This window comes from Cupressus sempervirens, chromosome 7 (genome assembly GCF_028749045.1).
Source record: "Cupressus sempervirens isolate cs-2001-9-10 chromosome 7, ASM2874904v1, whole genome shotgun sequence".
In the NCBI taxonomy this organism is placed as follows: Eukaryota; Viridiplantae; Streptophyta; class Pinopsida; order Cupressales; family Cupressaceae; genus Cupressus; species Cupressus sempervirens.
The window spans coordinates 610,364,224-610,436,312 of NC_143124.1; the positions used below are offsets into that span (position 1 = coordinate 610,364,224).

The following is a 72,089-nucleotide window of genomic DNA, read 5'->3' on the forward strand; positions in this document are numbered from 1 at the left end:
CATGAAATGCCTTCAGTATCGCCTCTCTCAAATGTGATGACGGAATCAAATAAACCTTGTCTTGAACTCTGATCAATCCATCTATCACCTCATAGCGATCATCCTGTATGGTACCTGAAATCAATCCAGAAGCCCAAGCATCTCCGACATACTCTGCTATAATCCGATCTCTCCAATCTCCTGAAATCTCTGCCAGAGCACATAAGTGAGGTCTCCGAGATAAGGCATTAGCCACCACATTTTTCTTACCTTTGACAAACTCTATGTCAAAGTCATAAGCCTGCAATTTAGTCACCCATTTTTGTTGCCGGTCATTAAGATCACGCTGGCTCATGAAGTATTTAATACTGTTGTGATCAGTCTTGATCACAAAACGTCCACCTACCAAATATGATCGAAATTTGGCCAATGCATGCATTATGGCCAACATCTCCCAGTCATAGACAGAATAACTTTTCTCAACTCCTTGGAGCTTCCTACTCTCGAATGCAATGGGATGCTTCTCCTGCATCAATACTGCTCCAATCCCATCACCAGATGCATCACAATGAAGCTAAAAAGGCTTCGTGAAATCTGGTAGAGCTAGAACTAGACATGAAGACATTACCTGCTTGAAATGCTCAAAACACCTTTGTGCTGCCCCTGTCCACACGAAGGCTCCTTTCCTGGTAAGATCTGTCAAGGGTGTAGCAATCTGTGAGAATCCCTTAACAAACCTCCTATAAAAACCACATAAACCAAAGAATCCCTTAAGCTGTGTAAGGTTTGTGGGAGTAGGCCATTCTACAATAGCTCTAATCTTTTTGGGATCAACCCGAACGCCATCTGCACTAATGATATGCCCTAGGTAAAGGAGCTCAGTCATGCCAAACTCACATTTAGATTCCTTGGCATACAATGACTCTCTCTCTAGAATAGATAACACCTCCTCTAGATGATGTAAGTGCTCCTCCCAGGTCTTACTGAAGACCAAGATGTCATCAAAGAAGATCAAGACAAATCTCCTCAGCTGCTTCCTGAATACCTGGTTCATACAACTTTGAAATGTAGCAGGTGCATTGGTTAGACCAAATGGCATAACCATGAACTCAAAGTGGCCATAGTGACATCGGAAGGCTGTTTTCTCAATGTCCTTTGCTCTCATCCTGATCTGATGGTATCCGGATCGCAAATCAATTTTGGTGAAGAAGCATGCCCCATGCAACTCATCAATCAGCTCATCAATCCTAGGAATGGGATACCTGTTTTTAATTGTTTTCTTATTCAGTGCCCTGTAATCGATGCACATGCGCATCGTCCCATCCTTCTTCTTTACCAATACTACTACTGAAGCAAAAGGGCTCTTACTGGGCCTGATATGCCCCATCTCCAACAAATCCTTAATCGCCTTCTCTATCTCATCCTTGTGTTTCTTAGGATGACGATAGGGAGTAATCATAACTGGTTTGGCTCCCTCCTCGAGCTCAATAACATGTTCCATCCCTCTGTCAGGAGGAACCCCATGAGGAATATCGCTAAATACTTTAGCGTGTCTATCGAGTATCTTCTGGACATCTAGTGGATGACTCTTTTCTTGTGGCTCTGGTGAAGTTGGAATAATGTGGCACTCTGCCGCCCACTCTATGTCATCATGACGAAAAAGTCTCTGCATTCTCCTCAAGGACACTATTCTGCAACCTCCATCTGAAAGCCCTCTAAGTACCACAGTTCTCCCCTCATGCTGGAATCTCATCTCCAATTTTGCTAGATTGAGTGTGAACTCAACTAGTGAAGCCATCCATGTCATGCCGAGGATGACATCATAATCTCCCATGTCCACAACATAGAACTCATCCTCCAACTCGTAGCCATCTCCAAACTTGATGCGAAGATTAGATATCTTCTGAGTGCATAATAACTTATCACCGTTAGCCACCATGACTCTAAACCCATCATGCTCCTCTGTCTATAACCCTCTCCTGGCTACCAACTGTGCATCTATGAAGTTATGTGTAGCCCCAGTGTCAATAAGAGATATCACTTTCTGCCCCTGGATAGTACCCCTGACCTTAAATTTGATTGCCTTTTGGGCCCCTGTCAAGCGTGCCAACGATCTATCATCCTTAGGAATGTTGCTCTCCTCTATAGTGTTACCCTCATCTTAATCGGAGTGCTGATCCTCCCCTTCTGACTCTAACTCTTCTGCTGAAAAATACTCCATTTGATTTGCCTTAGCCTTGAGAGAACATTTATGAGATAAGTCCCAAGGCTCTCTACAATGGAAGCATAGCTTCTTCTTTCGAAGTTCATTCAAGGTTTCATTGTCTAGTCCTTTTGATCCTTCTTTGGGTTTGCTATACTCTTTCTGAAATGATTTTTTGTCTTTGTCCTTGCGGTAGGAAGAATCTGTTGAATGGTTTTTTCCTTTGTATACCGAAGGGGCTAAATCTCGTGCCTTTTTAGTTGCTTCAGCTAACGTGAGTGGATCATGTCCCTTCACCCAACCTCGTAATGGATCAGCAAGACCATCACAAAATAACACCACCAATCTCCTAGGAGAGATATCAGTAACAAGTACAGACAAGCGCTGAAACTCGGCAATGTAAGCATCCACAGAACCTGACTGTTTTAACTGCGCTAGCTCCTTGAAATGTAACTCAGGATCCTTAGTGTCAAATCTCCCAATCAATGTTTCAGTGAATTCTTCATAGGATGTAATCTGATTATGCCCCAAAGTCACCATGCCATGATGCCACCATTCATGTGCAATGCCATCCAAGTGCATAGCCGCATACTTGATAGCCTCCTCCTCAAGCATAGGATTTAGCTGCAAGTATGTATCTACCTTCTGCACCCAAGCTCGTGCAGTCATCTTCCCTGAAGCATCATAATAAGGTAAAGAAAGTTTTCCAACTTTCTTCCTCAACTCAAAGTTTTGATTCCTCCCTCCTGCTTTAGGCATGTGTATCATCCTCAAGTCCATATAATCTCTAAGAGAAATATCCGCCTGAAACTCTGGTCCACTAGCCTCCCAGTCCCTCCTGAACTGATCCTGTAACTCGGTAATCTGCGGTTCGTTTACTGGATGAACCAGATCTCTGGGTGGAAAAGTGGGTAGAAGAGGTCTCGAGCTCGCAGTCCGTGCTGGGCGTGCAACGTGTCTAAAGTTATCAGCCTCATTCCCATTGTTTCCGTGTCCATTATTACCATTAATGTTATTCTCAGGACCATTGTTGTTGCCTTGGCCTTCATGGTTATTGTTTCCCCCGTTGTTATTGTTTCCCTTGTTGTTATTGTTTCTGTTGTTGGCATCACCTGGATTAATATTGACACCCATCTGTGTAGCCATGAGCTGCAACATCATGTCCATTCGCCTATTCTGCTCCTACTGCATACGATGCCCCTGCTCTAATGTATCCAGTAACTATCAGAACAGTACCTCCTCCTGATCTGGACCAGCATTTATGCCTCCGCCTAATCCTGTATTCCTGTCATCTCGATCACCCATATTATTGTCCTGATCACAGAATATCTCCTCTGTGTCTGTATGGTTGAATTCAATGTCCCCCTGCACGGATGTACTAGACTGTTTGCTTTGCAAGTCTGAAATCCTATTTTGTCTTGCTCTGGTATCGCGGAAATTATAAGACCCCTGTCGCATGCTCAAACATAAATGCTTAGCCTATGTTTTTTACTTACTTTTTCCCTCTATCCGGCTGTTCCAAATTCCCTATAAGACCTCCACAGGATGGCAGGACTTATAGCTCTGATACCACTGTAATGGGCACCCCTGGATGTCCCAAAAACTAAACCAAATTGCTGAAAGGAATTATGTCAAACAGTTTGCATTCAACTTCTTAAAACCCCTTATAACTCCGAAAATCAAACGTTTATTTGTTTGTTGTGTTTTGTGCATGGAATTGGTATCATACAACATAAACAAGAAAGAAACTACAATAATATGCAAAGTGGAAATGAACGGCTGCTAATAAAATGTTATTTTCAGAATTCATAAAACCAAATACATGGCAGATTTATCAACTCACTAATTACTTCAGCAATATTGTCATAATACTCCAACCCATGCTTACGAACTTGCTGCTACAATACTTTGTCCTCCAATCAGTCTGCTACCTTCATAATACCATTCCCTCCAAGCGGCATAAGCATCGGACAAGTAGTGAAGAAGATATGGGCAAAATATCAAATCTGCCTGTAGCCGGAAATGCAACTAACTGCCTGATAATGAAACCAATAAGAAAGAATTTCAAAGGCCAAACCCCAAGGGAATGACGTCTAGAATGTTACAAGAGAGGATAGACGTCCTCAAATGCCAAGAACAAAGCTGCAACTCACACACCAATTTTTTCTCATATTCAACCTGCCTAATGAAGCCACAGATGCTTCCTTTTATTCTATTCCCACGGGTCCGCTCAACTCATATGGGCAATGTGGGATAAAAGATGTGTAATATAAAACATATATTAAAATACCCCTTATGTCTCCCTTGGGTACACATCACCATAAAATAAATATTAAAGTAACACTTTAATATTTTACAATTAAATTAGACGTTACTTTAATAAAACTTCAGGCATTAAAATGTATTAGCAATCGAACTCCGAATAATGCGAGTGATAGCTCATCGGAAAGCTCTCACCGAGGAGTATCGAATCCAATCACCAAAATTGATCTGCACTGTGTCCTGCCGACTTACTAAAAATAGTAAGTATGCCTGAAACTGAGTAAATCAACTTCGTTTTGGCCCAAACTGGAAATGACTAGGCCAAAACACTCCAAGATCCCATTAAACCCTTCGTTAGCCCTCGGGACCATGTAGAACAAGGCTAACGCACACACACTTGGTCAACTGCTAAAATGGGGACATTACAGATTAGGGCCTCATGTAGATGAATGTCGATAGGATCGTAATAAAAAAGAGGGATCCCATCATGGAGATTCCCATAGGTTTGAAAATAGAGAAGAAGAATGTGATTGTGAGTGTGAATGTTCTCATACAACACCTATTGGTAGAGGGCACCAATGGAGGGGTCGTGGTTGGAATATAATCACGATTTCACCTAAGTTGAGATGATGTGGGAACTTTAAAGGTCTAAACCACCACTATTTGATGGCCAAGGGACAAGACTTAGGGTTGAGACCTAGTTATTAGATATGGGGCGTTGCTTCTGCTTAGTACCTTATGGGAGCAATGTGAAGGCCCGTTGTGCTATCATACAATTGAGAGAACATGGTTCTATTTGGTGGGATATGGAGAGTGAGAAGCTCCATATAGATGTGGCAAATCTCACTAGGGAGATCTTCGAGGAGAGGTTTAAGGAGAAATTCCTTTCTCTATTGTATCGTGAGGCCCGTACTGATGAATTTCATGAGCTCAAGTAGGGTAATATGATGGTGGATCAGTATGAGAAATGTTTTCTTGGGTTGAGGCAATATTTGCAGTATCGACATGATGAAGCACTCCTCACTCAACATTTTGTTAGGGGCCTTAGGGACTCTATCATTGGAGATGTTCGTGTTTACCAAGGATGCTTTTACTTGTCATAGAGAAGGCAATAATTCTTGAGAGCAATGTGGCTAGGGGATTCTATGGTAAATCAGGTTCTTAGAACTAGAGTGCATGGAATTTAGGGTAGGATGCTCAGTTTTCTCAGTCCTTGGAAAAGAGCCAGACCCAGTCAGTACCCTTTCAAGGTGGATACCATCATAAGAACCAAAAAGTATTTTGGCCCAAGGGTGGAAAGAATTTAGATACCTTAGGTAAGAAAGGGAATGACCAAAACCATGGACAAAAATCTTAGCAAGATTGGCCTCCTAAAAGTAGTTAGCAGAACTCTAGCAAGGGTAGTGCACCATATTCTAGTACCTACTTAGGATGGTCATGGAAATGGAGCTAATTTTGTGGGAAATTTTTATTCTTATGGCCAACCTAGCCATAAAGAATTGGAATTTCCTATTAAACCATCTACAAGATCTAGTAGAGGTGTAGCTAGATCGAAACCTACTATGGGAGATGCAGGAAGGAGTCATCGAGTCTTTGTGGTGGTTAATAACTATCAAGTCAAGCATCAAGGTACCATATTCAAGGCTACATGTATGTTGCATGGTATTTCATCTTCAATATTATTTGACTATGCTTCATATTCTTTTTTCACCATCTCTTGTTCAACGATGTGGGCTAGTGGTAGCATGTCAGGTCAATAGGTGGCAGGTTGAGTTAGCCATAGGATCCAAAGTGGTTGTAGACTCCTTAGTTAGAGGTTGTAGTTTGAATTTGGGTACATTCAACACCACAATGGATCTTTATATCCTACCTCTAGGATCATATGACATTATGTTGGGCATGGATAGGTTAGCCACCCATTAGGCGAATATAGATTGTCATTGTAAGTCAGTACAGTGTGTTGATGACACAGGTGGGTAGGTAGAACTATTAGGACTCCAAAGACCAATCTCACTTTGGATGACCTCAACTAATTAGATGAAATAGAGTGTGCAGAAGGGATGCCAGATGTTTGTAGTTTTTGTAAGTGATCTTGAGGAAGCTGAGAGTTGTACGGTGACACTTGATGATCACCTACTCCTTTGTGAGTATGTAGATGTGTTTCTTGATGAGATACTAGGTGTGCAACCCTAATGTGACATTAATTTTTGGATGGATCTCATACTAAGAGTAGAGTTGATCTCACAAGCTCCTTACCACATGACTACTTAGGAGTTGAGTGAGCTCAGATTATAGTTGGAGGAATCATCGTCTAAGGGCCATATTCATCCTAGTGTATCCTCTTAGGGTGCACCAATCATATTTATGAGAAAGGAATATGGATCATTGCATTTGTGCATTGACTACCGACAATTGAATAAGGTGATGGTGAAGAATTGATACCCTTTGCCAAAGATAGATGGCTTTTTTGATCAAATGAAGGGGGTACAAGTTTTCTCCAAGATTGATTTTAAGTCAAGATACTATTAGCTTTGTATTCAAGAGGCTGACATTCATCAGACAAATTTTCATACATGATATAGGCATTATGAGTTCACAATTGTACCTTTTGGGTTAACCAATGCATCGTCAATGATTATGAGTTTGATGAATGGGATATTTTGCACGTACCTTGATTGGTGTGTCATTTTATTTTTGGATGATATATTGATCTATTTGAAGAATGTTGAGGAACATTAGGTCCATTTATGCTAGGTATTGTAGTGCATGAGAGACCATCAGTTGTATGGAAACTTGGGTAAATGTGGATTCTTCAAGTTAGAGGTAAAGTATTTGGGACATATCATCACTGGTGATGGTATTGCAGTGGATCTAGAGAAAATTTGGGCTATCATGGATTGGTCGATACCCACTAATGTCTTGGAGGTTTGTAGTTTCATGGCATTGGTAGGTTATTACCATCATTTCATGAAGGACGTCTCACATGTAGCTCATCCCATCACTTCTCTTTACTGGAAAGGGAAGAAGTATGTTTGGTCAGATCAATGTGAGGCAACATTTAATGCTCTTAAAGAGCATGTGACCAATCCACTAGTCCTTATAGTGCCTAATCCTATAGGTGATTTCATGGTTTGCACAAATGCTTCTTTGGAAGGTGTGGGTGTAGTGTTGATGCAAGATCATTGGGTGATTGCATACGAGTCTAGAAAACTCAATGACCATGAGCTTAACTACCCCACTCAAGATTTGGAACTTGCGGTCATGGTGGATGCACTTGTTCGTTGGAGGCAATTCTTTTTGTGACACAGGTTTGAGTTGCATAGCAATCATAGAAGCTTGTAGTATATCTTTACTCAGCCAAACTGGAATGCACAACAACATCACTAGATGGAATTCCTGTGTGAATATGATTTTGATGTTCACTAAATTAAAGGGAAAGAAAATATTGTCACAGATGCCTTGAGTAGGAGGTGACATGAGATATCAATGTTGTCATTGGGATTAGATTTATGAAGCCATATCCTAGAGGCTTTGCCTAATGACACTTGGTATTAGGAGGTCAAGATGAAGATCAAGTTTGGACGTACCCTTGAGGGGAGGTTTTCAGGTTATTTTCTTGAGTTTAATGGACTATTGTGACACTTAGGGCATATCTATGTACTAGTGTCTAGTGATCTTTATACCCTTACTTTTTCATAAGCATATCATGCATAATGTTCTACACATCCCAATGTCAAGAAGATGCATGCTAACCTTAAATATTTGTACTTTTAGGTAGGGATGAGGCACGATGTTGCTGATTTTCTTGCTTGATGTCTTGAGTGCTAGAGAGTGAAGGCAAAGCATCAACATCTACTGGGTCTTTTGCAACTACATGCCATTCTATAGTGGAAATGGGATACAATATCTATTAATTTCATTACAGGGTTGTCTACGTCATCATGACAACATGATTGTATTATGGTGACAATGGACAAGTTGTCCAAGGTAGCACATTTTTCACCCATGAGAGCATCCTACACAACTTCTTCTGTGGCGCATGTTTTCTTGGAGGATATTGTTCATTTGCATGGGATCCCTTGTCAAATTATTTCAAATAGAGATCCAGTGTTTACTTCAACATTGTCGACATCTCTCCAACATTCTTTGGGTGCACAGTTCAATTTTAGTTTGACTTTTCATCCAGAGACCAATGGTCAGACAAAGAGGGTGAACTAGGTTTTGGAAGATATGCTATGCATGTATGTGATGGATGGGTAGGTGAAGTGGGAGGATTATTTATACCTTGTTGAGTTTGCATATAAAAATGGGTATCATATTTCTCTTTGCATGCCACCTTTTTAGGCCTTGTACAGTAGACCATGTTGTACTCCTTGAGTTGGGATCATTTGGAGAACCAAGTATTTCTAGGTCCAGAGATGCTATAGGATATGGAGTAGCAGGTTGTTCATATTAAAGAGCATTTGGTTACTGCTCAGAATAGGAAGAAGAAGTATGCAGATGCCCATAGGTTGGATCACCACTTTTTTGTTGGTGACAGGGATTTTTGAGAGTGCATTCAAGGAAGAACCCCATCCATTATGGGAAAGGCTTTAAGTTGGGGCCATGTTTTTCCAAATCATTGGAGATCCTTAAGAGGATCGATCCTGTTGCTTATTGACTAGCGTAGCCACCTAGCATATTATGCATCCATGATGTTTTCCATATTTATTTTTTTGAGGTAGTATATTACTGATGTGGCCCATGTTCTTGATTGGGATGCTTTGCAAGTGGAGGACAAGCAACTTTCTTTGGAGCCCATTTGTATCCTTCAACATCAAAGACTGACTTTAAGAGGTTGGGACATAGAGCAGGTAAGGATCCAGTGGGACCCAAGCAATGAGACCTCTGCTACTTGGGAGGATGCTACACAGTTGAGAGATTTGTACCCCTATCTTTTTGCAGGTTTCCAAGAGTAAGCCTATGCTAGTGGTGGAGGATGTAGTGCCTCTCATGTTTATAGTCTTTACTTTGTTTATTTTGGATCTGAGAGATATTTGTACTCATGTTATTATTTCTTCATTTGAGATGACCTAAGGGTTAGATGTTATAATTTGATTTCAGTATCATAGATGTTAGACTACTATGTTGTTCAGTTGATCATATTTGCATGACGATGCCATTTTGAGATGATAGCATGTTTTATGATGATATCTGGTTATCCAGTATTTGGATATATCTCTAATTATGTTAGATGTTGGATTTAATACTATGGTGATTTATGTCATTCTTGTTTTGATTATGTTTTATCCGAACTTGAGTCAAGTAAATGGATTATTTAAATATAATTGAATAGATGGTTAAACTAGGCATTTAATGCATTTATTGCTTTGGCTATGTTATTATATGCAATTGCACTTGATCACATGTTTTAGTGTGCAGGATATATATCCCTGGTAGTCGCACATGGAGTTAATGATTCAGCTATTCATATTTGCCAATGTCATCCATGTATGGTTGACGTATCTTATTTAAATGTTTAAATTAAACCTTCTGGTGATTTAATAAATTCGGGCTCATTTGCATTATGTAACTAGACCTATGAATGTTTCTGTGCATTTAGAGTTTCACATGGTCATGAAGTTGTTGAGGCCTTTTGTGATTTTGGTTTTAAGGTTTTTGGGCTTTATTTTAATTATTTTTAATTTTTGGCAGATTTTCCATAGATGAATTCTAGTTACTTGGAATAGCTTGTTTTCATTTGGGTCGATTTGGGGTTTAACTAGGTTGGCTGGTTATTTACCCTAATCAACTATTCACTTGAAAAGTGAATAAGTATCAAAAGAGGAAATTAATTCCTCACTTCTCACTTTTGGAAATTATGAATTTGAGAGCTTTTTCCAAAATCCTCTTCTAGAGGAGCATCTTTATTTGTTGTGAGAGGTACATGAGTGGGATCTTCACGAGATCGATCTCATTGGATCCAGCTCAGGGAGACCTTTTTTTGTTGTGAATTTTGGCAGCCTTGGCTGGTTATTTATTTTATTGTGTTCTTTTTTGTTTCTGCCCCTTTTGCTATTAGGTAGGGCTCTTCCATTTTTGTGTTTCAACTCCATTTCTAGTTATGTTTCTAGTAGTTATTTGTTAGGAGGCTAAGAACTAGTGTTCCCCTCCATTTCTGATTTTTGGTTCTACCTGGTTGGTCAAGTATGAACATTTTTCCTATTTTTAGGATGAGGGTTTGGGGTTTCACACTATTATGCTGGTTGTTTTTGTATACGATGTTCGAACCCAAATTTAATTGGATTTTCATGGCTTTTGTGCCCAAAGATCAAATAAGTTGTAATTTCAAAGTATTCCAGTTTTGGGGGTTTTTACCTCGATTTTTGTGTCACCTAGTTTTCTCAGGTTTTATTGGCACGAGGTTGATCATGGACATGGATCATCCATTGGGATGCTAGTTAGATCATTGTTGCACTTTTATGTTGCATTGAGATGCATGTCACATTCATCCTCCTGAGTCTATGTTCGATTGAGTTTTATTTTTGCTTTATATTCTCATCTAGTCCTTGTGTTTGTTAGTTTCAAAATGGTTTTTGACACTTGAGTGCCAACACACTTAATCACTTTCTACATTGGAAGCCGAGTACACCATGTATGCCAAGCCACAACATGAGCCAAGTCAGGGAAGCCTTCAGATGCTGAGTGATCTTCAGGTGTCGAGAAGCCTTCAGGTGCCGAGTGAAGATCAGGTGCCGAGCATGATACAAGTGCCGAGTGACATTTGAGTGTCGAGTCATAGACGATGCTGAGCAATATAGAAATACAACAAGTGCCGAGCAAGCCAGTTTAATATAAGTGTCGAGCATCAGAGATCAGTAAGTGTCGAGCAACACAGAATGCACATATGAGTTTGTAACATTACAAACTTACATGTAAATCATTTTTATGGCCAACATATGATGAATCTAGAAGGATTAAAAGATAAGATCGAATCTTTTGTATTTTCCATGCAATCAACATGCAACCAATAAGAAAAATGGAGAAGGCATGCAGCCAATTGTAAATGTGCAAGGAATAAGCAAGAAATAGAGATTCAATATGGATCGTAGATCCATACCTAACCCTAAGTCTTTGAATGTCTTTATAAGGAAGATGAAATCACATTAAACCCTATGGTGGATGGATGAGGGTATTCTTAGAGTGAAGAGTATCAGATCATAGAGGATCAAGATCAGAAAAAGTAGATCAAGTGCCTGTATTTAGCAATCGAAGGATTGTAAGCTATCAGGTTTATTATAACTAATACTCTCCAGCAATTATATTAGAAAGAAAAACCTATGGTAATAGGTTAGCTTAGCAGCTATTTTGTAAATCCTATAAATAGGTGACAAAATCCTTTAGCAAGGTAACACTTCTTGTAAAGTGTTTGAAATCCTTTAATTAGGTCACTATTGATATAGTGTAAAGCTTTTAACAGGGTAGGCCTTTAACAAGGCAAACCATCAGAAGTGGTTAAAACTTATTGCTGCAGTAATTTTTGTGGGTATCATCCCCACCCCAGTTTTACCTTCTTATTCCTGGAGGGTTTCTAGGTTACCAAAATCTCAAGTGTTATGCGGTGATGCTTATGTGTTTTTCATAACTGTTTGATATGTTTATATGCATGCAATTTACTTTCAGTTAAGAAAAAGTTTTAATGGTCAAAGCATAGTACTTCTGATTCAACCCCCCCTCTTAGAAGTATTATTCCTATTTGAATATTCCAACAATTGGTATCAAAGCTAATAGGTTTTCACAAGAGGAAGTTTAACAACTTGGAGAAAAAGATCTAAAGATGGAAGTCTTCAAACTTGGGAAGATTATTGACAATCAAGTGATTGATGTGTAATTGGCTCTACACAAAGTAGAGGAAGTAAGGGAGGAATTAAAAAAATCCTTGAAGAAAAGGAAGGATATAGCCATAGCTGAAAATGATATAAACTATAAGGAGATTGATACCACAAAACTGTGTACCAATGGAGACACTAAAGAGTTTGATGCAGCAATAGTAGAACTAAAGGAGAAAAAAAAAGTTCAAACATATGAGATAAGATCTCTCAAGATGGAACATGAATCTCAGGCCATAATGTTATGTGAAATCACTGAAAAAAAGAAAAGAGCAGTTGAGGATAAAGTCATGATGGAAGATGACAAAAGAAATCTTGCAAACAGACTTGAAGAAAAATGTATTGAATTGACAAGGATCTCAAACATACAGATGGATACACTTGCCCAAATGATGAATCTTCATCATGAAATCAATATGAAAGATATTGAGATCTCTACTTTGAAGATGCAGAATGAACAACTGCAGAATGAATTGAACAGAGAAAAAGAGACAGTAGAGAATCTCAACAAATCAAGTGAAGCCATCAAGTACTTTGAACAATTGATGAAATTTCCAAGATTAGACCATGATACATCAGGACTTGGATACAACATCATCAAAATTAGAGAATCATCAAAGAGCGGTGAACAAAGAAGTGACAAAGGTAAGAATTCTAAACCTACTTGTCATTACTGTAATAAGACGGGGCATACTGCTAATGTTTACAGGAGTAGAAGAATCAATCAGAAAAACACACCCAAAAACAAAAGTTACTGTCACAAGTGCAACATGCAAGGACATATGACACAAGATTACAAATCCAAAGTTACAAGGACACAAAGATTTGATGGACATTGTCATAATTGTAAGAAGTTTGGACACAAAGCATTTGAATGCAGATCAAAGCCTTTGTGGACATCAAATCAACAAACAAAAACAAAAGGAAATGAAAGTTAGTACCATTGGGATTACAACACAAGGTATATCTGTCATTATTGTCAGGAATATGGACATATACCCCAGAATTGCATAAAAACACATTTCAAAGGGAATTATAGTAAGTGGCTAAGCCAAACCACATGTTTCAGTTGCTTGAAAATTGGTCACATCAGCAGAAACTGTCCTACAAGGTCAAAAGCACCAAAAATTAAATCAAACAAGGGCAAAGAAAAGATTGATGAGGAATACATCAGAAAAAACATGAAGAAGACATGGCAGAAAAAGAATGAATCAAGTATATCGAATGAAAGGGTCACTTCACCCACAAGGTCAAGTGATCATTTATCATCCAATTAATCTCAAGATGAGTCTATGGGGTTGATACATACAAGGAAGTATCATAGGTCAGCCCTAAATCATGAAGAAGTAATGCAAAGTACAAATCTGCATGAAACAAGATGCCAAGACAAAATTTTAAATGATGATGCCGAGCTGTCTTTGGATGCCAAGTAAAATCTTAGTGGAAGCCAAGTTCCTAACAATGATCGAGTTGATGATTGATGCCGAGTTAAGAAACTCCTATGGAATCCGAGTAAAATAGAAATGTAGTGCAAGCTGAGTAATGTTTAAAATTCTTCATAAGCCGAGTTTGTAGTTGAGCATTTAATGCTATGGAAATCGGGTATATTATCGTGATTTCAATCATTTTTCTTCATCGCAATCAAGAAGCAAAGGAGATAGGGAGCATAGAACGACTTCACAACAGAGAATCCAGTATTCCAAGTAGATTGCAACCTCCTACAACGCATTTTCATCAATCTTGAGGTATTTTCATTTGTGTCGAGCTACGCAATTTCATATTTCTGTGTAAAAGAAACCCTAGTTTACATAAATGGCTTCGAGTTCCAAGAAAACCCTAGAAAAAGAATCGTTTGAAGTCCAGCTAGTGTTTAATGAAGTCAGGCAGCCCGATTTTCACCCTATTCATAAAGTGGCATACAAAAATGACCCAACCGGAGCCCTTTCTTGCATACCCCCAAACATTGTCATGGTTCAGGATGTAAGAAGATGTTATAATTGCAAGATAGGAGCCCTAGGAGACATGGAAATTAGAGAAGCCTTTGCAAAGCTATGTGTTGATGGAGTATTGAAAGAAGAATACAAAATTGTTGAAAGGAAGGGTTTGACAGAAGTTTTGAGTTTTCCCACCATGTTCAAGACGGAGTGGATCAGACTTGTATTGAGCAAAATTCATGATGGTAGTCTGTGGTTAAAAGATGTCCCTGTCAAATTAACAAAAAGAATAATTCATAGGGTAACTGGATATCCTACCCTAGATCAGCATAAGACCTTGAGAAGTGAATCCAAGGAGGTCATTGAAAAGAATACAGGTGCTTAGTGGAGCAAGAGAGGAATGACTATTCATACCATTCAGGATCCTCTAGTTGAGTTTTCTGTTAGAGTTATTGCCCACAAATTTTACCAATCCAGTAGACTCAATAGTGTGCCATGTATAGCAGTAGATGTAGGTTACAAACTGGTGAAAAAGGATCATACTTATGATCTTATTGAACTGCAACTATAGTAGATAAATGAAAACCTAACAGCCATAAGAAGGACAAAGGGTGCTCAATGTAAATTTGGAGTAATTTTGGTTTGTATATTCTTTTATGTTTAGAATGAATTTCCTTCTTTTGGCAAAGTTACATGGAGGAGTGATAGGACTATCATATCCCAAATAAATGAGTATATAGAACAAATGGGAGAAAATTTTGATACTCTAATGACAAGCTATTTTGAGGATTTCAAGAAATCCATGAAGCAAAGGGTGAGAATACAAGTTTCCTTAGTAGAAAAACATATTAATGATATATGTTTCTTAGTTGATATTGACTTCACCTACATTCAAGCTGCAATTCCAAGGGTAAGATGGCTAAGGCCATTTGGTTATGAAATCAACATTGATGAAGCATCTGCAACAATGATTGCATTGTTGACAGAAGAAACAGATAAGAGTGCCCCACATTTTCGCACTTATGATGTTGTAAGATAAAAAATAAATATGGAATTAAAAACTACCTCCACATTGAAAAAGAAAGATAAATTGATGAAGAAAATTAAGAAGCAATTTGGTGAAGGGGTAGAGACTGAAGATAAAGACGACGATGATAACAATGATGATGAAGAGGATGAACAAGAGCAAGGCCCAATGGAACTAACTCAAGGCCTAGGTGAAGACAAGGAGGAAGGTGCTGAGGAAGAAGAAACCAAGGAAGCACCGACCCAGGCCGAGCCAAAGAAAAGAAAAGCAAAAGATCAACCTCTAGCTCAGCCCAAACCAAAGAAAGCTGTCATGCCATCACCCCAAAAGCCAACAACCAGAGTTGCAACAAGGGCCTTTACTCAAAAAGCTAAAGGGAAAGCAACAAAGAAGAAATCAATCAAGAAGACACAGAATGAGCCTAGGAAAGGAAGAAGATATGTAGCTCAACCTAATACTAATGAAGAAGATCAATCTGAAAAAGTAAGTCATTCTTCAGTTGATATATTATGTAAAAAGATTGGAAATGGAGATTTAAGCAATATAAATAAAGTTGATTTCAATAAGTTCACTAAAGAAGAACAGAATAGAATAGAGAAATCAATTTATGGAATGATGGCATAGTTCAAGCACACCCCTCTTGAACTAGATGGACAATTTCCAGATGAATTGTCAAAAATTGTAGAAGACAGATGGCATTTTTGTTTAAGAATGGAAAAAGAGATGAGAGAAACAACCCTAGCAAGCATACTGCTTGATTTGACTAAGGAGCAAATAGAAAAAGCAGTCAAAAGGCACAATGCAAGGTTTACACCTAAATACAGGGCATTCTTCATTCTCCAAAACAAAATGGAAGATATTGTACAAAGAACAACAAAATCATGGAAGAACTTGTACAAAAAGATTAAAGATTTTCTTGAAGAAGAATACAAGGAAGGAGCTTCTGCTCCACCAGAAGAAAGAAGAAAAAGGGAAGAAGAGAAGACATAAGTAGAGCAATGTAGAGAAGAAAAGAAACAAGAAGATGAGAAGAAGGAAGAAGAAAAGAAAGAAACAGAGGAGGAGACACAAAAGAAAACTAAAACGGGAATAGCCGAGGAAAAGCAGCAGCAAGATCAGAGTGTGCAAGACACACAAATGCTGCCTTCTAGCCCTCCTCATGTACCCATCACACCTGCAGAAATAATAACTGTACAAGATGTTCTTGACACTTATGCTCAAAACATCAATCCATTAACTGCAAAGGATCTCAAAAGAATCCTTGACCAATCTACGCAACAAGCAAGATTATGTGCAGATCCAGTATTGGTAAGTATGGATGAACTACAAAAATTAGTAGAAAACACAATTAGAGATAAGGTGAATCCACAAGAACCACCTTCCATCATCTCTACAGCTACTAGTGGTCAACTACAAATTCCAACAGTTGTTTCAATAGGCATAGTTGACACCATAGTTCAGAAGCTAAGTGCAGCAGCAGACAAAGAAATAGAACAAACAAGACAGAATATTACATCTAATCCTACAACACAAACACAAGGTGCACTTCCTACAATTACAATAACTGATCAAGGTAGACAGCAGGAGGAGAAAATAGAAGAAACCCTTAAGGAGCAGGAGGCAATACAAACATTGATAAATTTTCCTACCTTAGAGACTCCTTCACAAAAGCCTTTACAAATATCAGCACCATGATCAAGCTCTACAAATATAGCAAGGGTACTTCACTATGGAGACCCTAAACTAGATGAGGAGATAGTCATACCGAGTTATGACTCAAAAACAATAAACATTGATCGAATCAATAAGGTGCAGGAAGCACTAAATAGAAGAAAGAGGCAAGAGATACTTAGAAAGGAGTATCAACAAAAGCAAACAATGCATGAAATTAAAGATATGTTTATGGAAGCTTTTAGTATTCAGTCACTAGATGAGTCAAAGCATATCATGGAACAATTATCAGATATTGTTGAACAGGTGACAAATGCAGACCTAGAAACAAATGCAAAACTCATGGAATGGTCTGAAAGAAAATTTCAAGGAAAAGTTAATGAGAAAATATCTAGTGAAATAGCACTTTCTCAGATTGAATTGGCAAAGTTCATAGACAAAGTCAAAAAGGTACTTGAGAATATATTCTCATTATACAAAAAGTTGTGTGACTTTTCATATTTCACACAAGAGACCAGCCAAAAGATAATGAGCTTGGAGAGAAATTTGAATATTTCTAGCATGCAGCTACCTAAAGATCCAGCTCAAAGTGCAAAGAATTTTACTCAGACGCTCCACACTCAGAAAGAGATAACTGTATTAATAGCAGAAGAGGCCACCATCAAGGCCAAACTATTATAGCTCTAATCTTCTATAACCCCACATTTGGAAATCCTCCATAAAGAACCAAGTCTATGCTGAAACTATTCTCAAGAAAGACCCTAATCTTTATACTTCACAAGGACTTATTCATCTTGCTGTAGAGACTGCCCTCCAGCATAAATCATTGGAAATTGCTTTGCATAATTGGGATGCAGCTCTTAGGATGATTATGGAGGTAAACAACACATTTTTGGCGAAATATGGTCTTAACCCTTAAAACCCTCTAACATAAATGTCAAAAAGGGGGAGATAATAAAAAAAAATGGGGGAGACAAGATAAAAAGGCGGAGCATGATATACAACATTAAAACTTTTGGTTACCAAGATAGCACTGATAATGGCACAATCAACTCAGGGGGAGTTACAATACTTTTGAGGTATATATATATATATATATATATATATATATATATATTGTACATTACAAATTTTGATTAAGGTTTTAAAAACCTCTATATATACCAAGCAGATTAGTACATGTACTCATAAGGTTAGTTAAGTGTTTTTATCACTCATGTCAAAGGGGGAGATTGTTAGTTTCAAAATGGGTTTTGACACTTGAGTGCCAACACACTTAATCACTTTCTACATTGGAAGCCGAGTACACCATGTATGCCGAGCCACAACATGAGCCGAGTTAGGGAAGCCTTCAGATGCCGAGTGATCTTTAGGTGCCGAGTAGCCTTTAGGTGCTGAGCATGATACAAGTGTCGGGTGACATTTGAGTGTTGTCATAGATGATGCTGAGCAATATAGAAATACAACAAGTGCTGAGTAAGCCAGTTTAATATAAGTGCCGAGCATTAGAGATCAGTAAGTGCCGAGCAACACAGAATGCACATATGAAATTGTAACATTACAAACTTAGATGTACATTGTTTTTATGGCCGACATATGATGAATCTCGAAGGATTAAAAAATAAGATCGAATCTTTTGTATTTTCCATGCAATCAACATGCAACCAATAAGAAAAATGGAGAAGGCATGCAACCAATTGTAAATGTGCAAGGAATAAGCGAGAAATAGAGATTCAATATGGATCGTAGATCCATACCTAACCCTAAGTCTTTGAATGTCTTTATAAGGAAGATGAAATCACATTAAACCCTATGGTGGATGGACGAGGGTATTCTTAGAGTGAAGAGTATTAGATCATAGAGGATCAAGATCAGAAAAAGCAGATCAAGTGCCTGTATTCAGCAATCGAAGGATTGTAAGCTATCAGGTTTATTATACCTAATACTCTCCAACAATTGTATTAGAAAGAAAAACCTATGGTAATAGGTTAGCTTAGCAGCTATTTTGTAAATCCTATAAATAGGTGACAAAATCCTTTAGCAGGGTAACACTTCTTGTAAAGTGTTTGAAATCCTTTAATCAGGTCACTATTGATATAGTGTAAAGCTTTTAACAGGGCAGGCCTTTAACAGGAAAAACCATTAGAAGTGGTTAAACCTTATTGTTGCAGTAATTTTTGTGGGTATCATCCCCACCCCAGTTTTACCTTCTTATTCTTGGAGGGTTTTTGGGTTACCAAAATCTCAAGTGTTATGTGGTGATGCTTATGTGTTTTTCATAACTGTTTGATATGTTTATATGCATGCAATTTACTTTCAGTTAAGAAAAAGTTTTAATGGTCAAAGCACAGTACTTCTGATTCACTCCCCCCCCCCTCTCAGAAGTATTATTCCTATTTGAATATTCCAACAGTGTTATGATCTTTGTGATGGTGGTGCACCACACACAAGCATGTGTGTGTGCATTTTTTGGGTGACTTGCGAGGCCTCATCTTCTATGGTATATTTTTGGGAGTTACGATCATTTGGGGTTGGATTGGGAATATACGTGCCTACGGGCACTCGTTGTTGGATGAGCATGGGTAGAGTAGGGTAGCATATGGAGGGGGATTCTATCTCGCAACTTAGTGATCATTGTGCTTAGAGGATTAGTAGAGGAATTTTATCAAGTGATAACTAAATAATACACTGGGTAGTAATAGAACTTAAGATAATAAAATGTTCACTATGAAAGCCTTCCATTGAGGAGCCAGACTGCATGATCCAAGCTTGGGCTTTCTAATGCCAAATGACTTTCCATGATGTCAACCCCTACATAGTAACCCATTGAGTGTTTGACTAGGACCTGTAGTACTTGCATTGTCTCTTGATCTTGGTTTCAATCATCATTACTATCTGGCATGAGTGTTAGCCATGTACATATATTTTATGTGTGTTTGTGGTTGGATCATTATCTCCATAAGCACGATGGGAGTGGACCTACGGGTTTCATGTGGTTGGGAGGCATAGCTACCTTTAACACTGCTGGGGACTAGTGTACAAAGATGGTCTATTGTTCTAGTGCAACCATTGCTTGATGTTTTCACTTAATACTTTGGGTTCCAGAGTATGCTTTCTTGTGATTTATGCTTTCATTGGAATGCTTGGATATGATGTTTAGATGATGTTAGTTTATTAGACACATTCCCTTATTATGATGCCTAGCATATAATTGGGTGATGTTAATTGCTTAGTTGGAGTATCTATTACTTACTAGTTAGCATGTTAGATTTCTTGTTCTTATGATGTTATTATACTTTAGTAGTGATGTCCTTATAAGACAACTCCAACTATCTAGTTGACAATTTGGGATATTATGCACAAGGGATGGCTAGGACCTTTGAGGTATCATGATGCTATTACAGTTGGGAGGAACTACACACTTTATTCATTGTTTTAGTACATTGTGATGTTGCTTTTAGTTTATTTCCTTCACTACTATGTTTAGATGGTTATATTTAGTTTTGTCTTTCAATTATTATGATTCAAGTGTCTATGCCTAGATTGTGGATCTGGTACTCCCTTCTATGGAGGTATTATCTTTTCTAGCTTTTTATCCTGTGGTTTTTTGGTGTGCTATTTTGGTTCCTCATGTGAGAATGTACTTCCTCACATGAGATTGTGGAAGTACTTCCTCGTGTAGTTCTTTTGGCTATTGAACCTAGTACTTCCTCACATGAAATGGTGTATCCTCACATGGCTTGGTGTAATTTCTCATGCAAAGGGGTACTTTCTCGCACGAAACTATCAGTTGTAATTCTCTCGCACAAAAAATAGGGGGCATCTTTGCTATATTTGGAGAACACAACTTGGACTTTTGAGTATCCTTTAGGAATGCTAGTGTTCCATGCTTTGAAAAATCAAAGATTTTAGGTTCTGTTCTTGTCTTGGATTTTCATCACTGATTTGAGCATGTCAGTTTGGTAGTGGAAATTGGAGATTCATTGATTGTTGGGATTGTTGGTAAAGTCTTTTGTTGCGATCTTTGTGATCCCTGTATGATGTTGTCATGTGCATTCATACTTGCAAAACAAAAATTATCTTGGCTTATATTTATCCTTGTTCCAAGGATCTTTGGGTGGGGCATTACACTTGTCACGAAAACATGTCCTTGACACATGTGACGATTCTGGATGTTTCTTGACAACAACTATAACATTCCCATAATTTACCCAAAGATCATATCGGGTTGTCGATATTTCTTTTACTTAACAATCAGGATTAACTAATAACATTAACAAAGACTACATTTAATAACTAACAGTTAATTGAGAATCGCAATGACTCGACATGTCTCACAATTCTGGATGAATCTAGGCACATGGGAAAACATTCCCCTAATTGATCCAAAATTCATCTTACATCATTGATCTCTCTTTTAATCAATGGTCAGACATAACTATAAGAAAGAATCTTGGATTAGAACTATTACATTGTCTCCTGAGTCTTGATTGATTTTGGGACATGTGTCCTAATTTTGGGTAGAAATAGAATTCAACTTATATATTTTAAAATTAGGCACAAAATAGAGTTGTGGTCATTGATCTATCATTCATTGGACAATATAGATCAATTTGTTAAATCTTTCGCATAACAAATATTAAATTATAATTTATCTTATTGTTGCAAATTAAAATTTAAGTCACAAAGTGCAATTGCACACATTTTAACTAAATGATTTAGTTAAAACATATAAATTATTTGAATTTTTTGACAATTTCCAAAATCCCTGATTTGGATTAGAATAAAATTAAACATGAAAAATTAATGGAACATTAAATTTTTAAGTATATAAAATTCAAAAATTATAATTTGTAATCATTCATCAATAAATAATTGCTGGATAATGGTAACTTAATTTAATAATTGTAGCATTTTTACTTAATTAAAGTTAGTTTAGATTATAATCAATATTTTCTAAATTGCCTGACAATGATAACTTAATTTTAATTTTAATAACCGTGACATTTTTTGTTTAATTCAAAATATGATAAAAATTTAAAATATTATGATGATCATGACATTTAAATAAATTTAGATTTGAAAATAGGAAGTAATGAAATAATAAATTAATATTCAATATTTTATATGAATATTTATATATAATTATAATTATAACTTTTTATTTTAAATCAAATTTCAGTATAATTAATACAATTAAATTGCATAATCATGATTCATGATTTAGGATGTTACATGTATCATAAGTTTATTGTTAACAAACTATTTTTTTATTTTTAAAATATTTTTAAATAAATCAATAATAGTTAAAACTATTATAACTATTAACTACAAAATATTATTATATAACTTGCATGGCCCTAGTTCTTGTGTTCATATATTATTGAAATTTATAGGTTTTGAAATTTACAAGCCATACATATACATATTACAAATTTTCATTGGATAATTTTTGATTGAATATATTTTTACTATAAATCATGAATCGAATATGAAATGATAAAGGGATTGTTGAAACCCTTTTTTTGTTCTAACTTTGAACTTTGTAACACTTAATTTTTTATAACGGAGTCAAACTAACATTTGAATAGTGCAGTGAGAAGCTATAAAGTTTAAATAGAGTTGCAAACTAACAAGAACAACAAATTGAGAAGCCAATTTCCAAAAACTATTGTTTTCATTGATTATATTTGAGATTGTGCAATGTACATATTGATAGCATAGATATTCAAAATAGCTGATTAAATTAGCCTAATTTTACTATTTTGTAATTTACATTCAAGGGTAAGGCCCAATCTGAAGTAACTTACTAACTAATTATCATTTTTATTAAAAAAAAAATCTTAAAAATACTTTTTTACCCAAAGGGCAAGGGTCAAGGAAATAAGAAACATGGGATAGGGAATAGGAAACAAGGAATGAGGAACACGGATCAGGGATCAAACTAAGGACTTGAAGGATAAAGCCTTCAATCAACTATTGTTTTCATTGATTATATTCAAGATTGTGCAATGTACGTATTGATAGCATAGATAATCAAAATATCTTATTAAATTAGCCTAATTTTACTATTTCGTAAATTACATTCAAGGGTAAGGCCCAATTTGAAGTAACTTACTAACTAATTATTGTTTTATAAAAAATAAATATCTTAAAAATATTTTTTTACCAAAAGAACAAGAGCCAAGGAAATAGGAAACATGGGACAGGGAATAGGAAAAAAGGAATGAGGAACATGGATCAGGGATCAAACTGAGGACTCTAAGGATGAAGCCTTCAATCACAAAGGTCTTCACGCCCCTCCACAAGGAATCTCTTAGAGATGACAATATCATTGAACTCGTGCAACCATTTAAAGTTAGCTTTGTTGATGTTGTCCAACAACAACCACTTCCATAGAAAATCCTTCCCAAGTCATGCCCACTTCTAAAGGCAAGTCAATTAGCATCCATTCATGCCGAGCAAGAAGGGATACTTTTGTACAATGCTCCCTATGCCTTGCTCCCAACACTTGTCTACTACGTTTGCAAAAGGGATGCCAATGCCTGACATTGGTACCTACTCAGCCAATACAAAAATTTTGACGTCAAATTCTAAAATCATTTCCTTAAAAATATTAAATAGAAGAATCAAAATGTCTACTTGATTGACTCCAAGGTCAAGAAGAGACACGAGGAAGTGAGAGGTGATATATGTGGACACGCGATACCTCTTCTCATTTCTTAAGAATTCATGGCCGATGACCATGAACAAAGCATAGCAAAAAACAAGGACTTGTGGAATCTTTCTTGTAAACAATTTCTAGGACATCCTTAGGTATCATGCCCAAAAAGGGATTTTGCAAACCTATTGTGGTGCATTTTAACCAAAATGGTGTATCCATAACAATTAAAAACCTAAGAAACATTGCAAACCAAATTGAGAATTTGAGAAATGATAGTGAAAGAGGAATTAAAGAGACTCTTTAATAATAATTGCATTAAATTGTTTGTAATCTTTCATATCTTTTGTTTTCATATTCCTATTAATTTGCAAGTGTGGGAAATATACTTGCATTAATGTTGGATAGTCAGAGTGCCTGCCAAGTTGGCTGTAAATGGAATATAGTAATTGTAACTGTTAGTACCACATTTATGATTTTAATCTTGATATGAGGTTCACTAAATTCCAGCTAATGGTTTTCGTGCAAAACTTTCCATGTGTCTCCATTCCAGAGAATTTCATGCGGCTCCAGGTGTTTTCAAGCAACTAACCTTGAAATGCATCTTCTATCGTTGATCTCTAATTAATCAACATCAGGTAAAACTAGCATATTAATGATACCAAAGTGACAGTAGACAAGTTGGTAATGGTGACACCAATGTTATTAATAATAGACAATATACTAGTCAACACACTTGGCAACCATAAAGCCTTAAAGGTCACTGGCCAATACACTTGGCGAATTCACTTTTAGATTAAAGAATTTTTTAGTTTACCACTATAGATTAGCCAAGACCATTATTATTCATTTTCCTACAAAACAAGTAGTTTTCCTCTAACATTACAAACTAATTTTTAGCAAGAAAAAAAATAGCCATCATTTATTTATCTGTCAGCAATATTTTTTTTAATTCACTGCATCTAAAATGATTTTTGTTAGGGCAAGAAAATAATTGCCAACATATAATATTTTATTTCCCTACATGGAACAAAAAAATCGCCCTCAACATGAAAATTCTCCCACCCATAAATTGTTGGATTCATCAACATTTTAGGTATTTTTTTAAGAAGGGGTTTCTTAAAGCTATCCTTGTGTATCAAATGAATATTTACTATAATGTATAATCAGATCTAGCATCTAATAGCATGAATGACAAAAAAACATGTAAAGTAACTCATAACACATAAATAGAAAAACTTGGTTATGCAGAAACCCTCCAAGGTGAAGGTAAAAATGTAGTGGGGATGACACTTGCAAATCTTCACTATGTCAACAATAAAGTTTGTATGTTAGGGCTACAAGTTTGATCACTTTTGATGATCTACCTTGTGAGGGGTCTACCTTGTTAGGAGCTTATAAGACTTATATAGTCTACCTTGATTAAAGTATTTAATCTTACAACTAAGTAAGTACTCTATTAAGAGATTTACAAAGGTTTGTTAGGACTCTTTGTTAATAGATTTAAACCCTTAAACACCTATTAAAATATATTAGTACCTAATCCTTTGGTTTGCACTAACATGTACATAACATATCCCCTATATACATCAACTGATCACCTCTTTGATCTAATGTCTCTATCTTTGCACTTCACTACCCTACTCGGTCTCTACACTCTATCTGATCCACCTTCACCCTTGCACACATCCAATCCTTCAAACTTCTCACACACGCAACAACCTTGTAAACTAGGTTATATGCCCTCCTTAAATAGATGATTGGGTGAACTTTCTAGAACCAAATCGATGATCTCGAATCAGTCCTTTTGTAACTTAGACCTTCCAATTTTTTGATTGGTGGATTCCCTTGCCTATGGATTAATGATCCTCAACAAAATGCATAATCACCTCCTTGATTAACTCCTCGATCTTCAAAACATGCTTCCAACTTGACAAAAATAGTTAACATAGATTTCTGTTCCATTCCAAACAAAAATATAAAACTACGTTACTCTGCACTTACAACATATTGGCCCTCGGCATAAACTGTTTCTTTATGTAGTCCCTCGGCCTTTACTATGTTCAACATGTACTAAATAAGTCAGTCTATATAACACTTGACTTCCAATGAAATTTGACTAATTTGACATCCATTGTGATCTCTGATTTTCTCGGCAATCATGTGAGTACTTGACGACCATTAGCATGGTCAACAATAACTACTGCTCGGTACTTGAGTTAGAATATTTACAAGTCTTTATTCCTTTGCTCAACCTGTATGTGATGATTCAATCATAGTGATGACTGAATAATCCTGCCTTATGAATGACTAAGTGTTTGACACTATAGGCAACATGACTTAGGGATTAATAATAGGGAGTTTAAAGAAAATTATTCTTTAGTGCTTGTTATCATTTCTTACAGAGTTATCAAAGTTGGGTGTATGCTGGGTGGTGAGCTGAGGAAGCAGGAGCCCTCTAACTATAAAGAATGGAAGAGAAAATGCATGGTGTAGGAAATTCTTCAAAAGGGTAAGTTGAGTGTGTATATTGAGTAGTTGCATGGTTTTAAACCACATATTATTGATTATTCATTTAAGAATTGGTATAGGGAGAGGATTTCTCTTCATGGGGTTATTGTGGACTTGATAAAGGATTTCATTTCGAAAATCACTAGTCTTCCCACGAAGGGTATGGAGTTCAAAAAGGAAACCAGTATATCTAATGTCGCTATCAAAAAGTTTCCCAAGAAAGAAGAGGAGGAAAAGAAACTGGTAAAGGAAGGGGATTTCTACGAGCTGGATAAAATCAAGGAAATCTGGAAAGATGTTTTATCTTGCGTCTGTGAGTACTTTATTTTGGATGGTAGGTCGAAAAGGGTTCACAAATTTTACTTTATTTTTCTGAACCATTTCAGGTATATAGATAGGTTATCATTTCCCTTTTATTTGAATAATTTGTTGCTTAATAGCCTCAATTCCCATAGGAAAAAAGATAGTAGATATGTACTTCATGAAGGTCTTATATTGTTAATTGAGGATTATTGCAGAAAGAATGCAGTGAAAAATTTGCCCATGTAGGGTAAGAAGAGGAAATCTTTTGGGCAAGAGGCTCTGGATAAAATGAGTGCTAAAAAAACAAAAAGCCATAATGTGAAAATTGAGGAGGTTCATAGTGAGAACACTGACACTAGGTCAATGTCAAACTTAGAGGAGCTTGAGAAGAAAATGAAAAAGAAAACTAATGAGAAGGGTAAAAAGAAGGAAATTGAGGTTGAAGATATTCTGAAGGTTAACAAGGATGCCACGAAAGAAGAGAGAAAATAAGAAGAGGAGGGTGAGATGGAGACTGGTGATCTTAGCTCCAACTTTGATGGGTATTCTGGAAGTTGGGGATCTTCTTTGGCTAAACATGATGGGGAAAGTAGTAATGATGGGTCCCTGAAAAATGGAGATCAAGACTCATTCTAAATCTTAGGGTCCTACTACAAATAAAAACATCACTACTCAAGGTCAAGGGCCTACCCAGATGGAGACTCAAGAGGTGAAGCTCTTGGGTGACTCCGAAAAGGTAACATCTGATGATAAAAATTCCCTTGTGAATGTTTTAATATGATTTAGTCATTTAATTAAGTAATATATTTAATTAGAGTATTTTATAATTCATTTGTAAACATATGTGATCATAATTGATTGGATTAAATGAATATCATTTGGATACTCAATAACCATAAGTGTATTCTTATTTGTACATTCATAAATTGTGATCATTATTATATTCAAGTATTAACAATCACATTACTTGATACATGTTTTAATTGATTGATGAAATATTTTTATCAATTTGGGCTCATGACAATGATTCTTCTAGAAAGTCGTAGTTTGGGTTGCCAACATAAATAATCTTTTTCAATGGATGCTCAATATTCTAAACTTTTTGAGCTCCTATCATCTCAGAGAAGATTGGTTAGTTTGGTCCATTAATAACCCCAAAAAATATGCACTTGTAACAGTCAAGTATGGTAGGGGTGCAGTTGCATCTATCAATATGAGTATAGTCAATGATTATAAAAATCTCTTACATCAAGTCGGTAGATGTAAAACGAGTCAAATGGCTAACAATATATAATGAATGCAATTCATTAATGTTAGTCTAATTTAAACCCCACGGAAATTGGTAAAGATCTAATGAAAAAATAGAAAATAATGAAATAAATTTAATTTAAAAATAAAATCTTTCTAAACTTATAGAAATGCAAAAATGTGAATCTTTGTGACTATCAATAGCTCAAAATTGACTAGTTAGACAAGGGTCTCATAAAGAGAGTTCAAGCTCTATTAAAAAAAAAGTCTTACAAAAATTTTGAATAAAAAAAATATATTAAAAATTACCTCACTACAAATTAGAGTAAATAATTTAGAAACAAAAATTGACTCATTTTTATCGAAAGGAAAATTTAAGCTGCATTACAAAATTAATGTTTAGAAAGAAAGAAAGAAAGAATTTTTAATGACATCCATGAGACTAACGGTCTAAGGGGCCAACATAGGACCCCTTAATCAGTCTGTTGAGATTTCTCCAAGCTGTCCCTTTTGTTATGATCTACATAAGTAAGATGACCCCCTTGCAGAATCTTGGCCCTTCGAAGAGCTTTTCTATGATGCCCACTTTTAAAGTGTCATTGTGCTAATTACAAATATCATTGTATGCGGTGCAATCTTTTACATAGTGCCATTCTGTTTCCACCACTCCCTTGTTGCAAAATCTTCAAATTTTGTCCTCCCACTCTTCCTTAGGGACCATCTATCGTCTCACATCTAAGATGGTGTGATCTAGAGCTCAATTAAGACAATTAAGATTTACGTCTTTTCTTTAATCTCAACGTCTAAATACTCTTTGTCGTTATGTTCCCATGTGGAGTTAAATTCTTTGACATAATAGACATTTTTTTCTACTTGACTGATTTGTCCACATGGCAGATCTGATTTTTTCTACTACCCATTTTTAAATTTGTAAGTTATGACACTTCAGTTTAGGACACTCTTGATAGACAATGTTCCATTTGTTGAACCCTTGGTTGTTTTGTTTCTTCCATGTCTTCTTCTGAGAGTCAAGCTCCTCGTCGACCGTCATCCTAGACCGACCAGCAATGTGCACCCTTTCACCCAGTTTTAAAGAGAGCTCAACGACACAGTACTCGTATATGCCTCCCGGAAGATCAGAAAAGCAGCATTTACAGTGCTTGATGAATGACTATTCTCCTTAAAGCATTTAAATTTATGAGTTTGCAACAACGAAACCCTAACGCTCAGCAATTTTGTAGTGCTCTGCCGATTAAAGTGTGACAAGAAAAGCTGACCGAGGAGCACTTGATCTTGATGGCATTGGCAATTCATGCATTCAATCATGTATCGCTTGAATCTCACCTCTCTTGCGAACTCTGTAACAGCTGTTCTGAAGAGCCAAAAATACGTGCATATTGTCTACATTGCAATTTTTGGAACCGATATACAGTCATTGTCTTTTGGGTATCACAGTAGCTGTGCAAGGATTGGAGATTATTTTGAGGAAGATTCAATGGAGAATGAGCAGCCCAAAAAACGCCACTCTTTCATTACTGAACAGGTTAGTAATTCGTGCAGAAATGGTTCACTTCCTGTGGATTCTAATACATATTCTTGTCTGCTGCAAGAGTGTGCCAAATCAAAAGCACTGCAAGGGGGTCAGAAGATTCACACTCACATGATCAAGACAGGGTTCGAGCCTTGTGTTTTTCACCAGACGAATCTTGTCAATATGTATGCCAAATGTGGGAGTTTAGATGATGCGCGACAAGTGCTTGACAAAATACCTAAACCAGATATAGTTTCATGGAATTCATTAATTTCAGGGTATGCCCAATATGGGCATTACGAGGATGTTCAGAAACAATTTTGGCAAATGCGTGAGTTGGGAATGAATGTGGATCACTTCACATTTGCTACCATGTTGAGCGTATGCGCCAAGCTTGGTGACCTGAGACAGGGAAAGAAGATCCATACCCACATAATTAGAACCGGTTTCCGATCTCAGCTTTTTATATCCAATGCACTGGTTGCTATGTATGCTAAGTGTGGAAGGCTATCAGAAGCCCACATTGTGTTTGATGAAGCTTCTGAACGAGATGGAGTTTCTTGGAATGCACTGATTACAGGATATGCTCAAAATGGGCATGATGCGGAGACCCTAAAACTTTTTGGCCAAATGCAACAAGTGGGTTTGAAACCAACAATTTTCACATTTGGTAGCATTCTCAAGGCGTGTGGTGATGGTGGGAGTCAAGAACGTGGGAAAGTAATCCATGCTCATATAATTAAAACTGGATTTGAAACAGATGTATTTGTTGGATCAGCTATAGTTGACATGTATGGTAAATGTGGCGCTATAGATGACGCGCTTAAAGTGTTCCACAAAATGCCTGCGAGAAACGTAGCTACGTATAATGTAATTATTGCCGGTATTATCCAGATAGCAGATATCGAGTCAAGTCCAAAATACGGGGACGACGCAGTTAACGTGTTTATCCAAATGCAGCGGATTGGGATGAAGCCTAACCATTTTACCTTTACCAGTATCCTTGGAGCTTGCAGCCGCCTAGTGTTTCTTGAAAATGGCAAGCAAGTCCATGCCCACATCATAAAGGGTAACCTTGAATCGAATGAATTTGTGGGAAGTGCTCTCGTTGACATGTATGCTAAATGTGGAGCGGTAACAGATGCGTGGAAATGGTTCAGCAAAATGCCAAAGCCAGATATTATCTCTTGGACGGCCATGATCTCAGGACATGCACAGAATGGACAATGCGAAGAAGCCCTGGAACTCTTTTGCAAAATAATAAGGGAGGGCGTGAAGCCGGATGATTTGATTCTATGTACTGTTCTGAGTGCGTCTGCCATCCTAGCAGGTCAAGAACAAGGTAGACAAATCCATGCCTATAGTATCAAAACTGGATATGAAGCACATCTCGTTATAGGAAACGCCCTCATTGACATGTATAGCAAATGTGGTAGCATAGATGATGCAGATACTTTCTTTGGTACAATGTTCAAGCGAGATGTAGTGTCATGGAGTGTGCTGATTGCAGGATATGCTCAGCATGGACGTGGGAAAGAAGCTCTACAATTTTTTGCTCAAATGCAAGAAGAAGGAATCAAACCTAACCACATCACCTTTGTTGGCGTTCTATCTGCTTGTAGCCATGTTGGTCTAGTGGATGAAGGTTATCGATACTTTAATTCTATGATTAGAGATCACGGCATTGAACCAAAAGTAGAGCACTGTGCCTGTATTGTTGATCTTCTTAGTCGTGCTGGGCATCTGGTGGAAGCAGAGCGCTTCATAAATGAAATGGGAGTTGAATCCAGTGCAGTAGTGTGGCGTACATTGCTTTCAGCCAGCAGGGTCCATGGAAATTTGGATCTGGGTAAGCGCGCTGCAGAACACATTATTGAGCTTGAACCTCACACTTCTGGCACGTATGTTTTGCTTTCAAATATCTATGCCTCGGTTGGCAGGTTGGATGATGCAAGAAAAGTAAGAAATATGATGAGAGATAGGGGACTTAAAAAGCAGCCAGGACTAAGTTGGATTGAAGTCAACAACATTGTTAATTGTTTTACTGTAAGAGTATAGAAGATCTTACTTGTGAATAGAAAGAATATGCAACATTTGAGAGATTGATGAAACAAATCAAAGCAGCAAGCCTGACACAATCTTTGCTCTACATTAGTCGAGCAGGAGTGAAACGGAAGCGTGCGACCACTACAGTGAAATTTGGAAATTGCTTTTGGTTTAATTAGCACCCTGCTTGGAATGCCTGTCAAAGATTTTAAGAAATTCTCTCCAGGAGGAGGCATAATACTGCTACAAATTTCATATTCAATATCTTTGGGTTAGAAAGTACTTTGAGAAATGACATCATTTCCTTCATTTCAAGGATGGGTTGGGTTCTTGCAAAGGAGGCAATAAAACCAAACACTTGATAGCCAAAGGATCATATTCTATTTGTTCCTTGTATTCTTATACAACCTTTCTGTTTGTAAAGAATGCAAACAAGTACTACAAATACTACAAGGTATGAGAAAATGGGTGCTCCTGCAGGTAAAATTGCTGAATACTAGTTTTGGAGGGGGAAGAAAACACGTAATCAAGCTAAGCAATTGTAAGCACGAAAAACACCAAGGATAAGGTTCCAAGGACACAAAGGACTTCCATAAAGAGGCTGTTAGGAAAAACTAATCATGCCAGATTGATGGTCAGATTATAAGTGCCATGCTGTTGGATCCTGGACACTTGCAGGGGTGGAGTGGTGTGTTTTATGAAGCTCAACTATTGAGCTACACTACAATGCTATCCAATCTGCTCTGCACTTGTTGTATAATGACATAGAGAATGTGTTACAATAGGTGGAGGTCTACTTCAACTGTTTACTTGACCACTTGCATGCCCTAAAGAACCGTCAGGAACATCTGCATGGGGCTTTAGAAGAAGTCATGAAGGTAATTAAGTTATTATTTCTCCTGAATCTAGAATTGATGTTTCTGGTTTTTAGGATGACGATTTAGTTGACCTAGTGAAAATCACTTAAACAGATAATTAGGAAATGTTTGGTAAATCCAGAGGTGTTTATTGGGCTTAAGTGAGGCCTATGTAATTTGTGTTGCCTCGCAACATGCTATGTTTGGTTTTACAATGGTAACACTGAGTTAATATCTATGAGGGGGCCACTGTAACTTGCCCTTTCCTAGGTTTTTATTGTTCCAAATCGTTTAATTGTCTATCTGTCCTTTTTGTTGCTTCTTTTATGGTCTGGATGGTTAGTTATCTGTAAACTCCTTGTTTTGAATCACTTAGGGCCTGTTTGTTTCGTGGAATTGGACTGGAATTAGAATAGTGATAACCCAGTTTTGTCAAATTCACCGTTTGGATCGAAAATGATAAAGTGGAATTAGGATTGTGGAATTCTAATTTTGCCCCAAAATGACGTTACCACACTTCCATCCAGATAGGTGGAATTGGGAATTGAATTCCAGGTTTAACTTATTGAAGATTGGAATGAAACTAAAATGGATAAATTTTTCAAGTCCGGTGTACATGGTTGGGTAGTCTCACATTAAATGATGAAGTCTGCAAGATGGGATGACTATGTTCATTTCATTTTTTGTCTAGGGTTTGCGTCTGTGCCAACATAGATAAATACATCGTCAATGAATGAGATTCCTCTCTTTGTTTTATAAAAGACAGTGACCTCGTGTTGGATGGAGCCAGGATCCCATTTGGATATCTAACACCAAAGGCCTCAACGTTAAGGGAGCCCTATTTCTTGACACAGGAAACCTGGTGTTGCGGAGCGATTCTGAACAAGTGGTTTGGAAAAGCTTTGACATTCCCACGGATATGCTCCTTCTAGAGCAGACATTCAAAAGGAGTAGTAATATTACATTAAGAATGGAATTGGGCAATTATAAATCTGGCTACTAGGGCTTCTACTTCAATGATGAGAATTATTTGGGTCTCATCTATGAAGGTTTGAATCCATCCTACAAGTATTGTCCACCACATCTGAATACTTTTGAGTAGCGTGAAATTGTGACATGAACATAAAATTTGCATGAGCTTGGTGTGTGATCAATGGCTGTGTGTTCTTTTGGGATCCAATTTTTTTGTGGGATGCAATGTTGCACTCTTTAGTTTGTGTCAAATTGTGACTGTGATGCAGAATTCGGCCTTTAAGGACAAGCTTTTGTAAATTCCACTTTCAATTCCACAAACCAAACGTAGAAGATGTGTCTTCCCACTCATCTTCCAGGTGAACCAAATGGGGCCAACTAGTTTCCCAAAACCCAATTTTGATGAACAAAACCTGATTTTGACAAATTTTGAATATGAAACAAAACCTAGTTTTTCTAATTCCACTAACCAAACGGGCCCTTAGAATTTTAAGATTCACAAGGATACTGATTTTATATAAAGATCGTTACTGATGTTGCTTGTGAACTGAGCAAGCAATACTTAGAAATGCATAAAATAAATAAGTAGGCAGAAACATGCATCAGAAAGAACAAAAGAGACAAAAGATTTGATTTCGGAGTTCACCAGACTCTGGCTATGTCTCCGGATCTACGAACTTGCAAGATTGATGCCATTATTAAGATGTAAAACTCTCACATCACTATGGTCTTCCATGGAGTTACAAATTTATTTCTGCTTCTACACTGCAATGATAAGAACTTGCTAGCAACATGTTCCTGCCTAGCTCCTTCCTCACTTTTTACAATGCTAAGCAATAAATTTGCAACTCTATCCTACACAAGGATACGTAGGCATCAAACCTTACAATTGACTTGAAAGTCATGAAAATTCTCACAAAGAAGCTACTACTAAGATTTTTATCTCTCCATTTTTCTCACAAGAGACCACTTAGCTCATAAAACTCTCAGTAACTCTCACTCCAAACACTTTGCTAAGAGAAAAGAAACTCTCCAAGAGTTTTTTACAAAGAATGAGAATACATAAGAATTTTCTACAAGATTCTCCTTTGCGGCATTACGAAGACTTCTCCAAGTCTCCTTCCACACTAATTGCCTTTACAAAGGAAATAATCCCCTTTTATACAATTTTACATGCCAAATTAAAAGTCTAACCATAATATTTTCAATATTTCCCATATCTCCTATTTTAACCCCTTTTGCTAATTAAATCCATTTAATTTTCCACCATGTAATTTAAGGTGTTTGTTTCAACTCCTATCCTTATTTGAGTAAGGATGGCAGGCTAGGTAGTAGAGTAAATAAGATTTAGTCTGCCCATATCCCTAGAAATGTGCACGGCGCAATGGCAAGGCTTCCTTTTGGAAGGTCGGTGGTCAGGGTTCAACCCCCCACCAGCCTCATTTTCCAACATATGCGGCATAGATAAGGTTAAGTATAACTATGCAGCTATTAATAGCTAACAGTAAACACGTTGAATGGTGTAGCGGTAACGACAAAAGACTTGGTGTATGGTGGTCATTGGTTCAAACCCCACCAACAACATTTTTAAATAGAAACCAAATTGCCTATTTCCAAGGTGCCATGTGGCACTCTCTGGTGGTGCTACGTGGCACATCATTATTTGATGATGATAATGCGATGTGTCCTTCAATGATTGGAAAACATTAACCAATATGTCACATCATCACCTATGCGATGTGGCAAGCACTGATTGGTTGAATATGACATGTCACCTACTATGCTACGTCACAAGCTGTCTGGGATATTGATGATGACATCATGCTGATGTCATCATTACTTGCCTTTTTCCTCCAACTTCAAATGAGCATTACTTCCACATACGATCTCCGTTTTCGACGAAACGAACATTGTTGGAAAGCTCTCAACGAGCTCTTTAATTTGAGACCGATATTGAACACTTTTGGGATGATGAATTTTTCACCTTTTTTTAATTAAGTCAACCCCTGGTTCACTAGTTTGATCCGAACTTTGACCAAACATATCTCGAGCAAACGAACTCCTTTCGACACGCTCCAAGTTGTGTCGGGAACATTTCACCGTGCTCTACACATTGATGCCAATCCTTGGGGATTCTAGGTGGGTTGAATTTTTGAGGTCTTCAAGATCCACTTGGATCAGTTAGGAAAGTTCTTAAGTTTTGAACAGGTCAATTTATAAATTGTAGAGGGTTTTGGTCTTACTGTGGCAGAATGTTTGTGGTCAATGAAGGTTCGTGTTTCATGGCTTGTGTTGGATCCTAACAACTTGTGAGGGTGGATTAATGTATTTGACAAATCTCAACCATTGAGGATCGCTACAATGGTATCCAATGTAGTTGGCACATAGCTGTTGCACAATGACATGGAGGATGTGTTACACTTGGTGGATTTTTACTTCAGCTGTCTCTTAGATCACTTGCATACCCGTAAGAGAAAGTTAGGAACATCTGTAGTGAACTTTAGAAGAAGTCAGGAAGGTACTTAAGGTTTTTCTCCTTAAGCTAAAATTGACGATTCTGGTTATTGCTAAGATGAGGATATAGTTGATCTGGTGGAAATCACATCGACAAAGAATTAGGAATTATGTTAAGTTGCTGAATGCGCCCCCCTGACCCTACATGTGGATTCGGATGTGGATGCGGATGTCAGGGATGCACCCAGGATCCGTATCACACATATCCGTGTGCATCTAAGGGGTGTGGATGTGCACCTTGGGAACATTCACGTGTGTAGTGACTAGAAAAGTGACTTTTAGTCACTTAAAAACACATTTTTTAATGCTTTTAAATTTTTTTTGCCTTCAAACCTTAAACAGCCTAATATGAGGCCATTCATTGTTAAAACTTAAAACATTTCATTTTCTTTGCGATTGGGTTCAACGAATCTTGAACTTGCGTCAGCAATAGATGATGATTTTTTTGATAATTCTTTTGATGATTGATGCATCATCATATCATGAACTCCATTTTGTAATTGTAAGGATTTTCTAATTTTCATTGGAATCGTGAACAGTAGACATATATGATATGGCTTATTTTATATTTGTGAACTATCGATTGGCGTTTGGTATTGATCAATGTTGAATTATCAAACTATTGAATGATTTGATTTTGTCAATTTCTTGCATTCTTTTTGTATATATATATATATAGATAGATAGATAGATGCACCCAAAACCTCAAAATTTTGTTTCCACGTATTCACATAGTGGGTTCTTGCACATGCATCCGCATCCACTCCCAAACCGGTAACTTAGGAATTATGTAGTACTAGTAAATCTAGAGGTATTTTTTGGACTTCAACAAGATCTGTGTAATTTGCCATGGTTTGGTTTTGCAATGGTAACACTGAGTTAATATCTATGATGGAACTGCTGTAACTTGCCCTCTCCTAGGTATTTCTTGTTTCATAACGCGAATTGTCTATTTGCCCTTTTTGTCGCTAAACCTGCTGTCTGGATGGTGAGGAAAGTTCTTAAGCTTTGAACTGGTCATTATATAAATTGCAGAGGGTTTTTGGTGAATGAAGATTATGTTCCATGGTTCACCTGTCAGCTATGAATATAAGTGGTTACTTAATTATGGTAGCTTAATTTTTTGGCATTAATTTGTGGTTCCCACATCTATTTTTGAGTGGGCTGTGTTCTGGCTACGGCTAATAATCTTTCGAGTATGGTATGATGTGGGTTTTGGGCTGTGGGTCTGGCTTTAGCCAGTTCGATTATTGTATTCGGATAAATAATTTTTTATTTAGATGGATCAGGTGAGCACAATGCTATCTGCAATCTGGGCTTCAATGAACAATCTTTTCTGGCCCATGGTTGCCTAATCCTTATTCTTAGTTATCAGATTCATATCCTGGAGGTGCAAACAGGGTCTGGATATGGTGTGGTCCGGATGCACCCTCCAGATGTGGTCCAAATGCTTCCTAGGTGAGCATACAGGACTGGATTGTGGATGCATTGAGATGCACATCCTGGCGCCTCCACAGGCTGGTCTCAAAAAAAATGACTTAAAAAATCATTGGGAAGTGTTTTTTTTGGGTCAGTGATGAAGTATCATAATATCAAATAATTAAGTTGTATGATTTTGTATAGTTCTTTGATTATTTGTACACATAGTATACACACACACACAAGTACCCAAACCCCCAAAATTTATTTTGCATGTATCTGTACCCGTAACAGTAACTTTGAATATTTACTATGCATTTATATATGAATTTTACTTTAAGCATGATCTTTTAAATGCCCTTTTGAAAATACATGAGATGCTCTTTTAAGAAGAATCAACCTTGATTTATAATATAGTTTAAGCAGTTTCTTTACTGTGATGGCAGATGACAGTGGAGAGGTGATATGGATGTCGACAGTAGTTAATGATATGAGAGAGGTGACGGTGACTATTCTTGTGTAAATTTCCTATAAAAAATATTATCAGACAGTGTACACGTGTTCAGATCTGTATGAAATAAATCTATGCCTTTTACATTTTTTTGCACTTATAGGGAATGCTACAGTAGAGTTCTCTTCTGTTGGCTTTTCTTAATTTAAAATTTTCATTTTTTAAAGCATAGATGGTCTAGGTTAAGCCAAGGCAAAACCTTGATGCATCCACAGGGTACACAGAATATGGTCATCCCAAATGCATAGTGACTTCTGCTCCCACCACCTCTCCCATCTGATGTGTTGAGAGGGCTGAAACTTACAGAACCCAGGAACATATCTGTTAATGACTATTTTAAATTTATCATGTAGTAGGATGATTTGTTTTCTTGTTTAAAGCTATTGGTATGGCTGTTTAATTTAGGAACCAGAAATATAAAGTTGCAACAAATTCAATGCAAATTTAATCAAAACAATCAGAGAACACCATAAATTATCTTGGGAAAACCCTTCTCACCGAGGAAAACAATCCAGCCCACCAAAGATAGATCCTTTATTCAAAATTTCAGAATCAGTTACAAAACTAGAGCTTGTGATTGAATCCTTCACAATCGATCAATCAGTGAGTCTGAAGAATTCTTTTATCAGATTTCTAAGCTTCAGGTATATATCTCAGAAATATATAAAACATTTGAAAATGTCTTTCACAAAATGCTCAATGATCAATAAAATTGGTCACAGGTATCACATACAGAATAGAACACAATATCCCTGTACTTAGAGTTCTCTTCATGTCATAATAACGATAATAATAAGCAGCTCCTGATACATCAATAACAAAACTGACTCTCCACACACAATACAAATTAAAAATGGTAATTGCCAATACATACTAAGGCAGTACAAGAGAATGCAGTTACATAATCAACCAGCATATTTAGTAAATGAACTGACTCCTGCAAGGAAGAAAAGAAGATGGAGATATATGAATTGATGCATATATGAGGAAAAACTGTTTACTTTATAATCATACACACAATACAATCATTAATCCAGCAAACACATGCTGATGAGACCAATAGCATTTGATACAAACTGCCAGCGAGGATATAGAATATGCATGAAGCCTAAAGGATGCCAAGTTGGAAATATAGCCAGCATGGCAGAAAGACAGTCCTGAGTCATATAAGAAAAGTGCCATGACAAAAACGCTTCCAGTGAACATAGAAAATAATAACTGAAAGGTTTGAACCAGTGTAACACGAGGATGCGCACCCAACCGTAAACCCCCCTGAACCAGGTGTTGGGACATCCCCAGGCCAGATACCCGACACACCTGAGCAATTCCACCACCACTGCAGTGCTGCCTCATTGCCACTGCACCCATCCCCATCCCTGTATGGTACTCGGGTACTTGGGGGTGGGGGGATGGTACTTGGGGACTGCCCAGGTGTCCCTTGACCACACCTCGGATGTGGCAGGGTGCAGCCAGTTTTGGGTGCCAAAAAAGTTAAGAAAAAAAAGGCTTTTAAAATTTTTTTGTTTCTATTTTAGCCGTAACCTACATGGGTCCCATATAGGACCCTCCAAGTCTTCAAAAGCCATTCATACTTCATTTGGCATTCACATATGACATTTCTATTGTTGCAACAGGTAAGAGAAAAGTGAGAAGAAGAGTTTGGGAGAGTGAGAAGAAGTGTTTGAGAGAGCTTGGAGAGTGATTGCAATATCTCTCGGAGGAAGAGGAGCAAGAAGATTCAATTTTGCAAGTGATATCAGTGAGCACAAGGTAGGTTTTTAATTTTTTTTAGTTTTCCTTTGTTTTGCATTCTAGTTTATTGCAATTTTTTTCAAAAACTACATGTTCAAATTTGTTATTAGAAATTTAGAATGCAATTATTCTTTTGTTGTTGGAATTTCAATTTTGAATGCATAATGATTATGGCATTATGCTGAAAATAGTAAAATACTAAATAGTTTTTGGTTATTAAGTTTTGAGTTTGTAACTTATGCTGAAGCTTTTCAATTTGACAATTTCTAAACTAGGCTGAAAGTAGTTTTTTTTTCAATTTACTAATTAGGCTGAAATCTATGATTTTGTGAAATGCAGTGTGTAAATGGCCTTTAGTCAAAGTGCAGAAGACATGGATGTGCATGAGAAAAGTCAAAATGTTAGTTTATCTGAGTATGATCCTGAGCATGAGGCTGATCCAGAGGAAGAATCCAAACCTCCTTTTGTTGCAGCAGGACCAGCTTCTATTGATTGCCCCTCTGATAATTGGGCATAACTTGCTAGGGTTCCTTTTGATCTCAAATCCCCTCTAAAACAATGTGCTATCAGAATGTCACTTCCTATAGCCTCAGGTGGTGTTACACATAAATAGAAATGCAAATTTTGTGGTGCAAAATGCTATGGCAGCATTACAAGAGTTAATTTACACCTCTTTTTCACACCTTTTTTGGACTAGATATGGTTGGAATCCTTGCAAGTTCATTACAGATGCTAAAAATGTTTAAGTACATAATTGAAATAAACAAATTGTGGGGGGTTCCTGATGATACTGCAGTTCCAGTGCCTAAATCTTTGGCTGGTAGGCAACATGTTCAGGCTATTGAGCAGTTACAGGGGCAGCGACATACTTCTACACGTATCTTGCATTAGAGAGCTGGGAAATATTCAGAATCTGCTTCCATTCCTTCATCCATTCATGGTTCAGGAGGGGCAGCAGCAAGGGGAAAAAGAAGGCAGGAAGTTCTAGCAGAAGTAACTCCATTGCTGATTTGTTTAATTTGCAAGTAAAGGAGCAGCTAGAGGATGCCATTGGTGAGTTCTTGTTTGCCAATGAGATTGCATTACATTTTACTTGATCTCCCTACTATAAGATGATGATGTCCATGGTGGCAAGGGACGAAGGGCCATCATTTGTGCCACCTGTTGAGTACAAGTTGAGAACCAAAATCTTGGATAGGCAGTATAAGAAGGTTGGGGTTTTGATGGAGCTGATTAAGGCATGTTGGATGAAGTCGGGTTGGAACATTATTGTGGATGGGTGGACGGACATTAGACTAGTCCACTTATCAACATCATAGTCACATGCGTTGAGGGCCCATGCTTTTTGAAGGCAGTGATTGTTCAGGAATTTTCAATTTCACATCCTTAGGGACACCACTGAGGAGGTTGGACCACAAAATGTGGTCCAAGTGGTGATAAATGCTACACATATGTGCAAAGCTGCAAGGCAGCTTATTGAGGCAACCTGTAGACATATTTGGTGGACTCTATGTGTGCATGCCATGGATAATGCACTCAAAGACATGGGAAATATCGACTAGATAAGACATATGGTTAATGATGGTAGATAGGTGCAGATGCTTATTTGCAATCATCATATTTCACATGCACTATTCAGGGGCTTTGTGAAGGAGATCCTGAAACCAGTTGAGACTAGATATGCCTCATATTACATTTTCTTGGAGAGAATGCTTGAGTTGTAGGAGCTACTGCAACTTATGGTTATGATACAGGAATGGAATGGGTGGGCTAAGTCCAAAACAGAGCAGGGGAAGAGGTTGAAGGAGACAGTGAAGAGTGACCAGTTTTGGGCTGATGCAAAGTACATATTCACCATTATTTCTCTAGTTCTTGAGGCTATTAGATATGGTGATGGAGATTCACCTACCCTTGGAGAGGTTTATGAGTGCATTGATTCCATGCTTGGCCAGATGAAAGTTGTTGTGCGTGAGAGGGACCCCACTCTAGCATTCTATACTGAACACATTGAGCCTATGATCCACCATAGGTGGGAGAATCTGAACACTCCTTTGCACATGGCTGCCTTATCATTGAATCCTAAGTGCTTCATTCCTAGGCCTAGTAGAGTTGCACCACTTTAGGATGATGAGGTGAAGGCTGGGTTCTTCCGATGCATTGGCAAGATGTTTGATGATGAGAACGCTACCCAAATTCGCTCAAAGTGGACAAAATTCGCCACTCTTATAGGTAATTCAAATAGTAAATTCAATATTCATTACTATTAGTATCTAGAGATTAGTAACATTACAAATTTTTTAATTAGTTAATAAATTTACCCTTGGGTATGTTTATGAGACATTACATTATGTAAAAACTTATCATGTTCTAGTATACTAAGATTTGGCCAAAATGGATCTTAGAACTATGGCACATGAGCATCTTGTATTGTGGTGGAAATGCCATGGCTCAGAGGGCAAATATTACCATACTAGCCACTCGATTCCTTTCTCAGGTTTGTAGTTCCTCATCTTTATAACATATTCAAGTTTTCTAATTTTTGGATTCTCACAATGACCATTTGCTTGCTATTCCAGGTTTCTAGTTCCTCAACTTCAAAGAGGAATCGGTCTACATACAACTTCATCCACTCTCTTAAGAGGAACATACTTACCTTGAAGAAAACGAAGAAGCTAGTTTCTGTACACATTGCATTGTGTATCACAAGTCGCAAGACACATGGGTCCAAAGAGAGCTCAACAACATGATGGGATGTAGACCCAGAGGATCAACTCAAGTTGATGAGGATGAGGTTGCAACAAAAGTTGATGGAGAGCTAGTTGGCATTCCTTTGACAACTCTGGATGAGGAGGCCAAGTATATTGAGTCTTGTAGTTCTATCGATGAGGACTTTGGCATTGGGGATGATTAGTCATTAGAGATCTCCCATTGAGACATTTTGTCATTTTGATGTGTTGCTAATTTTAGATTTTGACATTGTTACATTTGTAGAACTTTGTAGTACAAAGTTTGTACTCACTTTGAGTTTGATATTGATCATGATTCATTATATCATGCCATGGTACTCTCGTTATTCAGTTATTGTAATCATGATCATCTTTAGACTTTATGATACATAATATTTATTGTATATTTGATTACCATGTTTTTATGTTGAATGTTGAATGGTTCTTGTTCGTTTTGCAATTTTGCTATGTACAAACTTCAAATGTATTGTATTTGGTGTGTTATATTGAAACATCTTCTTCATAATTAGCATTTTGAGTTATGTATAGTATGCAACCCCCCCTGCTATTGTTGTCTTGAAATTGAGGTCCTTTTTTTTTCCCTCATACACGTCTTGTCGTCCCCCTGCGTTGGTGTTACACTGTTTTGAACACATAAATAAATGAATACACATATACAGCTGAATGGCACCTTAACGCAAAACAACACCAAACATCAAGTAATGATTCTGAGATTCAACAACAAAAGAAAGGCTTGAAGATTTGTATTGCAGCTATAACTCAACACTCCCTCTTAGCAAGAGAGATCTTCAATATGTCATAACATGTCAAGTGCACATAATTGCAGCCAAAAATTATGTCAACAAAAATTCTCATCATAGATTTTCTCAACAAAACATTATTATCTTAGCATAAATACTCACCATAGCTACTCCTAGAGGGTGAATAAGAAAAAATCAACAAATTAACTCCTAGAGGGTGAATAAGAAAAAACAACAAATTAAGTCATGAATTCACACACATGACTTCCACCATGGCTACTCTTAGAGGGTGGATCCACCATAACTACTTCCAAAGGGTGGAACAAAGGATTTCACTTTGAACTTCTCTCACTTCGAACTCATTAACAAGGGATTTCACCTCAAACTTTTCTCGCAAAGAACTCATTAACAAGGGATTGAACTTCAAGGTTCTATCACAGATAATATCAAAAGGTGGAACAAGGGATTTCACTTCGAGCATCTCTCACAGAGAACTCATTAACAAGGTATTTCACCTCAAACTTTTATCGTAGAGAAGAACTCATTAACCAAGGATTGAACTTCAAACTTCTCTCATAGAGAAGAACTCATTAACAAAGGATTGCACCTCGAACGTTTCCTTCAAAGATATAATAACTCATTTATTGTATGTAAAGAAACACTAAAGCTGAAATTCTCTCCAAACAAGAGCATCATTCTCCACAATACCAAGCTTATCCCAAAAGTAAGTGAAACTTCAGTCTTGGAAGTGGCTTGGTGAGAATGCCCACAATCTGCACCTCTGTAGAAATGTACTTGATCTCAATGGCTTTCCATTGAACCATATCTCTCAAGTAATGGCATTTAATTTTTATGTGTTTGGTTCCATCATGTAAAATTAGATTAAGAGCTTCACACAACTTTAGTTATCACACAATCATTGTAGGTTCCAAAGATTGCCCAAACAAACCTACAAGCAATATTCGAAGCCACACCACTTCTCTTGCAACCACACAAGTTGCAACATATTCTTCTTTAGTTGTACTCTGAGCAACACAATATCATTTTTTGTTGCACCAGGAAATCATGGGTAAACCTAGACTGGAACATCTTGAAGTACTCTTCTTGTCAGGTACACACCTTGTCCAATATGAATAAGAGAACCCTTGCAAGTTCAGCTCTATACATGAAGAATATTATACGCCATATCCCACTCTACCACAAACACATCTCAATATGTGTTTAGCTTCCACAAGGTGAATATCCCTTGGTTCACACATGAGTTGACTCAAGGCATTAATTGCATAACATATACCAAGCCTTGTGTTAACCAAACACATTAAACAACCAATTGATTGCTTGTACATAGTAGGATTTGCTAAATTTGAAAAAGTTTCATCCTTATGTAACTTTTTTGAATTTGATTCCATAGGAGTCACCATAGATTTACACTCTAACATGCCTAATCTCTTCAAAATTTCAATTATATTTTTTCCTTTACTCAATATGATTTATTTGGTCTTTGCCATACCTGAAGCCCAAGGAAATAATGCTAAGAACCAAGATCTTTCATTTCAAATTCAGAAGCTAACTCCTTCGTACATTTGACAATGAGATCATCATCACCAATGAGAAATAAATCATCAACACTTTGTCATCACATACCTTGAAGTATAAATTCTATTTAGCATCATACTTTAAGAGGCCCAAGCTCAAACAATGATCTGTACTCTCATGCCAAGCACACGGTTTTTTTTTAAGGGCCATCCAAAGCCTTTTCAGCCTACATACATGAGAGTCTCTATCATGAATCACAATGCCCTTTGGTTGTTCAATGTATGCTTCCTCTTCATTTATACCATTTAAGATTGTAAAGAAGAGGATAGATTGAAAGATTGTAAAGACTGCCATGACAAACTTCAATCTCATGAGATGATTGGATGTTGGAGTTCTTCTGTGCAAGAGATTTTCCATCAGCAAAAGAAACACGATAGCCCTTGTCTTCTAATGCTGAAGTAGAAATCAGATTCCTCTCAATGCTAGGAACTAAAAGAACATCATTGAAGCGAAGAGGACTTGTGGAATCCCACTGGAAGGAAGTAGAACCAACACCCTTCATAGAATAACTTACATCATTACCAATAATGACTTGAAGATGAGAATCCTTTTCTTTCAAGTTGAAGAGGTGCTCATAGGTACTAGTAATATGACGAGATGCTCCTCTATTGATAAATCAACCATGTATCACTACTAGTAGGAACATTGTTAAAGAGTTTTCAAATAAATAAGAATCCTTCATAATTTTGAGGTACAATCTTTGGCAAAGTGCCCAGATTTGTCACATCTAAAGCACTGGATCTTAGAAAAGTCCCCTTTCTTGGAATTAGGGACTGACTCAAAATTCTTCACTCTAAATCTTTTGAAATTACCTTTCTTTCCTTTTCCTTTTAGAGTGTAGGCTGCAAGTACGTGGTCATCTTAATGATGATTTTTATGTCCATTGCCTCTAACTTCAAGTCTGCACTCTTCTTGAATGCAATCAACTCTCAGTTTTTCAAATTTTGGAAGATCATCTCTCATTGACACCTTGAATGATTGAGTCCCAAGAGTGGGGAAGTCCATTCATAGCAAGCATGACTAAAACTCTATCTACAAATGATTCTCCAATTGCGCTAAGCTTATCTTTTAATTCGATAATCTTCATGAAGTATGAAACTATTGATTCCCATCTAGCCATATTAACATGCAAAAGTTGACATCTCAGAGACAGAGCTCTGTTGGTGTTAATGAATTCACCCAGGTCCTTCAAAGGTTGAAACTGAAACATCTCTTTGGTTGAACTCAACTAGAAATAACAGGAACTAGATGATCCTTAACTGAATCAATCAACTGAATCAATCAAGATCTTCTTTCCTATGCCCTTGTTAATTTTCCATTGATCTTTTTCAGTTTCCTCAGAAGGCTTTGCTACATCATAATTTTTATAGCCATGAAGATCATTCTCTTCAAGGGAAACCACAAATTTTAACTTCCATAAAGAGAAGTTAAAAGAACCATCTAATTTGTCTTTGACCTTTAGATGGTTCACCATTGTCAGTAGCTAAAAACAAATAACTAAAAGTAGAGCAAATAGTACAAGTATAAATTAATGCTTCTAGTTTTGGATTGTTTTCTTAGACCCGCTCTGGTACCATGTTGAATTTAGGAACTAAAAATATAAAGTTGCAACAAATGAATTGCAAAGTTAATCAAAATAATCAAAAAACACTAGAAATTATTTTAGGAAAAACTCTCCTCATTGAGGGAAACAACCCAACCCACCAAAGATAGATCCTTTAATCAAAATCTCAAAATTAATTAAAAATGTAGAGTTTACGATTGTATCCTTCACTGTCGATCAATAAGTAAGTCCAAATAATTTTTTTATTAGATTTCTGAACTTCAGATAAATGTCATAGAAATATATTAAATACTTGAAGACATCTTTGACATAATGCACATGATCAATAAAACTAATCACATGTATCACATACATAACATAACATAATATCTCTGCACATAGAGTTCTCTTCACTATCATAATCTCAATAATAATCAGCTACCAAAACTGACTCTCCACAAATATTACAAATTAAAAATGATAATTGGCAATACATACTAAGGCAATACAAGAGAATGTGATTACAAATGAATGACCACCCACAAGTAAGAATAGAAGATTGAGATATATGAATCAACAGATATATGATGAAAAATTATATACTTCATAATGATATGCATGATACAATCATTAATCCAGTAAACATATGGCGACGAGAGAAATAGCATTCGATACAAATTGCTAGCAAGCATGTAGAATATGCACGAAGCCAAAATGATGCCATTCATAAATATAGCTAGCAAGGGAGAAAGACAATGCCAAGTCATAAAAGGAAAGTGCCATGACAAAAATGCTTCCAACGAACATAGCAAAGAATAACTAAAAGGCTTGAACACTTGAAGAAATGAATACGCATATACAGTTGAACGGTGCCTCAACACATAACAAACTCAAACGTCAAGTAATGATTCTAAGATTTCAACAGCAAAAGAAAGGCTTGATGATCTGTATCGCAGCTATAACTTCAATAATGGTAACTAGGCCAAAACTTGCAGAACTAAGTCATATAGACTTTATACCTATTTAAATTTCTCATTTCTTGTTTAATCAAGAAAGCCATGTAACTCGTTGAACACATTGTTGTACGACAAGTCACTTGTTACCTGAGATTAGACAAACTATCCACACAAGCCTTTAAAATGCAATAACTTTGCAAGATGTTCAATATGACTAAACTTTTTTGTCTCATAATAAACAAAGTTACATGTGTTGAAAAATATCTAGATTTATCTTCCAATAGAAAGTAGTTTCTAGATTAAATTTTCTTTCGTATTTGGCTATATTTTTTTGTTGGATTATATATATCACCGTATTTTCAAAAATTGTGACGCAACAAAATTTGACAAATGAAGCAATTACTTGAATTCATCTATGTTAACCCAAGTTTTTGGGATGGGGAAATGCGTTTCTAGACTTTATTTTTGTTAGAGCAGGGAATCTTCAAATATATTCATGACTTTTAGAATTACATTCACCTTTTTTGGTTGCTGAGTTAACTAAAGCTCACAATCTTTCTTACACTTACTATTACTTACCAATGGGATGATTGTTAATGTGCTAGTTATGAAAAAAAGTGGAGGAGCCAACTCTTCTAATAGTTAGATTGCCTTTTCTAGACTTGTTATGATTTCTTATTGCCTCTCTAGTTAATGTTGTGGTTTCATAATGCACACCCCATTTTGATTAGAACTGGGGACCCCCTATTTTATTTTTCGGCTTTTCAGTACACTAGTCTGGGGTTCGAGTCTTTTCTGGGGTTTCTTTTAGTGTTTTTGGTCAAATCTAGGTCCTGGTTCAAAAACCCAGAGTTCAGATTTCATCATCAGAAGGAGATAAGTCTTTTGCAAAAATGAAAAAAGTGCACCAGCGCACCTCAAAAGGTGCGCTCGTGCACCAAAGTACTAAAAAGAGAGACATTCCCCCTTTCGTGATGCACAACAGTGCACCTATGCACCTGCGCAACACTAAAGGTGCTTGGGGTCCCCCGATCTATGAAACCCAAGGCCCTCTTCTCCTTCCCACTTCCTTCACTTTGTCTTCACTCTGAGCTTCTAAGCACCGCAACACCACACCTTCGAGGTGCACCTCCCCTCCTTCACTCCTACACGAACAAAAACATAAACATGTTAAAAATATCCAAAAGGTACGCAACACCACACCTACCTGAGGGCGCTGCTACACTCCTTTTGTTTCAACAAGAAACTTAGAAAACTTTAACAAACAAAGAAAAACATCCTTCTAAGGTGCGTAGTAGCGCACCTAATTAGGTGCACTACTGCCCACCCTTAAACAAAAAAAATTCTTAAGCATAAAACTCTTTTGCGACTAAACAAGTATAGGGTGCGCATCAGCACACCCCATGAGGTGTGCTGTTGCGCACCCCATCCTTAAACTTTGCTAAATATAATGGCGCACTAGGCACACTTGTCAGGTGCGGCTAGTGCGCCCTTTTTGCACAAAAAGGTCATAAAGTTAGGTTTTTTAATGTTTTTGGGTAGATTAGGGTTTTGGGTTTTGATTGTGTCTATGATAGGGTTTAAGTTAACTGATTTTTTTTGAATTTATGCTAACACATTCTTTTTGTGCAGATTGAATGGCTTCCTCATCGTCCTCCCTTGCTGTGAAGATGGTACCAAAGCCCATAGTATTCAAGTTCCAAGGTATTTTGACCAAGTCATGATCTCAAGATGATTACTTAGAGATCTAGGACACCGAATTGGGTCACACACATTTGGGTGCATTCTTGACATTGTGCAATAAGCCCACAGAAAGATCATCGATGATATCCACTCTTATTCGCTCTGGACTAGTTAATGCAGCATCGCATCCAATTTCAGTGCAGTCCTTCGAATTGGTCATGACACTAGGAGAGAAATATGTTCCCAAAGAAAGGGTTGTGAAGAGCATAACTGGCGAGATCGTCCTAGATCTACGACCCAACGATATAGAGGTGTTCCATCTTCCAAAGGCAGATCAATTTTATCATATTAACTTATCACCAAGCTGAGAGATGGTACTGGGAACATATTGATGAAGCTTCTAAAATCATACAGTCATCATACCTCATCAAGAAGACTCCTCTAGGGCAGAAAGCAGACAGAGTCGACATGACAAGAGGATATATGAAGGAAGATATTGGATATTCGATCATACTCAAGAGCAGAGTCATGGGTTTGCCCGCTTCTAGAGATTTGAACATATGGATGGTCCATTTCATTAAGACTATCAAGATGGTGAAGATGCTGATTGATTGGGCTTCCATTCTCAGCGAGAACTTGGGTGAGCAGTTGGTGACGGTGAAGAATAACAATTTTTTTTACATGACATCATACTTAGTGTACTTGTTATTATCCAAGGCTCTATAAGAAGGGTAGCATGTAGGATGCAAATGAATGGCCCTACATTGTATATCCTCAGCTAGTAAAGAAGAAGCTTCAAGAACATAGCAAGGAGTACATGATAGTAAACGGTGCTTTTATATTCACAATCATCTGGTTCATCGAAGGAGATTATGCGAAGAGGATGCCAGAAGAGGCAACAACTAAGATTTCAGAAGTTGGAGCCTACTACATCCAATACCAAGCATTTACATATTTGAGGGTGGAAGGTACAACTGTCAATCCTAAGAATCTCCCTAGGTATCCTAGTGACAAGCTTATACTATTGGAGATTTCTCAACAACTCTTGTCTGCATACGACAGGGTACAAAGACAACATAAATAACTTGGGTGTGGCCTATTGCTATAGGACTGTTTAGTGTGGATCGGAGACAAGATATTCCATCTTTTGAGTGTGAATGGGATCAACATCCCTTAGAAGAATATGATTCTCCACAACCCTATTTCGATAACATTGGAAGAGTGCAATATCTAGCTGGCAAGACATTCCAACATGAGGATGCAATTGAGGATCACTGGATGAACACAGTGGAGGACTATAATATCCGCATAAGGGATTATTATAGGATGACTCTATATCTGGTAGAAAGTGCTTTGAAGGTGAAGATTCCATTGAAGATTGTGCAACAAGATACAAAGGATTTTCTCGATCCATTGTTCAATAGGGACAAGATTGGTGATAGACCTATTATGAATGCTGAGATTGACAAAGAAGAGAACTCAGATATTAATCACAGGGTGAGGCACGTCATCAAATTGAAAAAGGATTGGATCAAGAGACCTTTCAAACTTGGTCCAATTCCTCAAACAGTGGTCTTTCATGCTCAAGCCCGCCTGGCTAAAGGTCGAGGAGCTAAGGTCACAGTGTCTACATTTATAGTCTAGTCACTAGTGAGACTTGAGATAGTACACCAACTTGATTGACTAGTTGGGTATTATAGGGCTCAAAAGGGTCAAGGGAAGAGGAAGAGAACTCCTCAACGGGTCGAGCTAGAAGAAGTGACTTAGGCACCTCCACAGTAGGGAGAAGAAAATGTACAAGGGTAGGAGAATGTGGAAGCCTCACAAGCTCAAGATGATTCTCAAGTGTCACTAGCTGAACAAGGCCAAGGAGAAGTTGAGATTGAAATACAAGTAGTGCCTTCACAAGAAGTACAAGCCTCCCTCTTTGTGTCTAAGAAAAGAAAAATCAAGACTCTGGTAAAGAGGAGACAAAAGGTCATTAGGAAAGTGATTCCTTTCCCATCAGTCCCCGAGCCTATTCCAGAAGAAGTAGAAGAAGAAGAAGATGATGAGGATGAAGATGATAATATACCTTTGAATAGGAGGACTCGTCTCGCAAGAGCTATAGAGTCGGAAAGGAGAAGAAGCTCCATCATCACACCTCCATACATTCCTGAGAAACCCATTTAGATTACAACATTAGAAGATGAAATGCAACAATGGATAGATGAGGAGGATGTGGAGGGCATTGATGTCTTTCAGATGTCAGATTTTGATTTCATGCCCATGGGTACTGAATTGGTCAAGGATACGATAAGAGACACTCCAACCAATCAACCTCAACAGGAGGATTGGAGTCAACTACCACCCAAACCATAAGGAATCGAGGTAGTTCCATCATCCCCAACACAAGTCACATTTTGTGTAGATAAGGGATTGACTACTCCTCTTCCTCCAAACAATGAAGAAAAACAAGTACAAGAAGGACAAGAGTTAGAGCCACAACAAGTATCCACCACTGAAGTGTCAAAAGAAGGGCAAATAATTGAGCAACCTCAACAAGCTTCCCAAGATACAGAGGTGAGAACTGTGGACTCCACAGATATAGAGACTCTCAGTGTGGATCTCTTACAAAAGGAGAGGACTCCAAAGAGGGGAGATAAGGGAAAAGGCATTGCTGAGCAAACTCTGTCTTCCTCAAAAGGAAAATCCTCAGTACAACATATTCCAAGATGGATGAGAAAAGAAGCAATAAGAAATAAGAAGTAGCAATTCACCACTAAAGAGGAGGATATAATAGAGTTAATTGAAGTTCTAAGGAAACTTGAGTCACCACCAAAGGATGCACAGGCATTAGCCTTTATCATGAGTGATCAGAGCTAGGACTTGTTTGCTCACGTGCTATCCCTCCTCTGCATTCAAACATTGAAGAATTGACTCCATGAGATCATTCGATTAGGGAGGTTATGCTTGGGAAACCTACCTTGGATACTGCTAAGTTGATGGTTACAATAGGGATTAAAGAAGTATTCAAGGGCTTGGAACAAGATAGGGCAGAATTAATAACACTTCGAAACAAAATGAGATCCTAAAAGGATATCTAAGAGAAGTTGTTGGTCCCTTAGACCCCACAAACACCGAAGAAACCTTGAACTCAACAATCGAGAGAAGAGATAGGGGTACAGGCCGATTGGATCAGTTTTTGAAAGCTTGTCAACTATGGCGGGAAAGTTTTGAGGAGAAGGGTGTATAGATCATTCAAGGAAATTTGAAGTTGTTACACGTTACGCAAGATAATGTGGATAGGCTTGTGGCCATTTTGAATCAAGATTTTGTTCTAATGGATGAAGTACATACCTAGGGCAAAGATTTGCAAGCATTACAGACAATTAAAGGCCAAAGGTATTGAATGTTGATGAAAGTATATACAACTGAGGAGTTGACAAGATTGATGATTGGATTGAAAAGATTGCAGATGGTAATAAGTAACAGAGACATTACATGTGGAGATTCACAGGCTCAAGGATCAAACCCAAGAGAAAATTTTGGAAGTTGAGAAGCATGATAATGATGGGTGTTTAGAAATTTTTGAGGATGATGCACGAGAGAAGTTGATTCCAGTAGAGGTAGTGGTTGAGAAATTTTAGAAAACTTTTGACGAATCTACTAATGATGATGACATTAGGCAAGCATTTAGAACAAAGGAGGCATTATTAGATCTGGATGTGAAATTAGGAGATTATGCAGAGACTTGTATCGAGGTTGGCAACTACAAGAAAAAGGTGAAAGACAAATGTGAAGCCTTAGATTTTCTAGATGTGGTCTAAGTTACTAGGATTATTGAGAAATGCAAGGGAAAATATCTAGGCATAGCTTTGATATAAAGGGAAACAAAATCCAGGAGCCAGAATTTTAATTTTGACACTTAGTGAAATTTTCAATTTTTTGGACCCTGCTTCAGAGGTGCACTAGTGCGCTAGGTGTGCAAGTGCATTTTTTCAGAGGTTTGCCACAAGTTTTGAATTCAGAGGTGCACGTACAATTAACTTCTAGTTCTAAATTTAGAGCTTTCCATGCATCAGAAACACATTCTGACAGTAGTCTAACTCCAACAAATGCCTAGTGAAGATGGAGCTTCTATTTTTGGCACTTCCAAACACTCCTACATCAATTGAAAGCTTTCTCTTTCTTATTTTCTCATGCTTTCTTTGTTTGATGACATGTCAAAGCTCATGCATCCAATTAATGATATAAATATGGATGGAGTCCTGCTTAGCACCACTTAGATAGTCAGTTTGTACATACATAGATTTGTTTTATTAGTTTAGAAGCATATGATTGCATAAAGATATCTCTCTCAAAAAAAAAATTGAGAAGATTTCTTATAAATTTGGGAATGTAATATGTATTTAAGGCCACCATTATTTTGATGCAATAATATATGCTATTGGTGCTCGCATTTGGAGTGTAGTGATTCTTTCTTGAATGTGTTATATCTTATGGATGAATGTTCATAGAATGTAATTGAGCCAATAGTTTTGGTTGTGTGATATTTTAATTCTAGTGTTTACTATGGGTCTACAAATTCTACTAATGTACTTAGTTTGAGAAGAGATCATCATATTGTTCCTGCATAGCTTTTCGTCTCGCATGAGCGCACTTTCTGTGGCCTTGTAATTTGATGAAAAGTGAAACATCTTACGGTTACTGAATTCCCATGGACGATTGTATCAACAAAATTAAGGAAGTGCTACTCCTATTTTCATTGGTTACCCACTGATCTTTTCAAAAGCTTAACTCATAGACGTGTTGTTTCTGTGGCTTATGTTTGTTAGGATTTTACTTTCCATGTTATTTTCTTAAATTTATTGTCACCCTATCTTCGTTATTTTCTTTACTAACCCCTTGGTTAATTTAAGAATTCATATAGTTGCATTGTTATATTGCATTCATCCTAGAAAACATAAAAATATAAAAAATATATTTCTTTCTTTTGTGGTTATTCCTTTGAGACAACAAGCAAATTCAAAATCTTATCTAAATTGTTTACAACTAGCAAAGGCTCCTCGTGAACATTCACATTTATCTTCAACTTAGCAGATTCTAGTAGGTCGCAAGATCACCCGAAACCTTAGAGTTGATCCTCATATTAGCTTTTCAAGAGAGGAGTTTGAAAGGATTCCTGCTGTTAAGCATTGTGCAAAATGATAGCTCAATAGTTAATATCTTAGAGTCCTTCAATGATGAACAAAGGAAACAATTTCTAATTGCCAAAGGCAAAGGCTTGATTGAGCATTTTCAAATCTAGATGCAATCAACTTTTTTTTCCCTTGGTGGGGATGAATATTATGGTAAAATAATGAATGTGTTATTAAATAGAGATCATAAATGATCTATATATACAAGTATACACAAGCATGTTTCTATAATGAATAAAGAGAGAGAAATAGAAACATTCTAAAGAGAGAAAGAGAAAGTTTTCATATTGAGCAAAGATAAGATAATTTTATTAATGTCCAACAAAAGACCACAACTTGGGTCTATGGGACTAGAAGCTCACACCAAGAAGATAGCTAACAAATGGAGCACCAAACGGTGTCTAGAAAAGAGCAAGTAAAATAAACAAAGAAGAAGGTAGGAGACACCACAAAAAATATTAGGTATCCATCCTCAAAGGGAAAAAGTTCAACAACAACTGATATGGATGGCGGATACCAGAGGCCCTATGGTGAGGCTGAGTGCTACGACATGAGTATCGCTAGTGAAGAGGTCCCTTCTGGGGTCACATAGATCTAGAATGGCTTGTGTTGGGAAACTACACAACTGCTTCACACCCTGAGTTGGAGCTAAGGGTGAGAAGAAGGTCGTAATAAGCTGTGCTTGGGTTTGACTCCTGGGAAATGATAGCTGTAAAGTATGGTCACCAAGCTATAAGGACTCATGGAGATAAAGTGCAATGCTACACTGATTTGTGTACTTGAAGAAATCTGAGAGGGATCTACAATCTCTAAACATGCAATAAAATCTCCCTCTAATCTTGTAGTATATGGGGCATCTAAAAAGGAAATGGATCTCAAATTTTTCTTTTGCTAAGGTACAAATTCTACACACCCGATCCTCTCTAGCAATATGGTGATCAACTTGGATTTGGAGTTAGTGTGAGCCCACCCTAAAGGAACCAAGGGAGATACGTAGAAGGTGTGTCCAATATCTGTGTAAGTACTTAGGGCATATAATAATCCTATCCTGAATATCTAAGAAGTGCTCGACGTAGAAATCCATTCTTGAATGTAGTCTCCCTAGAGGATCAACCCAGGTTTGTATAATATACTACTTGTAGATGTCAAGTTTGACATGCTTGTTCAACTCCTGATGAGAGGGGAGGGGATGAATAGGAGTGTCCAATGAGAACTAGTAGGGAGGGAGACAGTCAATATTGATCCCAACTGAACTCAGCATGTTAGTAGCCTGAGCATACCAACAATGAGCTCTAGTGGCTAGATCAGAGTCTGCAATAGCAACTAAAGAGTAGTAGGCTAAATGGTATTTGTGTTGGCCTTCAGCCGAGTCTACAAAGCCATGGAGATGATAGAGAAACAAGATCATGTAAAAAATGGCTGCAAGATTGAATGAGTGAGCTCCAAACTCAGCCAAAATAACAATGTGGGGGGTAGATCTATGAAAACTGATAATTCGATGGAGGATCAGAGTCTAGGTGTGCTCGATCATGGCCCAATTCGAGTCTAAAAGGGAAGGACCCCAAACCACCAAACCATAGAGCACTGTGGATCTTACTAAGGAATCTAGGAGGGATAACTTAGATGATGTGTCCCAAAAGTGGTGTCTAAAACACTGTCTCTCAAGCATGGCAGGGGAAACCAACCCTTTATTGATCCAAGGCTAAATGAACCATCTCAAGCTGAAACAAGATGCGAAAAACTTAACCCTAAGGTATGTGTAACATGATGTAATCTCAACTTCCTAACCCTGGAAGTGAAAATGGAGATGTGAGGTCTTTAGACCATTGAAGACCATAACACAAGTCTTCTTAAGGTTCACAACTAGTTGTCTCATCTTGCAAAAAGATGCAAGTCTATCTGGAAGCCTCTGAAGACCCTCAGGAGAAGAAGCAAGAAGAACCACATGATCATCAAAGAGAAGGATGGATATCAATACCTAGTGTTAGATGACAACCATCACCTGCAAGCGAGGAGTCATTGAGAAAAGCCTTGAGCTCATCAATGTAGATCCCAAACAAAGTGGGTGAGAGAGGGCAGCCATGCTTCACCCCAATGGTGCTCTGGATAGGGTTGGAGAGGCCCTCTATGGTCCTAAGTCTACCAACCACTATCTCATATAACCTCATGATAATCGTTAGTAAGATCTCAAAAATACCAATATCTCTAGGTATCTAAAAGAGGGCCACTTTGGGGATGGAATCAAAAGCCTTATGAAAATCCATAAACAACAATAGACTTTCTTCAAGTGGTGTTGAGCCTCCTTGATAATAGCCCACAGTGTTAAGATACAATCCATGGTCTAGTAGTTTCCCCTGAATCCTACTTGACCCTTGGCCCTGCAATTCGTCTTGTCAATTTCACTGGATAAAATAGTATTCAATGTTGTAGCATAAAGTTTGACAAATGTATGCCCAATTATGATGGTCCTATAATTTTCAGGATTGGAGGCCAGCCTAGACTTATGGGTCGGGTGAATAACATGTCTCGACCATGAGTCAAGAAAACCAAAACAAACCACTCTATTAAAGAGTGTAGAGAGATAATGGTCCAGGATTGTGGTACTAAGCTTGAAGAGCTTAGTCTGAAAACCCTCATCATCAGTCACTCTACTGCATCTCATAAGTATGATGGCCTTGTAAATGCTGGAAGTGGAGAACGAGTGACAATGGGGGGATGGGCTGGGAAGGGGAGCAAGCTGACCCGGGATGTCATACAACGTGGAGACATGGGAGGCAGGTAGGCAAAGGTTGGGGGTGGATTGGGGTTGGCTATGCTGGGGGAACATGATGCAGCAAAATATCTTGGGACACTGAAAAAGCATGTCACAGAGGGATCTTCCCTATGAAGCAATAAATAACCGCTTCTTACGAAAAAGAAAGCATTTGTAAGAGAGTCACAAATTGGTGAAAGTAGGGGAATGGTTATCAAAAGCCAAGCATAATGAGTGGTGGAAAGTTTTACAAGTATCATCAAACCATTGGTTTATAGGGAAAGTACTCCATCGAATAGATCTAGGGGTGTTGGGAATGGAGCGGTGGGGGATAGAGAGGAGAGCTGACTCCCAAATCACAGTGGCTAGAGAGTGAAATATGGTGGACACCTAATTGTGATCTATGAAGCTAGTAGGATAGAGGAATCTTCTCAAATGAAAAATGAAGAGGTCTTGGTCACTATCCTCAAAGCAAAAATGGGTATGGGGCTGATCTAAGTAGGGTGACTAGAGAGAGAATATGGAAACATAGAAGAAGAGTGACCATTAGAAATAGAAGCAAATCTATAGAAGAGAGAGAAAAATAATTAGAGAGATCATAAATGATCTAAATATGCAAGTATACACAAGAATGTTTCTATAAAGAGAGAGAACTAGAAACATTTTGAAGAGAGAAAGAGAAGGTTTCCATATTGAACACAGAGAGAATGTAGAACCATAGAAGAAGTTAGAAATATAAGTAAATTTACTAAAGAGTGAGAAACAAAATTAGAGAGATTTAACTCTAATACACTCCATTCAATGTTCAATCTAACTTCAAAAAATAAAATTGCAAGGGAATCTGCTCTGTATGTTTTGCAATAATGGTATGTGGTAGCATAGACTGTGGTAGGATGAGTGTTAGTACCCAGAACAAGCACCTCAAGGTGATGGTATTCAAAGATCATCATCATTCTCTATTTCTAGGTCATGTATTTCTTTTCATTGAATCTTTAACTACCTTTTAAGAGAAGATTAGTGAGAGATGTCATGTTACATTTTTTTATTAAAAAACACATGAATATCTAAAAAAGGCATGAACTTCTAGGAAGATTGACGTAAGGCCCCAAAAAAATGAAAGGACACCTAAAAGAGAGCTCAAAAAATCTAGAAAGAATTTGAAATTAGATTATGAATTCGTTGGCTCAAGAATTGAGGCACAAAAAATGATGCACCTAGAAAAAATGGAGTCTGACCTAGTTGAGATTTGCCAAAACCCACTAAGAATCTACAATTTTTTTTTCAATATGACAAATAACCTAAGAGTTTTGTAGGAAACCCTAGCCATTTAAAAAAAAAAAACCAAAAAATAGAAGATCTGATTACAAGAAAGTGGTGGAAAATGAAATTGTTGGACAATAATCAGAGATAGAAGGTTTAAAACACCCTAGATGTCACCCTTTACATGAGACATGCAGAAAAAGAAAGTCAAAAATACCCAAAAAAAGGTAGCGAAATTGTAGAAAAACTTGCAAAAATAAAAAATGAACACACCCAAGCAAAGATTTTTGAAAATTTTAGAGTCTAAAAATTGCAAGAAGAGATTAAAGATTTTCAAACCCTAGTTCAAAAAATAACTTAAGAAATTTCAATAATGAAATTATTATTTTTCAAAACAAATAGCTCTAATACCATATTATGGTAAAATAATGAACTTGTTATTGAACAAAGATCATAAATGATCTATATATACAAGTCAACACAAGAATGTTTATATAACAAATAAAGAGAGAGAAATATAAACATTTTGAAGAGAGAAAATTTCCATATTGAACATAGAGAGAATATGGAAACATAGAAGAAGAGTGACCATTAGAAATAGAAGTAAATCTATGGAAGGGAGTGAAACAAAATTAGAGAGATTGAACTCTAATAATGGATGTCCAACATTAATGTCAAAATCTGATTATTTTAGATTTCCTTGAGATTGATTTCTCTGTTGTTTCCTATTATTTTTCTGATCCCTTCAATAACCTTTTTGAATACTTTCTTCCTTATACTTTGTTCATGATAGGACAGTTACTTCTTGTTATCTTCTGATCATCCATGTTTTCCTTTTATAATATTTAGATTGGCCTATTCTATTACTCTTGCATTGAAGATATCTCTAGTTTATTCTTCTTATTGCTAATAAAAAAATTGCAGATACATTGGAATGATATTTGTATCTATAAAAATCCTCGATCCTACAGATTTGTTTTTTGATTGATGGAGATTGATTACATAATACTTGAAGGTTATTTGTCTATTTTCTAAGTGATGAAAATAGGCTACAATTTATTATCCTATAAGCTTAAAATTTTCCTTTTATTAAAAACAATTGGTTTAATTCTATTTTTTGATGTCAGGAACCTTAAACCGTTCATGGGATAGTTGGGGGATGACTAAGTAGTCCCTAACATTGTTTACACCCATGGGAAACACATTGACCATTTATGAAGTTTTGGGGATGTATTTTTCAATTTTCTTGTTTGGGTGTAGATGACATAGAAGTGTCTCAAACCATCCCCCCATTCCCGAAACCGTCACCATTTCCAAAACCTAAATGCATCCTTGGGTAACATAGGAATTCATTAACTTTCTAGAAACTTAGCAATGCATGGCTATGCTAGTTGATGTGTAGTTTCTTTAGCTACAAATTAACTCAAGCACTGAATGATCTTCTAAACAATTTATTTTACCTAGTTTTTCATTTGAATGTCCTATTTTTCTGGAACATTTGTTTTTTGTTAGGTAAAATAGGTTTTACAGGGATCTTGAAACCCAAATTTTTACAGCAAAAAGAGCGAGATGAAACAGACTAAACAAACAAAAAACTGCCACAAAAGGCCGAAGACAAAAGAAGGCCCGAAGCCAAAGTACAAAGGCTAGAGACAAAAAATAAAAGCCAGGCGAATAGGCTAGTGGCCATCCGTGTCCATGGTCTGCAGGGTTTCTACAACATCATTGTCCTTCTGACTAGCCGCACCCTCCTGAATCCTGTTAGGAGTGTTCATCTGGTTCCCCTGATTCACCTGGTCACTGGCCTCTTTCTGAAATTCATCCCGATTGAATCCTTGCTCTGTGTTCTGCTCCGCATCCCTTTCAAGGCCAGTTGTAGTCAGATAGTCCCCCAGATTGACAATATTCTCATTCAAGGTGTGAATGGTGTCCACTATCTGTTTGGTGATAATCTGGTGGATAGAATCTAGCCTTTAAACCTTCTGCTCAAGCTGGGTGAATCTGTCATCCTGATGGTCTCTAGAGACCTGGTTTCTATAACATTTGTTGTTACTTGTTAAACCTGCATATAACCGAGAGTATACTGCAATAGTATTGAAAGGATAGACTTTAACTTTTCTAAAAATAAGCTCAATTGCAATATGACTTTCAACCTTCAACAAATGCTTGGAAGATAGGTTTGGAATGTTGAAATTAATTTTTCTTTTGGAGGATACAATAAACTGGTTAAACATATGCAAAAAAATAATATGTGTTTCTTGCAACTAAAGCAACTATTAAGTAAATTTGTGGACTTCTTGGTCCTGGTCTATATAAGGCAAGTAAGTTTCGATGACATGGGCATTAAAAGTAAATGATATTAATGCTGCAAATATGTTGCAATTAAAGAGATTTTCTGTGAGTGTTGCTATGGGTAACTATGGGATGGGGGAAAAATAAATACTACAAATTGTCCAATTGAATGCCAGCTTTTTGGTGGTCATATTTGAGAATAATGGGCAAAATATGATTGGCCATCCTTTTGGTTTCTTTTTATTATGTTTATGTCTACTAATACTAACGAAATATATTGAGTACAATTCATGGATTGAACCATTCCTCTTAATAGTCCTATTTTAGTTTAATTAATAGTTATTTTTCTAGGTAGTTTGGGAATGCAATGTTTTTATATGCATTTGCTTAATATTTGGCAATCATTGGATACAATGTTATTGCACACATTATGGATTAGCTTAATTTGTAGTACTTTCATTTGCATTTTCCAATATGGTATTAGAGCATTAGTGAAGAGGTCTTTGAGGTATATGGAATGGAGTGAAAATAACTTAAGAGTGACTTTTTTGTGTGATGCAGATAAAAGGAGACCATCGTTTGTGCAGTGTGCAAAGAAGAGGAGAACTATTTGATGTTAATTGTGATTGGTGAAACTTATCACTATTCAACACTATGCCAATGATCTAAATATTGCACCAGAGAGACCTAGTGCTATATGGTCAACACTAAGGGTTATAAAACTATGTAGGGGAAAAATACTATTTCAATGTGAATTGATAGTGGTGCATGGGAACAATAATAGCAAAAGGCATCAAAATATGAAGATTTCAAAGAGGGAGCCCAACATAGTGAAGGAAGAAAAACATGGTGAGAGTAGAGAGTCTTTTTTGTATTTTAGGTCTTCTAAAACTTTCAAGATATTATATAAAGTTAGAAGTACTCCTTTCAATGAATACTGAATACTGCAAATAGCTGCAAGAAGAATTTGTCGGCCATGTTGTGGATTACATGGAGAGAACTAGGATAGACTGGAAGAAAAAAACATGCCTCTAAAACTTTGTATGCATGGAGAGGAACAATTTGAGATGTATTTTTTGCAAAGTTGAATATTGCAAATAGAAGTTGTGGAATATGTTTTGTATTGCCTATGAGAACATTCTTTTCTAGCACAATAGTGATGTCATTTCAACTATAAATAACTTCTTGAAGCAATTCTCATGAAAGAAACATTTTTTCATTAAAGTTTCAACCCAGGTCATGCCAATCTCTATGTAGAGACAAAGAATTGTAGTAATTAAAACAATTTGAGTAATGAAAATGAAGTTTTATCTATGACAATAACAGTTGGGAAACAAATTCATACTGCATGCTACTTTTCATAATGTATGTATGTTGGGGATCATCAATGATACAATCAAAAGAGCATTTAGAGACATTATTTTTATTCAGCAGAGGATAAAGAAAGCTCAAGCAAGAGGGTGGCAAACATCAGAGGTTGGACAAATTCATCATTTCATACCAACTTCTCATGTAAAGGTGGTGTTTTGAGTGAGAAGCATCTTTTTTTTTATGTGTCATTTTTTCCAAAATCAATAGTCTTCAACGATTCATATGTTAAAGACATCAATTTTCCATAATCAATGAATTTTGGAAGAGTTGCTTTTGGATTAGATTGTGTGGTAGTTTTTGCATCAATGTTTTGGATTACACTCCATGATCCAAAATTAAAAAAATCGATGATAGGAAGGGATTTGGTATAAGTTCAATATGAATTATTGGTTAAATAGTTTGAAAGTTTGCAGATCTTGGAATTTATATCTTCATGAGAATCTTGAGACAACATGGTGAAACACTGAAGATGTACCTTGAGATAGATTGTTGTTCAGTATTTTAGGAGATTTGTGAGATGGGAATTCAGAGGCAGTCATTTAGGAACTCAAGAATTCAACTTGGTATAGACATCTGTCTAAGGATTACAAAGCAACATTAGAGAGTTGTGGAGCTAGACTTGTTTTTCAAAAAATTAATTTTAAAGAATTAGTGTTAAATTTTAATAAAGTCACCTTAATTGGGAGTTACTTTTCTTAAATTTAGTTTTGGGAAGTTGTACATTAATGAAATTCTCTACTATGTTGAAGGGGTCCCTTATGTAAATTCATCAGCTAATTTTGGAGATAAAAGGCCTATATTTGTATTAGCTAGCTACATGACTATAGAAAAATTGTCTCCATTTGTTTATTTTGGCTTTTTTTCTTTTATTTGTTATTTTTTTTGAATGCAAACGTGACTTTTTTTCTATATTTAAAATGTTACAAAATGATTCATATGTAAGTATTAAAACTTGTAGATATGTAAAAGTAGCAATAGGGATGTCACACCTATATTGTTACTTTCATTTAGAAGGTAGACTTGCACTAGTTAATAACTCAAGGCCAAAAAAAAACTTCAAAGTTAATTATCCTACACAATTTTTTCAATATTTACTAATAAGGCATTAGGAAAACATATATGTCAATGTAAACATTTCATAATATAATAAGGAAGTTAATAATATCCAAATTTCATTTTGGTCTTTTAAGGGGTCAGAGAGGGCTAAACCTCTGTCAAATTATGTCAAAGCAGTATCATGGATTCCTTCAATGGTGTAGGGAACCTCCCCTTTTTGATGTTTTTGTGTATTTTTGAGTTGGATTGGGGGTTTGTGTGTGTTTCTGAATAAGATCCAATAGATTGGATTTAATGTTGGTCAACTTCATGTTTGTAAGAGCCCATGGTGCTCACTAGGTGAAAAGTTGCTATTTTGGCTTAGAATAGTGACACATTTCTATTTTAGTGTAGTATGGGTTAGAGGGGTGTTTTAGGACCCTACATATCCTATCTATGGTCAAGGAAGTCAAAATCACCCATCGAGTTGACTAAATGAGTCAAAATGCTCATAATGCAAAACGTTGCTAGCAAAGTTGAAAAGTTGCTTAAGCAAATTATGCAACTTTTGCAAGAATGGAGAAAAATGTAATTAGATTAGTTGTAACTACCATACTTGGGTATATAAGCATGGATTCAATGTTTTGAGATGGTTAATGGAATTTTGGACTGAAGCAATTATTTTTGGAACTTCTGTGTGGACTCCTATAACAACATTCTTGTAGCCGTGGTGATTTCTTGCTACAATATGACCTTGTAATGATTGGTATAGGAGATTTGACCCCATGGGCATATAGTGTTTTCCAATATATTTTTTTTTTCATAGATATTTTTCTTTCAAGTTTTTGGTGTGTAGAGTTAAGCAATTTTGAAGATCACTGGTCTGCAAGTGCTAGTCACAGTGTTGTTTAACTAGAAATGACTCTAACCTAAGAACCCACCGGTGGAATTGTTCTAAACCATGGGGGAAGTAGGGTTAGAATCTACACATAGTGTTTTAATTCCTTTTTTTTTTCTTGAAATTAGTTCATTGGTTCAAATGGAAAACCCTATGGCTAATTGTTGAATACAGGTGAGCCAAGACAAGGATAACAATGCTTGAGTATGCACACCCATAGCTTTGTGTGAAGGAGTGAAGGACATTTAAAGGTGCCCTAGATGATCCTATAAAAATTATTAGAGGTGGAAGGATTTGAAATAGGGTTTGGGGAATAGTTTAGCAATTATTCATGCTCACTAATCCAAAGGCCTAATTAATAGGCTTAAAGGTAGGGCTTGGTGGAAAGTAGGGTTATGGATTTAACCAAAAGTCAAGGTTTTAGAATTTGATGGTACTCACATGCACCTTGAATAATTTAAAGGTCTTGTGTGGGGTCATTTGGAGGTTTTGGGAGTTATAGCCTGAAACAGTGAAACTAGGCCTAATAGGAGCTAGGCAACTAGGTCTCCTAGAGAATTTGAGACCAATTGGATTGGTAAGGAGTTCAGAAGTATGGGAAAGGGTTCAAAGTGACTTTATATGGACTAAGTAGACTAACACATGTCTAAGTGAATTTGTGGAAAGATCTTAGGCATATTTTTGGGTTTCTAAGAGGAAAGACTAGGGAAGAAGGTTATATTTTTTGGGAACTAGTTCGATTAGTGAAACCTTGTAACCTTGATGTCTTCCAAGTATCAACTATACCTTGGAGGAGAAGTTGATAGTGAGGATCTTGGAGATCCTAATCAAGGGAAGACCAATCAAGATTAAGCATTGGATGGTTAAGGTGAACAAAGGAGCATTTGGAGTGAAGAAGACCTAGAATACCAAATCCTCTACATCAGAGTGGTATCAGGGCCAACTCTTAGGTTGGTATATGTTTGATGAAGAGGGAACTCAAGAAGATGATAGTATGCCACCAAAGCCAATGAGAAAGGGTGCCATTGTGGATTTAGTCAAAGACCTATTGGCCAAGGCCAACCAAGCAGAGACAAAGAGAAAGAAAAAGATAAAAAAAGGGGAGATGAAAGTGATGAAGAAGAGGAAGGCCTCATAGGGGAGACATCAGAAAGTAAGGATCATGAGGTGGATTAGGATAACAAGGAGTTTTTGGAAGCCTTTAAGTCTCTTAATAACAATAGTATGGAGCACATCCCTTACTACAGTGGTAGTCTGAATGGGGATGCATTGCTAGATTGGTTAGAAGCCATTGATAACCAGTTTGACTACAAGGAGCTATAAGAGGAGAAAAGATTCAGTTATGCTAAGGCTTGGCTCAAGGGATCAACACTTGTATGGTGGAGTATGATGCAAGATGATAGGGTAGCATAAAGGAAGAAGAAGATCGTAGCATGGGAGAGAATGAAGATATGAATTAAAGTTCACTTCTTGCCCACTGATTATGAGATCCAGATGTACCAAAAATTGAAAAATCTAAGGTAGAGAGACATGATGCTAAGTTTTTATACTGAAGAGTTTTATAGGTTGAGTCTTAGAGCTAGAAGAAAAGAAGAAGAGGTGGAAAATGTAGCAAGCCACCTTAATGGCTTAAGGCAAGGGATCCAAGATGATATCACCAAGATGGCCCCTGATAGCATGCAAAAATGCTTCCAAATGGCATTAAGAGTAGAGGATACAACTAGAAGGAGGAATGAGTCCTACCAAAGGTGGAAGAGGTAATAATAGAGGGTTTAGAGGTAAGAGAAAATGTGGAAGGGGACAAGGTCCTATAAAAATTGATGAAGCCCAATCTACTGACAATAGTGGTAACAACCAATATAGGGGATCCTTTCAGAGGGGAGGATACAGGAGAAGAGGACCTTCTAGGTGTAGGTCTTAGTCACAAGGGAGGACTAATTCATTATTTACTGGTAGGTTCTATAACTTCAACCAAGTGGGTCACACAATGGTAAGATGTCCTCAAAGATCTACCTCATCTTCCATAGGGAAAAGAAGAAATCCGTTGGTGTAGGAGGATGAAACACAAAGTTTTACTTCTCCCATTTCTAAAGCAAGACCAATAATGGATCGAGAAAACCTAATGCTAAGGTGCCAAGTATTGTAGAGCCTCCACAAAGGAAGAATCTATTCAAGACAACTTATAAGTCTCATAGGAAGATTTGAAAGGTGATAGTGGACTCTAGTTCCATTGAGAACATTATGTCCACAGAGATGGTAGACAAACTAAAGTCAAGGAGGATGCCTCACTACTCACTATAAGGTTTCATGGTTGAATAAGGGGCAAAAAATAATGGTGGATGAACAAAGTATGGTTGAGTTTGAGATTGGTGAGTATAAGGATGAGGTCCTATGTGACATAATGCCCATGGATACCTATCACCTACTCTTAGGGTGTCCATGGCAATATGATGTCAAGGCAATTCATGATGGTGAGAAAAACACCTATGTAATCACTAAGAAAGAAAATTAATTACAAATGGACCCATTGCAAGAACCTATTGAGGAGAAGCATGTGGGAAGCATTGAGTGGGAAGGAGTTTCTCAAGGCTATGAAGAAGGAGAAAGGGGTTTGTTGTGTAGTGATAGTGAAACCAAAGGAGGAAACCAAGGAGATAGCCACTATGTTACTAGATGTACAAACATTTTTGGAAAGGTACCATGAAAATGAGTGATGTGACTCATTAGATTAAGCTTATACTTTAAGCGAATTTTCCCAACAAAGTAGCCTATAAGATGACACCAAGTCAAAATGTAGAGATAGAAAAGCAGATTCAAGATTTGTTGAATAAAGGCTTGATTAGGAAGAGTTTAAGCCCATGTGTTGTACCTACAATACGTGCACCTAAGAAGAATGGGAAATGGAGGATGTGTACAGACTCTAGGGCCATAAATAAAATCACAACTAGACATAGGTTCCCAATGCCTTGAATAGAAGACTTGATGCATAATTTAGGAGGTTCTTGTTACTTTTCCAAGGTGGATTTGAAGTCAAGATATCATCAAATAAGAGTAAGGCCTTGTGATGAGTGGAAAAAAATCTTCAAGACAAATGAAGGGTTGTATGAGTGGCTTGTTATGCCCTTTGGCCTGACAAGTGCACCCAACACCTTCATGAAGCTCATGAATGAAGTACTAGCAGATTTAATTGGTGATTTTGTAATTGTTTACCTTGATGACATTTTGATACTTAGTAGGTCCAAGGAGGAGCACATTAAGCATTTGGAGATAGTCTTGAGGAGGCTACATCAAGAGAAGTTGATGATCAATCAAGAAAAGTGCGAGTTTATAAAAACTGAATTAGTTTATCTTGGCTTTGTGGTTGCTAATGGATGCATAAAGATGTACCTCGATAATGTTAAGTCAATCATAGAATGGCCTACACCTAGGACCATAGGTGATGTTAAGAGTTTCCATGGATCTACCTCCTCCTATAGAAAATTTGTAAGAAGCTACAGTCATGTACATGTAGCTATCCTCAACACCATAAAAGGTGGAATCAAATGTCATTTTAAATAAAAAGTAGTAGAAGGTCAAGGGTTTGAAATTTTGAAGAAAAGAATTGTAGAGCTACCTACTCTTAGATTTCCCAATTTCAACCAACTATTTGTGGTGGAGTGTGATGCTAGTAAGTTGGTCATTAGAGCAATATTAAGCCAAGAGGGACACCCTATGGCTTTCTTCTCAAAGAAGTTGAATGAGGCTAAAAAAACTACTCCACCTATGACTTGGATTTATATGCTATGGTACAAGCTCTTAAGAAATGGAGAGACTATCTCTTACCTAGAGAATTTGTGGTCTATACTGACACTCATGCTCCAAGTTTCTTGAATGGGCAAGAAAAATTGAATCAAAGGTACTTGAAGTGCGTAGAATCTTTGTAAGCGTATACATTTTTCATAAAGCATAAGAAAGGAGTTAGTAACAAGGTAGAAAATACCCTTAGTAGAAGAGTCTTAGCCATACAAGAGATACAACTAGAAAGTATAAGGATGGATGACTTGAAGGATCTCTACAGAGAAGACAAATATTTCAGAGAAGCCTATGAGGCATGTGTGCAATTTCATTAGGGATTCAAGGTAGATTTCAGTGAGTTTGTGCTATAGGAAGCTTTTTTTTTAAAGGACATCTTATATGTAAACCTCAGTGCTCAATGAGGGAGAAAATTGTGAAGGAGAAACACCAAGGAAGCTTGGGAGGCCACTTCGGAGTGGACAAAACACTTGAACAAGGGGATAGGCATTATTATTGGCCTAAGATGCAGTCTAATATAAGGAAGTTTGTGGAACAATGTCAAATTTGTTAGAGGACAAAAGGAAAAAGTAGAAATAGTGGGTTGTATCAACTACTTGCCATACCGCATAGGCCTTGGGAGTGCCTTAGTATGGACTTTGTATTGGGGTTGCCAAAGACAACAAGGGGTAATGATAATTTCTTTGTGATAGTAGACCATTTAAGAAAAATAGAGCACATCATTCCATGTAAGAAAACCAATGATGCTTCTCAAATTGTAGGTCTATTCTTTAGGGACATTGTGAGGATCCATGGATTTCCAATGGTTATAGTAAGTGATAGGGATAGTAAGGTTGTGGATCACTTTTGGAGGACCTTATGGAAAAAACCTGGCACAAACTTGTTTTTCTCTTTAGCCTACCATCCACAATTAGATGGATAAATGGAGGTAGTGAATAGGTCCCTTGGAAATTTGCTATGATGCTTAACAAAGCAACATGGATAGTCATGGGATCATATCATAGGGCAAGTTGAGTTTTCCTATAATGATTCCATCAATAGGAGCATTGGAAAAAGCCCTTTTGAAATAGTGTATGGGGCTCATCCTAGAGGGATCCTAGAGCTAAGGGATCTCATTTTATTAGACAAAAGGAGTGCACAAGGGGAGTCATTTGTAGAACAAATGAAAGAACTTCATGATCAAGTCAACAAGATTTTGCAATATCAAGTGGAGAAGTATGAGTCCAAAGCTAATTGATCTCGTGCTTGCTACCTTAGGAATGAGTGAATACCCAAGGGTAAGCTAACTAAGCTATTGATAAAGAAGATAGGTCCATTAAGGATTTTTCATAAGTGTGGAAAAATTTCCTATGAGGTGGAGTTCCCTCTTGATTTAGGAATTTCACAAAATTTAAATGTTTGTGACCTATATCCCTACAAGGGACCACCCATAGACTCAAGTCAATCTACTCTTGGAACTTTGGAGGATGATGATTGGGTGAAAGACTTGCCTACTCCAACACCTATGAAGTTGGACAATATACTAGATTCTAGAGTCCTCAGGAAGACACGGAAGGGTAACTACAAGGAGTATCTCATCAAGTGGCAAGGACTACCTAATGTTGAAGCTACTTGGATGCTAGAGGCAGACATTTTGAAACATGGGGTCACCATTGAGGACCTCCTAACTCAAGGGACTTGAGTTCTTTGTCCTAAGGGAGTATGGCATAGGGCACCTCCACTTTTTGATGTTTTTGTGTGTTTTTTAGTTAGATTGGGGTTTTGTCTGTGTGTCTAAATAAGATCCAATAGATTAGATTTAATGTTGGTCAACTTCATGTTTGTAAGAGCCCATAGTACTCACTAGGTGAAAAGTTTCAATTTTGGCTTATAATAGTGAAAAATTGCTATTTTAGTGTAGTATGGATTTGAGGGGTGTTTTAGGAACCTAAATATTCTATCTAGGGTCAAGGAAGTCAAACTCACCCATCAAGTTGACAAAATGAGCCAAAAATTCTCACAATGCAAAAAAGTTGCTAACAAAGTTAAATAGTTGCTTGAGAAAATTTTGCAAGAATGGAGAAAAATATTGTTAGATCAGTTGTAACTTCCATGCTTGGGGATATAAGCATGGATTTCATGTTTTGAGATGGTTCATAGAATTTCGGATTGCAACAATTATTTTTGGTACTTCTGTACAAAATCCTTTAACAACATTCTTGTAGATTGTGGTGATTTCTTGCTATTGTATGAGCTTGTACATATTGGTATAAGATATTAGACCACATAGGGATATAATATTTTCCATTAGCTTTTATTTTCCATAGATATTTTTCTTTCAAGTTTTTGGTGTTTAGAGTTAAGTAATTTTGAAGATCACTAGTCTGCAAGTGCTACTCACTGTGTTGTTTAACTAGAAATGACTCTAATCTAAGAACCCACTAGTGGAATTGGATGAAACCATGGGGAAAATAGGGTTAGAGTCTATACATATTTTTTTAATTCTTATTTGTGTTTTTTCAATCAGTCCTTGGTTCAAATGGAAAGCCCTATGGTTGACTGTTGAATGCAGGTGAGCCAGGACAGGGATAACAATGCTTGAGCATGCACACCCATAACTTTGTGTGAAGGAGTGAAGGAAATTTAAATTTTACCTATATGATCCTCTAACAAGTCTCAAAGGTGGAAGGAGTTGAAATAGGGTTTGGGGAATAGTTTAGCAATTATTCATGCTCATTGGTCTAGAGGCCTAATTAACAGGCTTAAAGCTAGGTCTTGGTGGAAAGTAGGGTTATGGGTGCAACCAAAAGTTAGGGTTTTGGAATTTTATGTTACTCACATTTACCTTGAATAATTTCAAGGTATTGTGTGGGGTCATTTGGAGGTTTTGGGAGTTATAGCCTGGAACAATGAAACTAGGCCTAGTAGGAGCTAGGCAACTAGGTCTCCCAGAGAATTTGAGACCAAATAGATTAGTAAAGAGTCTAGAAGTGTTGGAAAGGATTCAAAGTGACTCTAGATGGATTTTGAAGACTAAAAAGTGTAAGTGAATATGTGGAAAGATCCTAGGCAAAGCTTTGGGTTTCTAGGAGAAAAGACTAGGGAAGAAGATTAGATATTTGGGGAACTAGTTGGACTAGTGAAACCTTGTAACCTTGGTGTCTTCCAAGTATCAACTATAATTTGGAGGAGAAGTTTATGGTGAAGATATTGGAGATTCTAATTAGGGGAAGACTAATCAAGATTAACCATTGGATGGTTAAGGCAAACAAAGGAGCATTTGGAGTGAAGAAGACCTAAAATACCAAACACTTTGCATCATTCAACTATGTAGTGGATTAAAACTAACTTTGATGGAGCCTCAAAAGGTGACTTGGAACTAATGGGTGAAAGTTTTGTGGCAAGAGATTGGAAAGGAAAAATATTGATGTTGGTGGATTAGATCTTAGTGGAAGAGGTACCAACAATTAAACTAAGGTTTTAGCAGTCTTCATAGCAATAAAAACAATAATAGAATTGAAAGTTTCTGAGACACATCTAGAAGGACATTCATTAGTGGTTATGAATGATATTATCAAAGGGGAATTGGTAGTTCAATATCTCAACAAGTATATCCATATGATTAAATATTTTATTAGGCACTTTGATGAGTTCATAATTATCCATGCAAGTAGAGAGAGAAAAGATATAGTTGATACTATGTATAAGGCTAGGTTGTGTATTTAAGGACAAGGGTAGTGACTCATTGATTGAAAATTTTTGAACACTTAAAGGAGACATATTTGATACTTGAACAATGAAACAAAGTAATGCAATTTAGTAAAAGGGTCTAGGAAGTCTATGTAGGGAAAATCAAAGTTTAAAGCTTGACTAGTTAGTTTGTAACTCTAACTTCATGTATTATATATCTTAATCATGAAAAAAAAAAAGGTTGTAAGATTGGGTATGCACATCATGACATGAGATTTTATAAGAGCATTATAAATTGGAAGGGAAGCATCTAGAAGAAGCTACCCAATTTTGTGGAGGACAAAAGGAGGAAGAGTTGGTAAACAATGATATAGGGTGAAGAAACATAAAGCAAGAGTTGAAGCAAAGAAAGGGCATGAAGAATATGCAAGAAAATTTCTCTCTGAACACTTAGAACCAAGTGCATGCATTCAATGTGCAATTAAAAATTGGAAAGATTGAAAAGGATTTTCACCATTGACGACCCACACTAGGAGAAGAATTCTTCACAATGAAGCATAGATTCAAAAAAATTGTTGATATTTATTTGGTGTTCTTGGCATGATATTTGTGGATAGGAATGACAGAGGAAGCATTTTAGGCAATGTGTTAATGTGTTAAACCATAGTGGTGCAGAGGAATGATTCAAATCATTGGCATAGTAGAACTAGAGATTGGTCTAAGAAAAAATAAAGGACTTTGGTAATAGGTTGAGGGGACAACAAAGAGATTTATACCCTTTTTTGATTTGAAACATGGTTGCAAGGTAAGAGACCTACATTACAAAGGCTCATGGTGGATGATAAATACTAAAAGAATTAATTCAGGATTTGGAATAAGAGAGAATGTACAAGGAGTTGAGGAAGGCCAAGAAGGCCCAGATTGACCCGAAAGGAGGCATTTTCATTCTTTCTGAGTGTACAGAGCCAATCTACAAGATGAAGACTTGCAAGGAGGATCCTCATTGAAGATCAATGAGATTGTGTTTGTCAGTTAGTACTAGAGTTAGATCCTCTTATCATCCCTTTTTGGGTATAGTCATGTAAGATATGAGTTTGAAGTTTGTTGTTTGAAAGTATTAGAATTTTTTATAATGGGTTTGAAATTTGCGTGTCATTGTTTTGTGGACATGGAGCTCTTTTCATCTATTAATGGGCTTCACGTTATTTGTTAGAATAAGATTCTTGGTATTTGATATAGGTTGATAGGAAATGTTTTTGGAAGTCTTTTCTAGACAATACGTTCTATTGCATGAATATCATATATT

General features: G+C 36.9%; 1 protein-coding gene across 3 annotated transcripts; it reads left to right on the forward strand.

The window, feature by feature from the left end:
* The first annotated feature begins 28,669 nt into the window (after nt 1-28,669).
* On the forward strand, nt 28,670-39,906 carry LOC149548199 (pentatricopeptide repeat-containing protein At3g13880-like). 3 transcript variants are annotated; one of them, XM_089792246.1, is made up of 4 exons: nt 28,670-32,122; nt 37,453-37,505; nt 39,152-39,287; nt 39,609-39,906. In XM_089792246.1, exon 1 carries the CDS (start codon nt 28,980-28,982, stop codon nt 31,254-31,256), a length of 2,277 nt encoding a protein of 758 aa, XP_089648372.1. In that variant the 5' UTR covers nt 28,670-28,979; the 3' UTR covers nt 31,257-32,122; nt 37,453-37,505; nt 39,152-39,287; nt 39,609-39,906. The 3 variants fall into 3 exon arrangements, with proteins under 3 accessions (XP_089648372.1, XP_089648373.1, XP_089648371.1); XM_089792247.1 differs by lacking the exon at nt 37,453-37,505 and having other exon boundaries at nt 28,861-30,540; nt 30,709-32,122; XM_089792245.1 differs by lacking the exon at nt 37,453-37,505 and having other exon boundaries at nt 28,861-32,122.
* The last annotated feature ends 32,183 nt before the right edge of the window (nt 39,907-72,089 follow it).

Excerpts from the sequence above, each read along its gene's own strand:
- LOC149548199 (XM_089792246.1), top strand. The coding sequence starts at position 28,980 with ATGCATTCAATCATGTATCGCTTGAATCTCACCTCTCTTGCGAACTCT.